The following is a 72,089-nucleotide window of genomic DNA, read 5'->3' on the forward strand; positions in this document are numbered from 1 at the left end:
GATGATGGAAGGGACCTTACAGGTCATCTAGTCCAACCCCCTGCTCAGGCAGGAAACCCTATACCATTTCCAGTCTCTCTTAAAAGCTTCCAGTGTTGGAGCATTCATCGCTTCTGGAGGCAGGTTGTTCCACTGGTTGTTCTAACTGTCAGGAAATTTCTCCTTACTTCTAAGTTGTTTCTCTCTTTGGTTAGTTTCCATCCATTGCTTCTTGTCCTGCCTTTAGGCCCTTTGGAGAATAGCTTGACTTCCTCTTCTTTGTGGCAACCCCTGAGATATGGAATACTGCTATCATATCACCCCTAGTCCTTCTTTTCCTTAAACTAGACGTACCCAATTCCAGCAGCCATTCCTTATATGTTTTAGCCTCCAGTCCTCTGATCATCTTTGTTGCTCTTCTCTGTACTCTTTTTAGAGTCTCAACATCTTTTTTACATCGTGGTGACCAAAACTGGATGCAGTATTCCAAGTGCGGCCTTATCAAGGCATTGTAAAATGGTATTAATACTTCATGTGATCCTGAGTCTGTCCTTCTGTTAATGCAGCCTAGCACTGTGTTGGCTTTTTTGGCAGCTGCAGCACCCTGCTGGCTGATATTTAAGTGATTGTCCACTAGGACTCTGAGATCTCTCTAATAGTTACTACTATTGAGCAAGGTACCACCTATACTATGCCTGTACATTTGGTTTTTCTTGCCTAAATGTAGGACCTTGCTTTTTTCACCATTGAATTTCATTTTGTTAGATAGCACCCAGCATATTACTGAAACACAGTTTCTATAGTCAGTTTATGGTTCAAGGTCTTGTGCAAACTTAGAAAACTAAATTATAAAACTTGCTATTTTCTTCTTCCCTCTGTGCCGACAGGACTTGTTTAATTAGACTTATGCAGCTTGATGTTTTACTCTTATATACATGGGACTGAACCCAGTGAGATTTATTTTTGAATAGATAGGTAAAGGTTGCTTTGTATATCATGAGCTAAAATGCATAAATAAAAATGTTTCTGTATGTTAGTAAGGATGTATTTGAATGGACTAAATTTGGAAGACAAAATAGTAACCTCTTCCATATCACCCTGAATTGACCACTCTAAAATGTGATACATGAAAACCCTTTATTGTTTATAGCTATTTAACAAGAAAAAATTACTCCCATACAAATTATTCAGTTACACATACTCCTTGTTGTGTTTACTCCTATGTCATTTTTGTTTTGTTTATTTCCACCAATGAAGGGTTGTTATTTCTTGCCTAAACAAGATAATTAATTATGAATGGAGTCTATATGGATTGGACCATCATATACTTACATAGAAGTAAACAAAAAGCTAAAAGGCTATTGCATGAAATATGCATATTTTATATATTACATTAACTGATCAGAAAACCCATTGTCAAAACTTTGGGCTATGCATTGCAATACACTTGGATTGCTGTACTAAGCATTCAGATTATTAAAATAAACTAAATATGGGTTTTTAGTAGCCACAATATTCACTCAGCATATTTATTTAAAGCGAGAGTTCACAAGAATTTATGCTGTAATAATATGGTGCAAGACATTTGTTCAATAGTAACTATTCTGAAAATTAACAACAGTGGAAACTAAGGAAAAATAAATAACAGTCATTTTTATGTGTATATGAGCATACCTATACAGTTCCAAACACAAGGATATTTTCTCCTATCAAACTATTTGGAAGAACTTAATTTCATAGAAAGCATCATTTTATGGTCTAATGACCACTTCTCTCAGAAAGCTGCCTTAATCACTTGAGAACTGAATGTTTAATCATCATCAACAACATTATTGTCATCATGAATTTTAAAAACAATTCTTTAAAAAGATTGAAAATAATGACCCATTTTCTGGACTCAGATTTGATGATGTCATTAATGTGTTGACTGAACTTTGGGTTGATATAACTGTACATACATACTTCATTTTGAGAACAGGCAAAACTGGGTGGGGGTGTGTGTTTCTCCCTATGTAACTTAGTGAACAATTGATTAGCAGACTGTACCTGCTTGAAAATCACACATTCCCATAATAAAATCAAACCAAAAATGGCATTCTTGCTTTGGAAAATGGTTTGCCTAATAAATCTAAGGGGTGATTGGCTGCAATAATGCCAATATGCCATAAATGTTGACATCTCATTATCTAGGTTGTCAATTCCAAACTGGATTGTGGAATTTGAGAATTCTGCTCTACAGAATGGAGGAGGAGGAGGAGGATTTTAAATAGGTGGAGAGTAGTAAGCAGAGAAAATTAGAACCTGCAATGTATGAAACTAAATCCACAGCATGGAGATATTAAATACAGCTCTCTTTTTCAGATTTATGGCATGAAAGCAGGTTTGGAAGTAGCATGTATGTATGTGGGAATGACTTTGGGGAGACAGAGAGGACGAAGAGATGATGCCTAGGGAATGATCAGATAAGGGAGGATACAGCTTGCAACTGCATAATGGGCAAATAAACTCAGAAAGGACCTTTTACGTAGAATTAGTTCATTTGGCCTTGTTTCCTGTCTGATTTACCAGGGAAGGCTGACAGCATGTAAGGGACATGGGCAAGCCTTGAATGTTATGGTGGGCTTTACAAAACTAAACATATCCAGATGGAACAGTCTCCGGAACAATACACAAGGCCTCTCAGAGTCGTGTCTCAAAAAGGAAGAAGCATGTTGTGTTACATTCTTGTAATTCAGAAATAAAAATAAACTTTTGTATGCATTTTTCCCAATTAATATCAAATTCCCCCACCTACCAAATCTAAATTTCTTCTGTACTTAGCGCTCTAATTTATATAACATTATTTGGCAATCTCTCCCAAACCATTTAGATAAATGAGGTTTAACTGGAGTTCTGTATGAATCCTGTAGTGTTTTGCAATAAATGACTTTCATATTCCTTCTAGTTTTTCCTTCTTTGGTATGCTTAGTCCCTAAGGAAATAGCATTTCTCATTACATACTTGGGCCACTTTCTGTGTACTTGTTAAAATAGCTTATTTTACTTTTTTCTTTTTCTTTTTAGTTTGTTCAATTAATATGGTTTCCTATCCTGCTGAGACAACTCATGGCAGTGAACATAGTTTTAAAAAAATTCAAAATAATAATCAGAAAAACCAAAACCAGTCTAGACATCTGTCTGGCTGTGTTACCAACCATAATAATAATAATATATTGGAATATCTACAAGAAATAACATTTGCCTGAACATAGATGGCTGTGAAATGTTGCAATTATATTAGGTAGTTGAGAAGAAAAAAAGGCATTGACAGAATATCTGAGGGACAGGGAAGAAGGGAGTGGTGGGATTCAGCCAGTTCTCACCAGTTCATCAAAACTGGTAGTTAATTTTTTGTTGCCCAGGCCCAGAATGGACTTCCAGAAGCAGCATCCACACAAAAAACTGGTTGTTCATATATTTGAATCCCACCACTGGAAGAAGGTGCACCAAAAATAGTACGCCATGAAGACTTACTGAATGCTGCACGAGACCAAATCTAAAGGACGAATGCAAGCAAAAGCAGAACTGAGGAGACAGCAACAGAGGACAAATGTCATTTCTGCAAAGAAGCTGAAGAAACAGTAGATTATCTAGTTAAATGCTGCAAGAAGATCACACAGACCCATTACAAACAATGACGAGACAAAATAATGATAATGTTGCATTGGAAGAGTTGCAAGAAGTATTATTGGCCTGCAAGCAAAATCTGGTGGGACAATAAAATAGAAAAAGAATTGAAAATGAAGAAGCCAAGTGCTCTGGGATTTTACAATTCAAAAAACAAGCTCAAGACTCCAGACTTAATTACTGATAAGAAAGACAAAAATGTCTGGATAGTGGATATTGCAAAACCTGGAGGCAGCAGGATAGAAAAGAAAGAACAGGAGAAAATCACAAAATATAAAAACCCACAAACAGAAGTCAAACAACTGTGGAACAAGAAAGTGAACGTGGTCCCAATAGCCATAGACACCTTGGGTGCAATTCAAAAATATCTGGAGCACCACTTGAACACCATTGGCATTGACAGAATCCTCATTAATTGCAAAAGGCAGTTTTACTTGGAACAAAACCAAAAACAAACGATACGAACCTGTAAGAAGCCTGCCAACTTGCTGTCAATTGCATTGGATGGAAAAACAATGACATAATATATAAATAATAGCAAGGAGGACTTTTTTCCCCCAGTATGACTGCAGAATAACATTTGCTGGGTAATCTATTATCGTGATTCTTGTCTCTCCTTGTGGATGCCATCACACTTTGCAAGAACGTCATCATGGTGCATCTGGTTTGATAAACAGTATACATACCGTATTACAGTGCTGAGTCAATGTCAGGAAATCAATTTTTCAACTCTTTCTTCAACCACAAAAACTTATTTAGTGACTTTGGGCCAGTCACATTCACTTTGTCCGTGCTACCTCACAGACCTGTTGGGAGAAGTCCCTCTTTCCCATGAATATGGTCTTGAAGTTTTGGAGAAAGCTAAAACCGTAAAATTATTTTAATTAAAAAAACTGAGAAATGATAAATAGGAAACTCCTCATGTTAAAAAGCAGAGATCCAGCCTGAGGCATAATTTTGATTTATAAAAAGGTTTCCAAAGATATTCTCAGAATTTTTTTAAAAAAAATATATTTTGGAACTATAAGTCAGTGCTTTGTTTTGAACTGTGCCTAACTGCTTAGAAGGGACAAAGGTAAAAGAGGGAAGTCAGAGAGGATGATGGTAAGCAACCTTAACAGATTATCTTTTATTAAATAATTATTTTGTCCCAGCCACTCACAATATCTGACAGTATTTTTGTGAAAAAAACCCATATCATTTTTTCAGCATCCAAATTGTTTGCAATAGTGGCGAATATCTGTATGAGGTGAAGGTTCATTTTTCGAGCTTGTGGGTGGGTTTCCAAACATTTCATTACATTCAGAACATCTTCATTACGTAGGTAACATCTTCAGTGGAGTTTAGCGGAGTTTAGAAGAACACTGACATCCCTTACACTCTACTGAAGTTATTACCTTGCCTGATAAAAAAAATGTTCAAAGACCAACCCACAAGCTCAGAGAACGAATCTTCACCCGCATTCAAAATTGTGCTCACCAATTAAATAATTTGGGACTCCAGCAATAAACACTTTTGGGACGTGAACCCAAAGAAGGGCTTCCAGTGGAAGCCATGGCAGGTGACATAATGTATATCATGACATTATTGTGAAATTATACAAATGTATTATCTATGCAGTGATGCCATAATGTAAGTAACATCACTTGATCCCCTGCTTATGGATACTTGTGATTATCTAGGACCTTTGTAGCATCCTGAAATCTTGCCTGTGGAAAAGATTGCCTGTGCTTTTGAACCTGGACTGGCTGACAATCTACAAAGACTCTACAACCTCTGGAATGTGCCCTGACTATGCTTCTGCCTGTTGCTTGGATCTTTTGCTTTCTGGGACCTTGCTTGTCAGTTTCCAAGTGGTTTGGGATTGTTTGAGACTTTGTGCATCTGCTTTACCTGTCAGTGATAAATATTTTTTAAACCAAGCAAAGCCTCGAACTCTGTCTGTCTGTCTGTTAGGCCTGAGATAGGACATTGATGGTTGCTCTACCATGTATTAGTATGTACTGTATTTCTTGACTACTTGTTCCTTTACTGTTGATGGTTGATTCTAAAAGGAAGAAGCTATCTACCACTTCTTCAATGTCACTATCAGGAGTAAGGCTGTTTGTTCTACCTGTTATCATTGGTTTTGTTTTTATTTTTTTATTATTATATACTAATGCATTAGCTTAAAATGTATGGCTGCCTTTTTCATCTTCCTGTTTGGAATGTAACCTTTATGATCTGTATGTATGGTTTTCAAAATGCACTTCCTTATGTGTCTATTTAATGCTGTGGAAAATAGCTTATAATCTGAATTCAATAAAGAAATAGATCTATATGACTGAAATTTCTTTGGATTATTTCCTTATTTGTAAATCAAAGTTATATTTTCCCCATGGCTTTTACATTGTTTTGTCACTGTTAAGCACTGCTCTTTTATTTATTGCTTGTTGTTGCTTTTGTTACTCTTGTCTGACCTTCAGAAGTGGTAGATTGAGCTGTTAAAATATTGGGAAGAGATGTTTTTATATGAATGGCCACTTTGAGTGATAAATAGTACAATATCTTTAATTTCATGTAGGTGTAAGTGCTTTGCTGAATTTGTGCCAAATTTCTCCCCAAAACAACTAGATAAGTCACACATATGCTTACTTTATGCAACTGTGCTTTGCTAGTTTGCCAGTATAACATTATCTTGAGCATGCAACCCCATAATTTCATCAGGCAATTAGTTATATGTTAACTAACTGTTAAATGATTCTGCCATGTTAACGAAGCATTAAATGATTCTTTCATAGAATCACTAAATAGTTAAAGTTCTCAAAAGGTATTGTGATGGATTAGGAAGATCCAGAACCAAGATTCAAACTCACTAAACTCATAACCTAATCTGACTTCACGACAATACTCTGGAAAGCATTTTTTAAAGTAATTTTTATATTTCAATTCAAAATCCATTTGTGGGATACTTTATGATAGATAAAGGACACTGATAAGAACTACAACAAAGGATTGTGCTGGGCTTTCATTTATGTGCATAAACACCATTGCCTAAATTGTTGCATTCATTATAGGACAGCCCTGAAATGCTGCAAAATGCTTGTGTAAGCAAACACTCAGGAAATGGCTAAAGATGCATCATGCCTTTGAAAATCACTCTGCAGCCTCTCTGAAGTTACCAAGTGGGATGCTGATTGAGAACATTCAGTGTCAGGGAGCTGCAGAACGTTTAGTCTAAAGCCGATAGATTTTATTATGTTCAGGGAAGGTCAGAAGAAAATGCTAGATTCAGGAAAAAGAGAATATGAAATGCACAAACAATTTAGTTTTAAAGTACAACTGGAAAGGCTTATGAATGCAATTCATAGCTTTTAGAGAATAGACTTAATTAGAGGTTGAACATAATTCTGACTTAGCTGAACAATTTGGCTGGATACTTTCTAGACTTCCATCATATGGCAGCAAGAGGGCTTCTGCTCGATTTTAATTCCAGTAAATCTCTGGTTAGAGTCTCCCACAAAGTCTATAGGCAGAATCCAGAATAACACTTATTTTTAAAATGTGATCTCCAGTGCAAAAAACAAAAATGAATATATATCTTCCAGAAATGATTTTTTTTAAAAAAAAACTTGTCTTACAACTTGTACCTTAAAAAAGGAAATACTGTAGAATGCTCTATGGCCCAGAGCAGAGAAAGAGAGGGGCGGGGGGGGGGAAACAGAGTTTGCTGCTGGATTTAAAGGCTGAAATGCTTCATTATTCTTTATTCCAATATTATTAGGGCTACTATATCTATGTAAATGCCTACTCCAGATGACTACTAAATGGCAATACTTACTATAGAGCTGAATTTTTGGTGGTCAGCTACAGTAGCCTTAAGTATAATGTGTTTCTTGATTAGAAATAAATAGAATGTATATATGTAATAATAGGTTATGTAGGATAATATGTTTACTTTTATAAATAGACTAGCACTCCAGGTACATAACCATAACATAAAACAGAAACACAATAGATTGAAAGCACAATGAGAATTTCTGAGGAAGCAATGGCAGACTGAAGGTGGTGCTTTGAAATTCCTTTCAAGATCAAGGGAAAGACTTAGGATCTCCACAAGCAGATCATACAGAGGCTCTCTGTGAGGAGACCATAAAACAGTGGTCTGGTGGGTTTTAGATCTCTGTGAGTCATGGTTTGGAGCCTTCAAATGGACACTGTCATACTAGTAATGCCATTATTGTACATGTTTAATCTGTACTTTCTCAATATATTGAGAAATATTGGCATATATGACATGAGAGATGGGTGACATCAACACTGATTACTATTCATCCTTGGACATGCTCAGGGACTCCTCAGCAATACAGGGGAACCTATGGGTTTGATTGTCCCAAAAATGCTTTTCCAAGAGACAACTGGACTTCTTTGTTTCACAGAACTGAAGAAGCTTCTTGGATGAGAAGCAAAACTTCAAGGAAAAACAAAGAAGTCCAGGTGCCTCTTGAAAAAACACTTTTGGAGCAACCATGACCTGGATGACTGAGAATCTCCATAGACATATGGGTTTCATTCTCTTTGCATTGCAACTGATCATTATAATAAGCCATGCTTGCCACAATAGGAGGTTATATTGTGAAATCTCCATGTTGATCTACAAAAAGGGCTAATTATCTTTAGGGTTCCTTCTTTATCAACCAGTTATGCCCCTTGTCTATCCAGAATACAAGAAGCACATTCAGAGCTAAGTACATATTTTATGAGAAATTTCAACATTGCAGTGCTTAAGTGAGGAGTTAAACTTAAGTAAAAATATTTATCTCTCAGTGTGGGACAAATTGAATTCGAAATGGCTATGGAGAGTCATCACTCTTCAAATGGATCTACCACAGACTTTCAATAAATAAAAGCATATCTTCTGCCAAACATATTCATCTGGAGAGGTGGTTTATTGTTATTAGAGAATAGAGGGTGATTTAAAATGCAGGGATATAATTTAACATGGCTGGATTTTGTAAGCTCCAAGATGAAACAATTTCTCCTACTGCAATCTAATAAGTTCTTTATCGCTGCTTTTTTATTTCCTTGGTTGTGACATGTCAGCAACCTTCCTTTCCTTCTAACACCACATGCCATGAAAACAGCTGAAAAATAAACAGAAATCATTGGCTCTGGCCTTATTGAAATTGTAAATCCCCACTGAAAAGCTTGGATAATACAATATGGCAATAAAGCCATGCTTTTTTTTAAAGGTTCACTTCTCAGCTTGTATTTTATAGTAGTGTAGCTAAATAACTGAGCTAGTTCATCATATTTAGTTATATATTGCAATAATCCTTCCAAAATAATACTTATTTTAAAAAATCAAAAATTCAATCCTATGTGATATTGTTGAGTAGATACAATCAGACACTTTTGTATTGAGTTTATCATTTGGATCAGCTTTCTGTAGCCATTAATATATATGGATTTTTTTTCTATCAGGCTGGAACATATTTACTGAGCTTTTCAAATTACTGGAATAAAAAAACTCTCAATATCTGAAAATCAGCATTTGTACAGTACAAACAATATTCAGTTTGACCAATATTGTTAACTTCTTTGTAAATCTATTCTGTGTTCATTGATCTTATGACAGTACACAATCCATCTATTAATGACAGTAGCCTTCTGGGAAACTTGGGGAAAAAATCTGCTATTTTCCACAAGTGTTAAAATCAGACTGTTAACTGAGCTCAGCATGTATGGGATTATGATTATGCATAGATTCTAGGGACTCTGCTATAAGTAATCTAATAGTGTCTTTTCTACACATTATTGCATGTATACATTTTTGTTCTGAGCTGCTAGATACATTTTATATATAAATAAATAAAAGGAATCCATCAATTCAGAACTTAAATAAATAGTGTAATAAACAGGCCAAATGCAACATTATAATCAGTTCAATCCAAAGTCTTGGGCAAATAGTAGGTCATACCTTTGTGAAGATATTAAGTTAATCTAGGTATTAGCAACAGCAGTTTATAGGAGTGCTTCAGCTGAAAAGAGCCTTACTTATATTACCAATTAATATACCAATTCCAAAGTACAAAGTTGAGAGCCATTCTCAGGATTTTTAATACTTCACTAGGGAATTCTTAATCCCAAAATATCCATTTGTACTTTTAACCAGATTGTAAGTATATGGAAAGGCTGCAATGTTCTAAAATGAATGATATACATTAGTATGTAGCAATAATTTTATATGTTGCTACTAAAGCAGCAATCTAATTACCTACATTAGCTGTATCTGAATCATCTTCAAGAGTCCTTCTTTGCAGAGGACATGTCAATAATCAAGTCATAAATTTATCAGACCATGAATGATTGCAGCCAGACAAGCGTTCTCCAAGTTAACACCTCAAGATGTGCTAAGTTTGTGGAAAAAGAACAGCAATCAACACCAGTGAATGTGAGTTAACAGCATGATGTGACTAAAACAGGCAATGTTGTTTTAGGCTCCATCAACAGAGCTTCCAAATCACAAAAAGTAGTAATCTGGCTTTATTCTGCATTGGACAGATTCCATCACAGTTGTGCCCAGTTTTGAGCATATAGTTTAAGAATTCAGAGAAAATCTGGAGTAGTTTCAGAGAAGGACAGTGAAAATCATCAGAAGACTAAATCCTATGAAAAGTGAGTACAAAAATTTGTCTAGTTTTATTGCCTTTGTGGATATAATTCTCATATAGTTTTCTGAAGAAGGAAGCTGATCAAGGCAGGGACTTTTAGTAGTTTTTAAATAAAATGTCACTATCAGTACCTGAATTGCATTTGGATTCTTCAGTTGAATTTAAGAGGCAGGCAAATAAAGAAGTTCATAGAATGGTCTGGTATTCAGGCACACATGTCAAGAGTTATGGATCACAAAGCACAAAAAAGGAATTTCAGTTGCAAGAATACTGAGAGTGGGCCTTGATTAGGTCAGCTGAACTGGGTCTCTTTCCCAAGGTACTGCTTCATTAGTAAGCCAAGACAATCCTACTCTAACCTCTTGTCACCTTTAGCTACTTACAACAAACATCTCAGTCTTTTCAGCTAACAATCTTTGTATTTCAGACCTATGAAGAGATGTGGGTTCTTATTATTTTCATCTCCAGCTGTCTCCCCAGAAGCAAAAATAGCCATATAGAGTTCTTCTCTAGCATCCGATACTCATTACACAGTTTTCCAGGGGTCCTAAACCTGACAAGACATGACCTCTTCTTCATAATCACAGGACTCTTCAGAAGTAAGTGACACAATGTATCTTTGAGAACAGAAGATTGAAAGGGCTATGCTGTAATAACACTCTTCCAATACCTGAAAATATGACACACAGAAAGAGACCAAGGCCTGTTCTCTATGGTATTAACCTACATAGCAGAACATGTAATAATTGATTTAAGCTATAGGAAGGTAAAATCAAATAGAATGTCAGAAAAATGTCTAACAGTAAGAGCTGTTTGACAGTACAAAAAGTGTAGAGAACTCTCCTTCATATTCAAGAAAATGTATGGCCATTTCATGGATTTTAGATTCCTGTACAGAGAACAACCATGGGCATGATGAGTTAAATAACCTCTTCAGTGCTATGATTCTGGGATGCTGTTCCTATAATTTCAATGGCAATAAATTATAAGAATTGAAGCTGAACATTAATTTGAGCAGAGCTGGGGTTGATTATCCAGCCTGAAGGTGGCTGAGCAGTACCAAACTATATCTCCAGTGACAAAGATTAATTAAGGTTCATTCCCAGGTTATTTATTCATTGTAATTGTATCCCCTCTTTTTCTAACAACTCAAGATGGTATACATGTGCAACTGTAATACATTAAATTCTCATACTAATAATTCTGTGATGTTGGATGGACTGAGAGACAATGATTGGGTCTAAAACACCAATAGCCTCTGTGGGTGAGCAGAGATTTGAACCTTATTTTTCTCAGTCCAACTCCAATAGTTCAATACTATGCAATTCTCAAACTTTTAAGATAGGTTACCCAGTTCCTGAAGAGAGAAATCCTTAACCCACAGAGCATCCTTGTTGTCTAGATTCTCTTCAGTTTACTGACTGATCCAGACTACTACAGCATCTAAATAATTACTTGACATCTGCAATCTCATCTATCTCAGAAGTATAGATCAAAAAAGTTCAGTATCATAAGCAGTGGTTTCATAAGGATATCTAAGTACATGATTGTCAGGATGAAATCTGAAGCATCCCAGAGTTCAACAACTATGGGAAGAATAAAAATTCCCCAGGATTATGCTCATAAGTCACAGTTCCATTTGCCGACATTATCCCAATCCAGTCATATACCATCCCTGATGGTAAAAGTTCAGGAGAATTGACTTGCATTTAAGTTATCTCCCAGAAAGCACCATAGCAAGCAACACTATTTCAGTGTGAAATCTCAGCCTGTAATTGAATCATTAAAGTAGCCATACCATTAATGTGACTCTTAAAACAGCAGCATCTTTTTTAGGCTTGTGCAAAAGTTTGAAAATCATGGCTGCTTCAAAAACTTCTTCCAAATTGTTTTTGATAGATGCACTGCCCTATTATTACCTCTGGTATAACTACCTCACTCTCCATGATCAGCTGATCTTGAACTCTCACTGTGCAATACATCTCTGACTGTGAATAATGCCTAGGCATTTGCCTTAATTTCAACACAAAAATACAGTCATTCATCTTTCATCTGTTGCCTTCTTGACTCTTTTAGTTGCACACAACAGCATGAAATATATCCCTCTTATTCCTTTCTGGAGGCTTTTTTTACACTTGATTTTTATTGCTGTTTATTGTGGAGTCACAATGATATATTCACATAAAGTATATTGCAAACAATAACCATGAATGGAAACTGGGCCAATTTAAGGAATAAATAGTTTCTTCACATTTTTCTTCTTGTTGTTACAAAAACTAAAATGAGCACATTATTAATTATGCTTCTGTCTTCCTATCTTCAGTTTGTGCCTTTCATTTTATTAACCTTCAGAAAGAGAAAGCTATGTTGTGTTCTTACCATTTCATTACTACATAACATCAAAAGATCAAGCAGACGTATTGCTGAAAAAAGCTATCTGCATGGTATTGCCATGTGTGAATCAGATGTAGTCAATCATTTTGTTAAAAATAGAAAGGGAAAAAAATACTAACCAAATTTGTATTTAAGTACTAACCTAATCTCCAGGGCTAAATGGAAATTGCATATAGATCAGCAAAGTTAATGAAACTATGCAATGTTTCCTTGCTTACACTGTCATCATCAAACCAAGTTGCCTGATAAAAGAAAATATATATATCCACATTTAATTCTATTTGTTTCTAGCAGGGTGGTAACATCATTTTCTGATAAATGTTCTGGAATTTATTTATAAGGCTAATTGGAGACAGATTTTCTTATGAATTCTGCAGTCTATTGTCATAGAGCCTTCTTTCCTTTCTGCAAAAAGTTCAGAAGATTTATCACATTTTATTGTTTAACTTAAATTTAAAATGAGCAATCCTATAGTAAATAAACTGAGTAGGCATCAGTTCTGACAGCATTCCTATAACCAGGAAAATCTGAGGCTGGATCAGTAAAGAACTTATAGCAGACCTTTTTACTGAGGGACAAGAATTACCCTAGGCATGAAGACAGGTATCCACAGAATAGATCCTTACTGAAAAGTATTGGATGGATCAATACTTCAAGACAGCAAAACTCATAAAAAGAAATATAATTCCGAGAACTATTCTACTACTTTGAATTTCTCAAAACATACCTGTTTGATCTTTGATGTCACTGAACAACGAACAGTTAGAATACACACACAAATGTGCATGCACTGCACATGTGCACACACATAGGATGAAGAGGAGCATTCTACCTTCAGAATTTTCAGAATCTTAAAAAAAGTATTTCTACCAACATTGCAGAAGGAAGGAATCTGCAGAGGTTTTGCTCACTTTTTTTCCTTTTAATGTTAAGATGTTGTCCTAATTAGGGACTGTTTATTTAGCCTACTAATGGCTGAACTGTTCAGTAGGGAGGATCATGATGCAGAAAGACAGATGTTCATAATAGGTTCACAGGACACAGTTCATGTATGTATAAGGTTCATTCAGGAAATCAAAGCAGAGTTCTGGTCACTGGAAGACTAACAAACTATGATTTCAGCAAAAAAGGTAAAGTCAGAAATGCAAAAGCTATAAAGAGACATTGTCCCCCACACTGGCTATTCACAGCTAAGGTTCGCCTGGTACGCCAGTTGCGCCCCTTTCTGGACCGAGATGCCCTATGTACAGTCACCCACGCACTCGTTACCTCCCGTATAGATTACTGCAATGCTCTTTACATGGGGCTGCCCTTGAAGACCACCCGGAGGCTTCAGCTGGTGCAGAATGCGGCAGCGCAGGTAGTGATGGGAGCACCCCGATACTCCCATATTACACCCCTCCTGCGTGAGCTGTATTGGTTACCGGTTGTCCTCCGGGTGAGATTTAAGGTGCTGGTACTTACCTTTAAAGCCCTACATGGCTTAGGCCCGGGATACTTGCAGGAACATCTGCTGCCGGGAATGACTTCCCATCACCCAGTGCGCTCACACAGAGAGGGCCTCCTCAGGGTACCGTCAGCTAGACAATGTCAGCTGGCGACCCCCAGGGGGAGGGCCTTCTCTGTGGGAGCGCCAGCCCTATGGAACCAGCTCCCCCCTGAGCTTCGGATGGCTCCAGATCTCCGGTCCTTTCGCCGCGGCCTCAAAACACTCCTTTTCCATCAGGCTGACCTGGACTGACAGGGATTTTAATTATGTTTTTAATTTTTAACTTTAATTTTTAACTTATTTTAATTTTAATTTTAATTTATTCTACAGGGGCCATTAATTTATTTTTCTTTTAACTTCTGTATTATTGTATTTTATTGTTGTTAGCCGCCCTGAGTCCTTCGGGAGATAGGGTGGCATATAAGTCCCAATAATAAATAAATAAATAAATAACACTTAAAAAGAGAAGGTAGGGCTCTATTCTTCAATAATCCCTTCTTTTTAAGAAAAGCTATTCTTCAGACAAACACAACTTCATGAACTCTGACTCTGAAAATTCAACAATTTGAGTTCTTCTTGTGACTCAGGATGAAGGCTCTCTGCCTCAAGATAATTCAACGCTGATCCTGAGCTTCCCAGATCCTGGCCAGAGAAAGGCAGGAATGGTATTTCATTTTTTCCTCTCTAACAATAATTCCTTCAAAAATGGCTAAAAATACTGTAACTAAGTGAAGAGTGGAAAGGCTGTCAATCTGCCTGCCCTAGCAGGTACCATTAAATCTCTGAAAGACTGCCTCTCTCTGCCTTTGATGCTGAAATTCCCATAACTCTTGAAAAAAAAATTGTGGCAATTGGAGGGAAAATGAACCATCTCTGCAAGGCAAACTACTTCCTGTCTTTGAAATAGGAGATGCTATCATATTGTTCCTGGGATCATATTTTCATTTTGGCAAAAGAAATCATTTTAAAGGGCGGGGGGAAAACCTTCACAAGCTTTTTTTATTCTTATACAAGTTTTGTAAATTAGCATTTATGTTGTTTGTTTCATTACTGAATTGATGGAAAACAAGTTTTTTATTTATCAAAAGTAAGCTTTTAATTAAGAAATAAATTGATAAAGTTTTCAATCCTACACAAACTATGTTAAGAGGAATGCAAAGAGACGTATTTTCCAGTATAAGATTGTATTGTGAATATTATATTCCTAATAATAATATTGTTCTAATTTTATTAGTTTGATCTCCAGACAAGCAAAAAAAGAATAATATCTAAGAGTTTAAAAGGTGAAAGAATGAAATCTTCGCTGAGAGCACTCAGAATCATTATTCTCACATTGCATTAAGAACACATATATAACATGAGGGATTCATATATGTGAAGTTATAAAACATATACAGCTTATTCACTTTAAAATGTAGAAGTCTTACAATCCAGAATGATGCTACTTTTATAGAAATCATACCAAGAATGTACATTCTGGGGAATTAACCCTGAATAGAGCATTTGGGAAAGCATTTCAGAAGACCCACAGATCATAAACACATTATCTAGATCCATTGTTATATGTGTTTGTGTATGTGTCTCTATGTGTGTGTGTATGCATACATACATACATACATTCTATATATATAGCTATGTCCCTTTAACCTTCCAAGTCCACACTGAAATGGCTATAATCAATTTCGTGTACAAAGAATTATGCATATTATTCAGACGATCTATGTTCTGTTTTCATAATCTTTACAGAGAAGATTATACATAATATAGAAGAGCAAAACTACCTTCTGTTTGGATGCAGTAAAGAAGAGAAATATGTACCCCTACTATGGCAAAGTAGGAGTTCAAATAGACCTTCAGTTGAACTTCCCTCTGTATACATCCTGACCTGTCTGAGGAATTTTCTACTCTCACTATAGCTGCTTCCCTTTCTTTTTAGATATCTAATAAAGCAATAGACTGATTTGGCTTCAGCTGAAGAGGATGCATAGAAGCAAAAATGCCAGATACTTGCACTATCTGTATATTTCATTGATTAATCTGATGTAGGAAATTCTTCATAAACATTCAAGCAGCCATTTGTATTCATCAGCTTCCTAGGTCAGAAATTTGAACTGGCCTTCTACTACTGTAAACTTTAAACTACCGTAAGACTAAAACTGACAGGCGGGTAATTTCTTAATGATAACGGAAATCACATAGGGTCTTCCACAAACAGGCCACCAGAAAACAAGATCACTGGAAAACCAAATTCAACACACACGATACTTCATGGATGAGGCCAGATAGTGGCTGGGAGAAATCCATGGTCATTTGGGTCCAGGAAATCCTAACCATTCTAGACTGGGCTATCCTAGCTTTGGCTTGAAATCTCCCAGTATTTAGAGAGTAAGGGAGCTTACTTTGACAGAGATAGGTGAGATCCATTATGAAAGTGACGAGGGAAAAAATATGCCTTCTGCCCAAAATAAGCAGAACATATATGAAAACAGTCAGATACCTCCCTAATATATGAGGGAGAACTAAAGTGCAATCAGTTTTGCAAGATTGATGTTAGGATTCCATTATATAGATCAAAACAAGAACTCAATTCCATAGGAAGGCTAAAACTATCTTTATTAATATAGGATATAATATTGCAATCTGATAGTAGGGGGAGGACAACTACCAACCGTCTCTGCTCTTCATGCAACATCCATCTTGCATTCATCTACCATAATCTGTTATTGTCATTTCTACTTTAGTATTTGCTCTTAGACCATTTCCCATGCCCTGCATTTAACTATGTTATTAGATAGGTTTGCACTATATACTGAACAAAGATTAAAATAATATGCAACAAGACTTAGTTAAGAACTGTGCTTCAAAAACTCTTCCTTGATCAGAATTTGACCTAAATTCTGATTTAAAAGAGTATGCTAACCCAAACCCAAATCTTTTAGTCCAGCAAGATAGAATTGAGGCAAGGAGAGGAGAGGACAAGAGAGGAGAGGAAAGGAGGTCCATATTCTTTTTTTAAAAAATCTATATTGTAGTAGGAAGGGGAAGTCTATATACTTAAAAAAGATGCTATATAACTGTAACAAGTCTAATTTAAGACATGAAACATATAGGCCTCCATTCCTAACCATAAAGACAACAAAATGGGTTTGATGACATTACAATGCAAGCTTTACCCTTTTGCATTTACAGTGTAATGTTGAATATAAGTACTTACAATAAGAGGTGGAGTTTGTGTCATGTCCTCTATTTTGACACTTCATGCCTTGTTCCTCTGTGGACACTTATAATAAAAGAGAGTTTGCAAAAGAGAGTGTTGCTCATTAACGTAAGAAGCTTAATAGACTTGAATTGGTAGTCTTTACTACAGAAATAGATATTTAGTGACAATTCCTCATTTAGAAGAAGAATACTGACAAACAAGATACACAGACCTTCAAAACTGCATAGCCATGCTTTTCATGTTGCACAGTTTCAATCCTAACTCTTTCTTTGTTTCGATCTGTTGAAAGAAAAATCTTCATCAGGGTCCAGTCCAAGCTGGGCATAAACAAAATGGAGACTGCTTTAGAAAGAAGGTTGTAGTTTATTGAAGAGCAGAGCTAGACAGAAATGTGGCTCTGGGAAAGCTGACCACTTGGCCTTTTGTGTTTGGAGTTGATCCTGTGGCATGAACTTTGACCTGAGGTTCAGTGTGCCTTTCTGGTATTCTGATGGTGGTGGGTTAATCCTATTATTTCCTAAATGTCATATCCTGCTTCCCTGGGGCTGTAGCTGATGGCTATGTCCTGTGTTGGATTTTTTGGGTGAGGGGTTGTTGGTTCTAGGGATCTTTGTCTTTCTAATCCCATCAACTCTAAACTTCCTGGTGCCATTCTTTCTGAAAGGATTATCAGATCTGCATTTCTAAAAGCCTGCTTGGTTTCTGCTTGGGGGAGGGAGACTTGGGGCTGTCTTTGCCTAAGATTTTTCATTGTTCCTTTGGGGAAATATAATATTCTGTCATTTTTAATATCCTCCCCAAAATATTTTCTTCTCTAGGGTGGGTGGATGCTGACTTCCAACAGATTCTTATTGTAAAATAGCTAACTTGCTGTCTTTCTTGTCCTCCCTTCCTCATCTCTTCCAGCATATAGCAATGTCTATTTCAGGCAATCTTTGCTATAGCCTATGAAAAGATTTATTTCAGATAAAGTGAAGATGAAGACTCTTACCTTTTTGCTTGAGGTTGCATTTTCATAATGATTATTTCAGCCTTAGAGGGCTGTAGGGACTGTGATGCTAACATGGTGGTATCATTAGACAGGATGGTGCTGAATTTTTCTGCTTATTCTTTTGTTTGTTGGAAGTGATAGAAAAAATTGGTGTCCTAAATTTTTTAGGAAGATTGGGAATCATGGATTCTCTAGCTCAATTTCCAACAATGTAATGGATAGAGAAAATTATGCAGTCACTCTTGGAAGCACATATTCCCAGCATCTAAGTGGCATTATTTATTTGCTCAGAATGCATTATTTCATACAGAGAAAGATACAGAGATAAAGATATCAGCTTTCTTTGGATGCAGAAAAGGATAACAGCATCTGCCATTTCTTGCAATATAACTCTCTCAAAGTATAAATGTAAATCTCTTAAAAAGAACATCTCCTAAATTTAGATAAAAGACAACACAAGATGATTCTCCAAAGAAAAGGATATATTGTAGCTTTTACTGAACTGTTAATTTTTTCTTATTTGCCTCTGGAACACTAAATAAACACCTGGACAGCATCAGTTGGGGAAAAGGTTGAAATAATGTTTCTCACATAATCAAATGCAAAATTTATGCAACTTCTAACTTTATAGATGTTTTCATTCCATTCCAGTTCCCATGATCCCAACCAATATTGTCAATTTTAAGGAGTCCCAGAGGGGCTGGTGGTGGTTAAAAGGCAACTGGACTTTGTTTTTCCTTGAAGACATTTCATTTCTCATCTGAAGAGGCTTCTTTGATGAGAAGCAAAATATCTTCAAGGAAAAACAAAGTCCAGGTACCTTTTGATAAAGCCCCTGTGGGACAATCATGGACTGGATGACTCGGAGCCACCAAAAGCCATGATGTCACAATGGTTAGAATGCAGTATTGCAGGCTAATTCTGCTGAGTGTCAATTGCCAGCAGTTTGACAGTTCAAGTCTCATTGGCTCAAGGTTGATTCAGTCTTCCACCCTTCTGTGGTCAGTAAAAATTTTTGGACATAATATGCTGACTCTGTAAACCATTTAGAGAGGATTGTAAAATACTGTAAAGTGGTATATAAGACTAAGTGCTATTGCATAATACATAGATAATTGTAAGGAATGATGGGGAATTCACTGGAACAAACTTTGGAAGGCTATATAGGTAGTTCTTGACTTATGACCAGTCACTTATTTATTTATTCATTTATTTATTATTTGGATTTATATACCGCCCCTCTCCCGAAGGACTTGGGGTGGTGTACAGGGCAATTAAAACACTATATACAACAAATAATATACAAAAATTAAAATAAATTAAACCAAGTAGCCCTAAACAATAAAACATGTTCTAAAATGTAAAATTTAAAATCTAAAATCCCAGTCCCTCAGTCCAGGCTGGCAAGTTCAAATAGCCAAGTTTTCAGGTCGCGGCAGAAAGAGCAAAGGTCGGGAGCCATCCGGAGCTCAACAAGGAGCTGATTCCAGAGGGCAGGCGCGCCCACAGACAATGCTCTCCCCCTGGGGGCTGCCAGTCGACATTCCCTGACTGACGGCACCCTGAGGAGGCCCTCTCTGTGGGAGCACACAGGACGATGGGAAGTTAACGCCGGCAAAAGGTACTCCCATAAATAATCCGGACCCATGCCATGATTGTTTGAAGTTACAATGAACTTTCATAAAGCTATCTACGACCTATCCTCGAAGTTATGATTACTGCCCCCACTACTGCAGTCCTATTATCACATTTTAGGTATTTGGCAACTAACTTGCATTTAAGACTGGTTGCAATGTTCCGTGGTCACGTGACTGTGGTTGCTATGTTTTTTGCCATTTTTGGCAGAAAATGGCAAACACTGCCCAGTGGATAAGCTGGACTTAGTCAATGAGCATGTGGTTCATTTAATAACTACATGAGTCACTTACACACTTGCTTTGCAACCATCATAAGAAGTTGTACCTCAACTTACAACTACTGTACAATGACTAATAACCAACATTCCGGGCTCCATTGTGGTTGTAAGTCAATGACTACCTGAACATTCTTCACCTATAACTTAAAGGATAGAAAATCAAATGTCCCTAACAACACTTAGCTAAGCAATTATTCAGGTGTATAATTTTATTGAAAATAAGCAACATGTTCACTCTCCCCAAAGGAAAAATTCATCAGTTTCCCAGAAATACAAAGCCTTTGTGTACTTCTTGTAGGTTTGCACAATCTTTTCCTCAGGAGGAGCTCAGCACACAATTACCGTGACGGCATGAAATCCTGCCACAAAGTCATAATTAAAGTGTGCAAAGGGCAAGTGGAAAGTTTCCATTAACAGAACTATGTGCATTTCCACATACTGTGTTTAGCTAAGCCTCAGGTGGCCATGAGTTTCACAATAAGATTGCAGGATTGTTTAATCAAAAATTCCTATAATAATAATAATAACAACAACAACAATAAGGACAAAAAAATAATCTGTTATTACAAATAAAATACAACAAGAGGATATCTGAAAAGAATGCACTAGTTCTAGAAAGAACATCCAGAATCAGAACTATCAGAACAGAAGCTAGCAGATCTACACTAATTTTATAATGTGAAATAAAGCATTCACAGAAGCAGAATTGGAAGAAATGCAAAGGTCCACCCAGGCCAGAGAAATCAAAGCCTTGCCAGAAGTAATTCAGATGGTAGAACCAACCCAAGGGGAGCCAGCAGAAGAGGAAGCCAGAAGCACTATTGAATTGTTTTCATTCCCAAGCCTGGCACCCTTTCTTCTATCTTCTCCTCAGAAAGAATGAAGGCTTCTAAATAAAAAAACACAAGGTTAATTGAAACAAAGGATAATTGAATATTTAGAACAGCACAAAAACAGCAGAATAAAGCTGTCTGCATTAAAACTTGTTCCAAAGAAACAGCTAGCACAAGTATTAAAAGATGCCAATACTGTTCACTACAAGAAACAAACCCAATAAATGCATACAAAGCCAGAATTGAGAAGAAGATCCCATTTCATCTATAAACAATGGCATGACAAAGCAGCAGCAATGGTGCTTTGGAAGGTCTGCAAGAAATATTATTTGCCTGCAAGCAAGAACTGGTGGGATCGCAAAATAGATAAAGTAATAAAAAATGAAGATGTTAAAGTACTCTGGGATTTTAGAATTCAAGGAAAGAAGCATCTGCCACACAACACCCTTATGTAACATTTATTGATAAAAAGAACAAAAAGTCTCAATAGTGGACTTTGCAGTAACTTTAGACAGCAGAATAGAAGAAAAAAGAAGGGGAGAAAATTAAAAAATACAATGACCTACAAATAGAAGTAGAGCAATTGTGCCAAAAGAAAGCAAAGGTAGTGCCAATAATGATAGGCACCTTAGGTCAGTGGTGGGATTCAGCCAGTTCACAACACTTCGGCAGAACCAGTAGCTAATTTTTTGTTGCCCGGGCTCAGAATGTACTTCCAGAAGCAGCATCCACACAGAAAACCATATTGTTTACACATTTGAATCCCACCACTACCTTGGGTGCAATCCCAAAACATCCTGAGTACCATTATTAACAGAATTCCCATCAGGCAATTGCAAAATGCAGCTTTACTTGTGACAGCTTGAAGCCTACGACAATTGCTTTAGTACCATCAAACAACAACATATGCCTATCCTAGGTTCTTGGAAAGGACTCCATAGGTGGATGCCTAATCCAGTCAAACATCTTGCTGACTGTGCAATGAACCATAATAGTCATACTCATAATAACAGGTAGATTTTCTCAGGGGTGAATCCTAAATTCTGCTTCATTCAAAATGTTGATGGAACATAAAATGATAGAAATAAACCTGAAATAATCAAGCTCTTAATAATGCTGTAGGGTTGTTTTTTTTAAAAAAAAAATGTATATTAACTTAAAGAGTTGCTTTGTGAACATTGTTATCACAATGGGCTTCAAAGCTCTTGCTCCTGTCTTGCAAAGCAGCTTAATATAAGCTCTTCATTACAGGGTTCCCAACAATGTGCTGTTTTGTAAGCCCCATTTTACACTGTAAACCTCTCTCCAGCCATGGAAGCAGCAGGTAAAGAAGAAGCTCTCATTTCAAATTCTATAGAGTATGTTGGATTCCCCAATGCAGGCCACTATCTTAATAACGGAAACTCTTACAACAATATAACATAATAAAGGAGGTCTTTTTATTCCATAACAAAACAATACATAAAAATGGTGTTAGCTACTGACTAGCAGGTTATCTTGTAGCACTTATACTGAAATGTTTAGGCATTGTCTAGGTGAATAAAATTATTATTACCTGGCACCAAAAGACAATAAAATCAGTGCCCAGCCCATCTGTATGAGAAGGAGATTCTGGAAACCAGTGCAATCACTAAAAAAAAAAACCTCTTCCCAATTCATCAAGAGTTCTGTATTTTGACTCAGGACTCCCAAAGAAGGCCATAGAGCTTGGAAAGATGTTGTGTGCAGTTTAAACCTTCCCTGTTTTTATCACCAAACTAGACTGAGTATTCAAATTTCCACTGCATGATTAGCAGAGAATGACAGGGTAATTCAAGTTTTTGTTGTAAGATACGTATGGTTGATAACTTTTTCTTTATGATGTTTGTTTTCAGTTCTGAGAGCACTGCCTTTGTAGTTGCTTTGTTTCTGTTGATATTTCACTAATTTCCTCAAAAGCTAAGGCTATTCTTCTGTCATTTTTTGTTATCATATTGGCATCCTCTACTGAGGTGAGCTGGTCAGCTGTTGATCTAAATGTGCTCTTGTTTTTCATTTTTATTGTGTACTTGCTGTAATATTCCCTAGCTTTAGCCATTCAAAAATGTCTCACTTTTTCTTCATCCGCACATCAACATGGCTACATGAGAATGAATACCTCTTGTTCCAGCTAACTACAATACAGAATGGTAAAAAATGTACATAAATCACTGCAAACGCTTACACTAGGTTATTTGAATTGTCATATATATTAAACTCATTATATTTTGCTAGAGAGACATACTTTCAGATTATTTGGGCTAGTAGAGTTATAAGAGTTTATAGGTTTGAATTCAGCTAAGAGCTGAATATGATTATAATACCAAATTTGTAAGATAGGCAAATAGTTGTCTAAAATGTATAGAGAATAGATTAAGGAACTCCAATTGTTGTCTAAGTATGTCAGATACACTTGTTCTTCACATTCTTTCTGTATTGAGAAAAGAAGTATGGATCTTCTGCCCTCAGACTCTATATCTGATTCACTAAGTTTTAATTGACCTGGTAACACAATGTTCTTGTTTAAAGAAAATAACATTATACTTAGGTTATTTAAATAAATGTTATATACATAATAGAAAACAAGGTGCTGTAAAGTTTCTTAGCATAGCTGCAGTTTCCTAAAGAGTACTAGATACACTTTTAGTTACTATTACCAGGTTTAGAATTAAAAACCCACCAAAGTGTCTATTGACACCATATGTGATAAACCTTCAAATATATTAATCACATGAGTAGTATTCAATCAATCATGCCTAATTATTATTCATGCGCTTGCCCCTGAATAATCAGGTCAGTTTTACTTCAGTAGCTTAATCACAGAGCTATCCCCCACCCATTTAATCCATAAGTTCTTTTTTCTTTATAAATGCACAAGCATAGGTTAATAACAATTTATAATTGGTTAAACCAGAGGCAATCATTTTCCCTATAGCTTTGATCCATGAAGATATGGTTATAAGTTAAGGACTATAACCCCTTGGGCTCCATTCTCCATGCATTGTCAGCACAGTTTATAAAGCTCGCAATTATCCTTTTGAGTCTCTTTAAAGCAATTTCAAATGGTGGAAAATAATACTGTCTTCCTGGCTTAGAATCTGATTTTTTTCCTGTGTTCCGTATAAATTAGTGTAAAGTTTATGATGGTCTATAAGTATATTTGGACTTGCTCCAACTCCATAGGACAGTTTTTCTTTAATTCACCTCCAAGGAGCTTGCTCCAATTTTGACCACTATAGGCTAATACCCGCGGCTCCGGAGCCGCATGCGGCTCTTTGAGCCGTCTCGTGCGGCTCCCAGTCGCCCGGTGCGCGCGCACCTCTCCGAACGGGAGGAGGCGCACACGCACCACTCCGAACGGGAGGAGGTGCGCGCGCACCACTCCAAAGGTTTGGAGAGCTGCGCACGCACCTCTCTCGCACCTCCGCCCGAACACCCGTTTGGAGACCTGCTGGTGTTCGGGCGGAGGTGCGGTTTTGAGACCTGCTGGTGCCGGTTTAGAAAGCTGCCGCGGCCCACAGCAGCTTTCTAAACCGGCACCAGCAGGTCTCCAAACCGCTGTTCGGGCGGAGCTGCGCGCGCACCTCTCCAAAGGTTTGGAGAGGTGCGCACGCAGCTTCGCCCGAACACCCGTGTCGAGACCTCCTGGTGTTCGGGCGGAGGTGCGGTTTGGAGACCTGCTGGTGCCAGTTTAGAAAGCTGCCGCGGCCCACAGCAGCTTTCTAAACCGGCACCAGCAGGTCTCCAAACCGCTGTTCGGGCAGAGGTGCGCGGGCAGCTCCACCCGAACACCCGTGTCGAGACCTGCTGGTGTTCGGGCGGAGGTCGGGCGGCAGTTTGGAGGTCCCGGGGGTGGCTCCGGTGATGCCCGGGCTGAAGGCGGCGCCGCAACCCACCGCCTGTCACCACGGAGACCCGTCACCGTTGGCGTGCAGGTGCGTCCACATAAAAAAAAAGTGGAACCGCGCGCGTGTATCCACGCATGCGCATGCGCAAAAAACAATTTTTGTGCATGTGCAAAACATTTTGTTTTATGCGCATGCGCCTGCGCGTGCGTGGATGCACGCACGCGGCTCCCACTTTTTTATGTGTGATGGAACCGGTTCCCAGTGGCTCTTTTGCTTTTTCAGGTTGCCAACCCCTGGGCTAATATAAGAACATGTATAGGCGTCACAATGATTACAACATTGTTTCTCTACTCTCAGTTTTCATAGGTGTAGTCTGAACTTCTCAATTGTTGTAGTGGAAGGAAAAATGTTATTTTTTTATTCCACTTTTCATTCGGAAGGAAAGCTAAACCAAATTTTACCTGGAGTCTTCGCTATGACTGCTATCAATTCTGAAACTCAAAGGACAATCTATTTTCAACAACCCTGACATATATTCACTTTCCTTTTAAATGGCTCCATGCTGGTTTCAGAGAAAAATGTCCTTTAATATTTTATATTAATACCGTACTTTGTTTTAAGCATCAGTGGCATTTTGCAAATCATTTCACATCAATTGAAAGTCTCAGATCATAGTATCGGCTAATGTGTAACCAACTTGGGAAATACATAAATCTGGTTGAACTGGTAGAATGTTGCCAAGTAAGTAATATTGAAGTAATATTAACTTGTATGCTAGGGAGTTGGGTTAAGCAGGTCTGTAACTGAAAGACGTCAAAAGCAGAGTAATGCAGCCCTCAGAGATGTTAAGGTAAAAAGATGTAGATATTAAGGAAAGAGATAAAAAGCCTCTTGTTATATAGTGTGGAATCAGTAAGGAAATCAGAAGAAGGAAGTGAAACTCAGATTTAGGGACAAGTAGTGGGTTAGGATGCTGAGCTTGTCGATCAGAAGGTCGGCAGTTTGGCGGGTCGAATCCTGAGTGCCGCGTAACAGAGTGAGTGCCTGTTACTCGTCCCAGCTTCTGCCAACCTAGCAGTTCGAAAGCACATAAAAATGCAAGTAGAAAAATAGGGACCACTACGGTGGGAAGGTAACAGCGTTCCATGCGCCTTTGGCGTCTAGTCATGCCGGCCACATGACCACGGAGATGTTCTCGGACAAGCGCTGGCTCTTCGGCTTTGAAACGGAGATGAGCACCGGCCCCTAGAGTTGGACTAGCACACATGTGCGGGGGAACCTTTACCTTTACTTATAAATAGCTATGGAGCTCTATGGGAACAAGACATACAAATGGAGAACAAGAAAGAGATGTACAGAATCTGAACCTGGAGAGGAGTAGGAAGAAAAGAAAATGGATTCCCTACTTAAAGGAAGTTTAAACAAATAAACAGATAAAACTTTAAGTTAAGAGATAAAGAAGAAGCATTAATGAATAAGCAAGAACAAAGCCATTTGCTTTGGCCATGGAACATTCTGGCAGTTGGGATTCTGTGTATTTCATATATACTCTATATTGATTTTACATATTCATGTTGTTGATTTATTGATTTTTTAAAAAATATGAAGTTAAAAGATAAACATTAAAAAAAGATCTTAAAAAAGAAAAGGCTCAGGAAAGAGAAAAAGTGCAAGTGCAAGAAAGAAAGAAAGAGGGGGGAAAGAAAAAAATAGAAAATGAATGTCTTTCTATTTTCTACAGATATAAGTAAAAATAAATCAAACTCTTACTCTAAGATTAATTTGTCTACATTATTTCCATAATTCCATATAATTCTAATCATTAAATCCCAAAATCAACTTTTCATTTCTTGCAGTTTCTTGCAAAAAGTCCAAAAATGGTTTCCAATTGGTTTCTCCTTGAGAAAAAAAATCAACATAAGTTAACCATTTTTGTTTAGATATTATTTCCCTTCTTAAAAAAGGTCACTTGGGGTGACAACCATAAAGGGATTTTAGAAGATAATTTTGCTTTATACCTATTCCAAATTTTCAATACAGCACATCTAATAAAATTATTTTTAAAATCCACATTCACCTTAACTTTGTTGTAGCACCAATAGACATTGCATTCAAATCTTAAATCATGTCCTTCCAAATCCAGTAACCTGTTTCTTAAAATCATCCATTCTAAATCATCCAAACAAAACAACTACCTGCAAAATATAATTTCAAATTTGGCATTCGTAACCCCCCTCTTTCTTTTTCACTCTGTAGGAGTTTATATTTAATTCTTGGTTTCTTGCCCTGCAAACAATTTTAGAAATATATTTTGAATATCTGCTTCAACAGTACATCAATCATCAATATACGTATTGTCTGAAATAGAAATAACGTTCTAGGTAAAACATTTATTTTCATTACAGAAATTTTTTCTAACATAAATAGAAATATAATAGTATTTTTTCCCATATTGGTATATATTTTTAACTTCTTTCCATACTTTAACATAGTTATTTTGAAACAACATACAATTCATATCACGCAAAGTATCCCACAAATATTTAACCTTTTTCTAAATTTTAAAACCAGATCATCAAAACATCTTGATCCTGCATAGCCATACTTTTAACTTTTTTTGTTATTAATCTTAAAACCTGATAACACATCAAAATCTTTCAAATTTTTCTTCAAAGATTCAATCCCTTTCAGGGTATCCTGTAAAATCAAAACCAAGTCATCAACAAAAGCTTTCAATTTAGAGGTCTCATTTTCAATTTTAGACCCATTATCTTCTCATTTTGGTTATGTGTCCATTCAAATCTTAAAAAATAAAGAACAAAGGGAACAGAGAACCATCTTGCTGTGTCCCTTTCTGAATATTAGTAAAATCACCATTAAATGTAATTTGAGTCTTTGGGGATGTATATATTGACAGGTATCCCTGACTGATAGGAGGAGGCATGACACAGAATGAAATATATCTCCCATTATAAAGTCCATCCCTTATGTTCTTGTGTGTGATGTAGAGAGTCTGAGTTGTAATGTATACAGGTAGCCTTCAACTTATAACAGTTCAGATCATTCAAAGTTACAAAGTGACATGACCATTTTTCACTTATAACCATTGCAGCCTCCCCGTGGTCATGTGATCAAAATTCAGACACATAGCAACTGACTCATTTTTATGACTGTTACAGTGTCCTGTGATCATGTGATCAACTTTTGTGGTCTTCTCACAAGCAAAGTCAATGCTGAAGCCAGATTCATTTGACAACCATGTCACTAACTTAACAACTGCAGTGATTCACCTAACAGCTATGGCAAGAAAGTTTGTAAAATGAGGAACATTCCATTAACAAATGTCTCACTGAGCAGCAGAAAGTATGGGCTCAGTTGTGGTCGTGAGTTGAGGAGGACTATCTGTAGTGTGACATTGGATCCCACACCTTGCCCTTTGTAAGGATGCCTGTGGCCTACAGTTTCATCAGTAAGAAAATCACAGCATGAATTGGCAGGGGGCAGGACTGAGGCTGGGAGAACTGTGAGAAGGAAAAGTGGATTGGAGACTAAACCAGGAGGTAAAATCAATTAGCAAGGAAGAGAGTGGCAGAAGTCATTCCACAGAGGTTGGATTTCCTGTTAGGGATGAAGGAGAATTGGTTTGTTGCAATATCTACTGTGTTTTTAAAATGGGGTTGCACTTTAAGAAGTCTTCTCTGTTGGGTGTGAAAGAGAATGGATGCCTCGCTCTGAGCAAAGTCTCTCTGCAGAAATTCACCCCACTGAGTTCAATCGCGTATTTTTCTTTAAAGTTATTCTTGTACCCATATAAAACTGTCTGAATATCTGCATGGTTATTGCTTTCCTAAAGCAAGTAATAAAGCTGTTCTTCTTATATCATAGCTGTGCTTTATGCTGTTCTTATTGAAGGGAGAGAGAAAAGAAAATTGCTCCTCTCCTCCCCTTGTAGATTGAAAGGGGAAGGAGCTGAAGGAATCCTTCTGGATCTCTGGGGAATCAGTATTTCAAATGTAGGGCCAGTTTCTGCCAGAAACATGTTTTTTTAATTTATTTTTTTGCCTTTTGAGGCCAGAGGTAATGACCCTTAAAAATGATTTTGTATAGAACCTTCTGAGCAAATGGACATAATACCCTGGAATGGATGCAAAATTATGCATACTTTGTCAGTGGTGATGCTCTTGGGCAGAGAACACTGCTGGGAATAAATAATAAATAAAACAAAAATAATTTTTTAAAAAATGTAAATAAATTGAAATAAAATTTATTTATTTTTTAAATAAAAAAGGAGCTGTGGTGGTGCATTGTTTATAATGCAGTATTGCAGGCTAATTTAGCTCACTGCCAGCAGTTTGATTCTGACCAGCTCAAAGTTGACTCAGCCTTCCATCCTTCCGAGGATGTAAAATGAGAACCCAAATTGTTGGGGAAAATATGTTGACTCTGTAAACTGCTTAAAGAGGGCTGTAAAGCACTATGAAGCAATATATGTCTAAATGCTATTGCTATTGCTAGAAAATAAGGCAAATGTTGTCAGTTCCCCGCAGCATAACACAAGAAGAACACAAAAAGAATCTTGCTGGATCAAACCAGAGGCCTTTGGGTATAAATTTGTGTATCATTCAGTGGCCAAATGGATGGATTTGGGAAGTTCATAAGCTTGCCTGAAGGGTTTAAACCCTCTGCTTCTGTCATTTCCCAGCTGCTAAACATTTAATATACATGTATGATTCAGGAGGTAGTAAACAGCCTTAAGCCATTAAGCTATCCAAATTAATCACAATTACCAGTGTGGCTGGAAGTGAATTCCACAGTTAAATGATGTGTGTGCACAAAAGCAAAACAGCCCCAGTAATAATAATCACAATATTTCATTAATTTAAAGCACATCAAATTTTAATTATACCTAATTCATTCATTTGGTCTGGTGTCATCAACTTTTTGGAGTGTGGCCTTTGGTATACCTCTCATTTAAGAATGTCTCTTAATCTGAAGTTATTCGTACTCTCTTTGATCATTAGCTGAAATCCTGTTCTCCATTTGTCTCTTTACTCAAGAAGTCATGGCCTTCCCACTGTTATAAAGGCTTCCTTTAAGACACTTTTCAACACCCACATTGTGCTATTAACTAAAGATTCCTTCACATTCAGGAGTCAGTGGTTTCTGCTAGGTTTCTAATTTGCATACAGTGTCTGAGCCGTTTTGTGAGTGTGTGTGTATATATGCTTGTGTGTGTTATGATTTATAATGGTGTCTTCACTTTTAGATTTAATGCAGTATTATCAGTTCCATTTAAGTGGAGCAATTTTGGTTAGAAACATTAGGATGAATACAAAAATAAATGAATGAATATTTTTTCTAAAATTTTGCATCTGTGAAATGCTTTGTAGACATTTTAATCACTGGAAATATTTGCAGCACTAAGATTATTTTTGTCACTAAATCATCCGCCATATCACTAATGATGAGCCATAAAAATCCACGAGAATTTTTCAATTGAACTTATTGGGTTGGGATGAGAATTTCCACCTAAAATTTAATAAAACTTGTAGTGTGATCTTTCTTTCTATTAGTGTGGTCATTGCTACTCAGTATATTAGGCTGTTATGGGAATGAGAAGCCTATCATCCATACCCTTTTCTACCCATTCATTGTGCTAAGGCAGGGGTCTTCAAACTTGGCCCTTTTATAACTTGTGGACTTCAATTCCCAGAATTCTTCAGCCAGCGTGCCTGGCAATGGAAAAAAAGTCACGATACTTCGCGACATGTCATGTTACATTGCAAGTTCGACACCCCTGATCTAGACTAAATGTTGATTCAGTTCATAGAGAGAGAGAGCTCTCATTTTGTCAGTGGTATGCACTGATGGACCCAATGTTGGTGCATGAAACCATATAAAGTCCATTTGCATTTTTACAAAACAAATGTGGCATAGAACTGTAAACATTGTTGGAAAGTGCAACAGTCTGCCATGAAGACAGAAAGTTAGAGTGATACAGAGCATCCAGAGGGTGAGAGGCACTATGGAGAATCTCTACTTGTTTGTATCAATAGGGAAATTATTTGTAGCTCAGGGCTGAACTGTGGAGTCTTTAGTGCTTTCAAAGTTGGTTGTTTGCTTGCAGAAGTTTTATTACCTGACTAGGAGAGGACATTGTTCTCTATTTACACACAAGCTTGTCCAATAAATATCAGTAGGGATGTCATTTTCTCTAAGGTAATTCCTTGATTATGGTATTGTTTATTGCTAGTCTGACATTGTTCCTGGTGATAATCCTTCCTGGGTGTTGATTGCTGGCAAGGAGGTGTTTCTGATTTTTTATTTTGCTTTTTTATTGTCTTTTTTGAATGGGGTACATATGTGATTTATCTCTATGTGCCTGTTGGAGGCTGAATTGTCTGACTGCCAGCTTCCAGGAATTCCCTGACACTTTTGGATTTAGTCGCTCTAGATTGCTCACAGTTTCTCAGTTGAAACTATGATCAAATCTGTCCATTGTTATGAATTAAGGAATTTTTATTGTGCCTTCTGACTGCCAGTTGGTATTCATGGATAGTTCTGCTAGTCCTCTCTGTGAGTCCTACATGTCTTATATAGTCCTTACACTGTATGTAATAGATGACTCCTATTTTTTCTTCTTCTGAGGCTACTGGATCTTTTGGCTCATTTAAGATGTTTTGGAGGGGATCAGTTGGTTGGTTTGCTGTGGTATGTCATGTGGTTGCAATAATCTGCTGATTGTTTCTGAGATGTTTTTGATGTATTGTAGTGTTATCCTTTTCATAGTTTGAATTGGTGCAAGTGAGAATGACCTGGGCAGCATCTAACTTTGATAGATAGATAAATAAAAATAAAAGATACAGTTAAAAATCTAAAAAGGAAACAAAAAGATTAGAAGACCTTATTGCCAGCGATGAATGTCCATGTAAGTAGGGATTAGTGTTAGGAAGTATATTAGACAATCAAGTAGTAAACAATAATAGGCACCACCAAGGGAAAAAATAACTTCCCTACCAATAATGACAGGGAAAGCTACAGAGAGCAAACACCATTCCTTTCTAGCACTTAAGATGTTACCTAGCTGTATTATGAAACATCTGCAAGTAAATAACCAACCTCATAGAGCTATTTGTCTTTTGCCTTGGGCAAATTCCTTCCCAGCAGCTATTTTATAAAAATACTGACTAAATACTCTCAAATTTCCAAAAGTTCCCATCTAAGGATCCTTGGCCTATTGGAATCACTCCAGTATGGGTCCTGTATCTGTATTTAAAAGGTTGTAGATCCAAATATGGTCAATATGGTTAATATTTTGCCTATTCTTCCATGTATTTCAAGATGCAGCAGACAAAAAAGGGAAAATTACATAGATTATGAAATATAGTTGATTTGCATTATGAAAACAGATTGGTTTATTACATAACATGTGATGTGAACTTTTACAGAAAGAGATTTTATTTGGAAGTACTGCCTCATAAACTTTCCTCCAAATATTTTATAAACATAACATACAGGTAGTTCTTTACTAAAAGGCTCAAAGCACTTCACATATTTTATCTTAACAATCCTGAAAAAAAAATCTCTGTAAACTAGGACAGGATTATATCCCTATAGTAGAGATAAGGAAAAGATAGGGAAGAAAAGAGCTATGACAGTGATAGTGGATTGCTTAAGGCCACTCAGTTTGTATTCAAGGTAACATACTGAAATGATATTTCCTGTTCACTATCCATTATCTTAGTCAGAGCAGTATGGTCATTTCATTCTTTTTATCATCATCTGCATTCTCATGGTTAGGGGCATTAGCAATTAATATTCCATTGTAAATAATAAACAGATTTTTTTAAAAAATAAAAAATGTATCTTTTATTAAGCCACTGAACATGCAGAAGAAGAACTAATATGAATTTTAAGGACAGGAATGAACCAATTGAGCAATTCCTCAGGAAGCATTGAAGCATTCTCCTCCTTTATGTAAGCCAGCAGAAAAGTCAGATAGAATAGATTTTGATGTTTACTTTGCCAATCCAATTGGTTTTCTTTAGACCTGCAGATGGAGTACAATGTCCTCATTTCCCAGGCACAAAAGATGTTTCCCAACATCTTTTCAACAACACTAGCTGGTGATAAAACCACCTGTTAGGCACATCCTTGCTAGAATTAAAGATGATTTTGACAGACGGTTAGACTTATGGTTACACACACACACACACACACACACACACACACAAACACACACACTCACACTCAGTCACTACCACTGGTCTTTTAGGACTGATCTAGGCCTCAGAGCTAGGATTCATTTGGACACCTTAAGAGCCCAGTTTGCAAGAAGTAATTTCTTCTTCTCCTAACTCAGAATGGTTTTTGAGGACAGTACCTAGGGACCAATAAGCAGGGAACTGCAAATAGTTTCTGGGATGATGTCAATCCTTAGCAGTGATGCTAACAAAACAGCTCTAAAATATGTCAGATTATATCTATGATAAAAATGCCATGATTTTTGTCTGCTTATGGGGGAAAAACAGTACCTTAAAATTAGAACAGCTATGGTCAACCTTTTAAACTGCCTCAGATAGGAAGTCAAGATAAAGGCAAAGATATGAGGAAATGACAGAATTAGTAAGTTGTATGAACCCATTTGTGCCACTGATAGGTACAAATGTGTGAAAACACCTACATGTGCAACTACTGACTTTGCCTTTATGACTTCTACTTAGAAAGAAAGTTCTAATATATTCTGCTTTTAGATACACTATCTCAAGATGTGCTTTTTATAGCATTCTATCTCATTAGGGGATCTACTCACAACTCCACAGAGGCATAGAACTTCTGACATTTCCTGTTTGATACCCAAGAAGTCAAAAGACTGAAGAGGTCTTGCTTTCATGCTCTGTGAAGCAGCAAGAGTAATGCCATTTTTAGGTCTACCTTTGATATTGTATACTCTATGCTGACACTGAAATAAAAGCTACTTCCTGATGATCAAATTTTCTGTTTCTCAGCTCTTTCTGATTCCACTTTAAAAAGCAACTAGAAAAGCCAGCATTGTTTTTACTTTTTGGATATCAAAATAAGCATCTGTGTAAATTTGTTCATTTAAAGAGGACATACAGAACTGATAGACACTCAACAGTCAATCAGTCTTTCTCATCAATATCTGAGCATAAACAACAAACAGCCAATCCCTTATTTTTTTATGTGCCATACATTCTACCACTTTTAAAGTTTCATTTGGAAAAGAAATACTCAAGAATTATTTTGATGGGTGGTATTTATTATAAATGCATATGATCAGTGGAGAATTCACCTTATCCTGCATCTGGGGAGTTGTTCCATTCAAAAGAGCTCAGAAAAGAATTGTAACTCATAAATTCAGATTTGAGTAGAAAGATAGTCACTCTCCATTTTATTTCCATACCTTTCTATATATAACAGCATGATTCTAAAGACTTTGTTTAAGCTTATTTAGTACCTCTGTTAAGACCATGTAAAGCTGCACCAGGAACCAAGTAAGCCTAGAATGTACATCCTTTAGCCCCAAGTCATAGACTTCAACATATAGTACTATAAATAGATTCTGCTTTCCTGACAAGAAAAGGGCAAAAAAATCTATCTGTATTTATAGTATGTTCACCCCATTTTGTGGACTTCATGTTGCCTGCCAAATGTAGAAAAGCAATCTTGCACTTCCTGTTCCTTTCTGTACCTATAATGGTCTTTAGGAGCTCCTATGGCTAATCTCCCCTTCATGGATTACTGCCTTGTCATGGCAAAGGGGCTTGCATAATTCAATGAAGCTATGAGCTATGCCGTGCAGGGCCACCCAAGACGGAAAGGTCATAGCAGAGAGTTCTGACAAAACATGATCCACTGGAGAAGGAAATGGCAACCCACTCCAGTATCTTTGCCATGAAAACCCTATGGACAGTACCAAAAGGCAATACGATATGACACTGGAAGATGAGCCCCTCAGGTCGGAAGGCATCCAATATGCTACTTGGGAAGAGCAGAGGGCTAGTACTAATAGCACCAGAAAGAATGAAGCGACTGGGCCAAAGCCGAAAGGACGCTCAGCTGTGGATGTGTCTGGTGGTGAAAGGAAAGTTCGATGCTGTAAAGATTTTTTCTCCATAGGAACCTGGAATGTAAGATTCATGAATCAAGGCAAGCTGGACGTGGTCAAACAAGAGATGACAAGACTGAAAATCAACATCTTAGGTATCAGCGAACTAAAATGGACAGGAATGGGTGAATTTAATTCAGATGACCATCAGATATACTACTGCAGGCAAGAATCCCTCAGAAGAAATGGAGTAGCCTTCATAGTCAATAAAAGAGTAGGAAAAGCAATACTGGGATGCAATCCTCAAAATGACAGAATGATCTCAGTTTGAATCCAAGGCAAACCTTTCAATATCACAGTAGTCCAAGTCTATGCCCCAACCACCAATGCTGAAGAGGATGAAATTGACCGGTTCTATGAAGCCCTACAGCACCTTATAGAACTAACACCAAAAAATGATGTCCTTATCATCATGGGGGATTGGAATGCTAAAGTAGGAAGCCAAAAGATAACCGGAATAACAGGCAAGTTTGGCCTTGGAGTACAAAATGAAGCAGGGCACAGGGTGATAGAATTTTGTCAAGAGAATACAATGGTCATAGCAAACACTCTTTTCCAACAACCCAAGAGACGGTTCTACACATGGACATCACCAGACGGTCAACACAGAAATCAGATTGACTATATGCTCTGCAAGCAAAGATGGAGAAGCTCTATACAGTCAGTAAAAACAAGACCAGTAGCTAACTGCGGCTCAGTCCATGAGCTTCTCATTGCAAAGTTTAGGCTTAAACTGAAGAAAGTAGGGGAAAGCACTAGGCCACTCAGGTATGAATTAAATCATATCCCTGTCAAATATACAGTAGAGGTGACAAATAGATTTAGTGCCTGAGGAACTATGGACAGAGGTTCACAACATTGTACAACAGGAAGCAACCAAAACCATCCCAAAGAAAAAGAAATGCAAGAAAGCAAAATGGCTGTGAGGAAGCTTTGCAAATAGCTGAGGAAAGGAGAGAAGCAAAAGGCAAGGCAGAAAAAGAAAGATACACCCAATTGAATGCAGAATTCCAGAGAATAGCTAGAAGAGATTAGAATGCCTTCTTAAATAAACAGTGCAAAGAAATAGAAGAAAACAATAGAATAGGGAGGACCAGAGATCTTTTCAAGAAAATTGGAGCGATGAAGGGAACGTTTAATGCAGAAATGGGCATGATAAAGGACCAAAATGGCAGGGACCTAACAGAGGCAGAAGAGATTAAGAAGAGGTGGCAAAATTACATAGAAGAACTATACAAGAATGAGCTTAACATCCCTGATAATCGCAATGAGGTGGTCACTGACCTCAAGCCAAACATCCTAGAATGTGAAGTGAAGTGGGCCTTAAAAAAGCTGAGCAACAACAAAGCTAGTGGAGGTGACAGTATCCCAGCTGAGCTATTCAAAATCTTAAAAGACGATGCAGTAAAAGTGCTACATTCAATTTGCCAGCAAATTTGGAAAACTCAACAGTGGCCACAGGATTGGAAAAGATCAGTTTACATTCCAATTCCAAAGAAAGGCAGTGCCAAAGAATGTTCAAACTATCGCACCATTGCACTCATTTCTCATGCTAGTAAAGTTATGCTTAAAATCCTACAAGCTAGACTCCAGCAGTATGTGGATCGAGAACTACCAGAAGTACAGGCAGGATTTCGAAGAGGAAGAGGAACTAGAGATCAAATTGCCAACATACGCTGGATCATGGAGAAAGCTAGAGAGTTCCAGAAAAACATCTACTTCTGCTTCATTGACTATGCTAAAGCCTTTGATTGTATGGATCATAACAAACTGTGGCAAGTTCTTAAAGAAATGGGAGTACCAGACCATCTTATTTGTCTCTTGAGAAACCTATATGTGGGCCAAGAAGCAAAAGTAAGAACTGGACACGGAACCACTGATTGGTTCAAAATTGGGAAAGGAGTCCGGCAAGGCTGTATACTGTCGCCCTGCCTATTTAACTTATATGCAGAGCACATCATGAGAAAGGCAGGGCTAGATGAATCAAAAGTTGGAATTAAGATTGCCGGAAGAAATATCAACAACCTAAGATATGCAGATGATGGCAGAAAGTGAAGAGGAACTAAAGAGCCTCTTGTTGCGGGTGAAGAAGGAGAGTGCAAAACTTGGGTTGAAACTTAACATTAAGAAAACCAAGATCATGGCATCCGGCCCTCTCAATTCCTGGCAAATAGATGGGGAAGAAATGGAGGTAGTGACAGATTTTACTTTCCTGGGCTCCAAGATCACTGCAGATGGGGACTGTAGCCAAGAAATTAAAAGACGCTTGCTCCTCGAGAGGAAAGCCATGGCAAATCTAGACAGCACACTAAAAAGCAGAGATATCACCCTGTCAACAAAAGTGCGTATAGTCAAGGCTATGGTCTTCCTAGTTGCAATGTATGGCAGTGAAAGTTGGACCATAAAAAAGGCTAAGCACCAAAAAATTGAGGCCTTTGAACTATGGTGCTGGAGAAGACTCCTGCAAGTCCCTTGGACTGCAAGACGATCAAACCGGTCAATCCTAGAGGAGATCAACCCTGACTGCTCTTTAGAAGGCCAGATCCTAAAGCTAAAACTCAAATACTTTGGCCACCTAATGAAAAGGAAGGACTTACTGGAGAAGAGCCTAATGCTGGGAAAGATTGAGGGCAATAGAAGAAAGGGACGACAAAGAATGAGGTGGCTGGATGGAGTCACTGAAGCAGTAGGTATGAGCTTAAATGGACTCCAGAAGATGGTAGAGGATAGGAAGTCCTGGAGGAACATTGTCCATAGGGTCACGAAGGGTCGGACATGACTTCGCAGCTAACAACAACAACAATGGCTAATCTACAGGAATGTCTACAGGCTGAATCAAAGAAGTCAAGTTGGTGGATACAACCATGTGATGGAGCCTTGTCCTTTTTTGTATATTTTAAGATGCATGAACAACTTGACTTCTTTAACCCACCCACCCTCTGATGCTATATAAGAGCATAATGAATTCTGTTAAGCCTGAGTCCCCAATGTGCACTACAAGTATGATTTTATTTACAGAATAGTAAGATGTCTGGCTTTCTTTCAGAATTTGCCCAAAAGTATATAGAGCAACTCTGACATAGAGGAGGTTTCCTAGAAAGGGGTTTGGAAGAAAAAGACAATGGCAATGAAATCAGGATGACTGAATAGAGCTGAGCATTTACTGGCCAGATGCCATTCCTGATGCCTATGCAAAGTTCACAGCAGATATTTTCTCTTTGAGCCCTGGTAGAGAAATATCAGACACAGCCTAGGATTTAGCCTTTTGAGTGGGAGGTGAGATTCTTAACTTCTAGGCCACTGCACTGCTCATTTGTGTATACACACACAGAGAGACCAAAAAACAGCCAGTGTAAGCATCAATCCAACTTTCAGATAAAGTTGCTATGTAGTCAGGAGCCCACTATTAAAAACACTCTACATTAAGATCCAGATGTCTAGGATGTATTGATTGATGGCATCCCTAAACATGCTATAGCAGAGCTCAGTCATGAGAAACAAAATATATGGTAAGCTGATGTACTTCCTGACCATCCAGTACAGGAGTAGATGAAATAGAAAATGTTTCTTTCAAGTTTAGAAAAAGCAGCCCATTGCAAACATTCTGTGAAAATATGTTCAATTTAGTTTTCTTCTAACAGGATGAAATGTAAAACATTTTGAGGGTTCTGCATCATATGAAATAATGAGGAAATATAATAAGACCGTATTCTGTTGTTCTTCATTCCTAGATTATGGAATCAACTTGTTTAAAAAAGTATTGCTTCCCCAAATATTAAAACAAATCTTCATAGAAACAAGTAGGGCACAACTGTACTCTCACGCCACTGAAAATCCTTCAGATTAGAATCTTTTATCAGGGCAAAGACAACACATTAATAGAACAGAAGATATACAAACTAGATAGGAAGACCTTTTTGTCCTTTCTCACCTGGTACTACATGAATTTTTTAAAGAAATATTTCATGCCTCCTTCAGTCACTAAGTCTGATTTCAAGGTTGGTAACTTTAATTTATCCCCCAATTTCCATATTAAATATGAGTACCAAAAGATTGACAGCAAGCTTGGCTGGCAGAGTGCAACAATCCTACCTTCAGTTTGCCACCCTGAACAATCTGGCTTCAAAAAAATTCAAAAAGTGCCTCATTATTTCAGCTTATTAATTGATGGTTTGGATATACACTCAGAAAAATTAGGAAGTAGAAAACACTTTTAATATAGAGCAGTGGATGATGTTTTTGCCAAATATGGATTTTTTTTAAAAAAATGTTTTTAGTAATTTGATTATTTGGTGGTACACTGACATTTCTCATTGGGATGTTACAAATGGAATTATGAAGATGTCTCATAGTTGCAGAGGAATACAGAGATGGTCTTGATGAAAGCAAAAATGTCAGTTTAACCCAGAATGACAGGAGGAGTGAGTAATAAATTCAAGATTGGCTAGTCTTGGTTTGCCAGAACGTAAGAGTGAGGGAAACAGAAACTATCAAGATTTTGTGGTTATACCCTGCAATAATAAAGTCAAATCCAATAATTCTTCTGAAGTCTGCTTCTCAATCTTGTCAGACTGATTGTAGAATTCCTCAAGAATCTCCTTTATATACTGTTATATATAATTTTCTTTTGTAAAATGTGTTAAAGATTAATAGTATATTCAAAATTTTGATTTACCTACTCAATAAACTTACAAACTGGAGAATCCCAATTTCAAACTTGAAGGTAAATATTTTTATTATGAACAAACACTGAAATTATACTTTGGATCAGCTTATCGTCATTGTTGTCAGGCATTCAGTTATGTATGACCTGTGGCCACTCTATGCATCACCACTCTCCATGTCTTTCTGTCTGGCACCCCCTCCTTCAGATCCACTATGGTCATCCCAGTGTCATCCGTTATAGTGTCCAGCCAACAGATACTAGGGTGGTCTTCTCCTTTTTCTGCTGATGACTCCCAGCATGATTGACTTTTTGAGTGAATCAACTCACATGACATGACTAATGTATGACAGCCTCTGTTTGGTGATCTTGGCTTTAAATGTTATTTTTGGTGGGTTTTGGTCTAGGTCTTCTTTGTTTGTTATTTTTGCAATCCATGAGTTCCATAATAGTTGCCTCTGGCAGCACAGTATCCAGCAAAATATGCATACCAATTGCCCAGCCATCTATATAAACTATCTAACTTTCCTATAGCAAAAAATTAAAAAATATATTTAGGAAAATAGCTACCAGAATACTGCAGTCAATGTTTTGTGTCTGACTCTGTACCTAAAGCAGTACTCCTCAACCTTGGAAACTTTAATATGTGTGGAATTCAACTCTCAGAATTTCCTAGTCAGCAAGTTTGCTGTCTGGGGATTCTGGGTGTTGGAGTTCACACAAAGTTGCCAAGGTTTAAATGCCGCCTTCTTCTCAATACACTGTTTTATGTCATTCCATTCATACTAAACTAATAGCAACTGGTATGTGACTGGTTCTTGCTGCTAAATTATATAGTCTAGAAAAATGTTGAAAACAACAATCTAATCCAAAACAAAAAAAATATCTAATTACAATTACATTTAAAATGATACACTTAAAGTGAATATGTTTTACACTGCATGGGGAAATTATACCCTTTTAATATAGTCTCCCCCAAAATACTTCAAAGGAAACACTTTTCAACACAGATGGAAATATTCATGAAAGTGTTTTGATTCACCCCAGCGTACAGTGCTAGACAAAATGGATTTTATTTAGTGAATGCTGCCATTTTATGGGGGAGGGGGCAGACATGGAGACTCTGACAATAAATCAATAGTTCTTTTTTGCTGCAGGAACAGAGTTCATTATTGATGGGAAAGAAAGTAATATGCACTTCATTTTTTAAAAGGAAACAAAGCTAAAGGTTTGTAAAAGGATCACCTTTGGAACTTTTGTTATTTTAGCCCATAGCTTAGGGGCAACCTGACAGTTTTGTTCTAGTATATTTCATCTAAAATAAATGTTATGACAGTTGCAAAGGCCATAAAGAAATCCTTGCCCTCCCAAAGTATAAATGAGCAATCTCCATTAAGAAAAGGGCATTGGAGATCTAGGGAATGCTTCTGCTGACCTCTTTTGATGGGGAATTTGCTGGTTAATGCACACAATCCAGGTTACAGAAGAAACCAATTATAAAGCGATTAAGTACAGACATCTGTCAACTGTTTTGATTGGCTGACTGTGTATCACCTTTTATTGACAGGTGTCATACTGTATATAAAGCAACTAGCACAAAGAATACATCAGAATACATAAGAAAACATCATTAGCGTACAAAGTCACAACAGTTCACTCTAATTATATTTCATTTTTCATTAGCTTTTACTAAGGCTATATAAACAAAGCAGCCACTCAAGAAAGAGATAAAGGGGCATTGTGGAAATTACAGGATGAATATGCTCTGTTAGTGATTTCATCAAGGTGATTCATGATGAACAATAGTAACTGCCAAGTTCATCACAAGAAGACACAGAGTCCTAGAAGACTATTTTATCAGAAGCTCACATGAACAAATAGTTCAATACCAAGTTACAGAATTTAATTTTGTGGAGAACATTGGGCAGTGGGCCACTTGATTATCATTGTTTAATCATCCATAAAACCCTCATTCCATGCTTTTTTAAAAAAGAGAATATCTTGATTTTATGTTAATATATACTTTTACTGGTTCATTTTAAAAAACCCAAGAGACAAGGTTAGGAAAAAGAAGTGGAGATTGTTAATGTATTTACTTAGAAGTGCATATATCATTCATGTTTTGCTAAAATCCCCAAATAATTTAAAATGAAATCATGAACATGCAAAATAAAATAATGCAACAACTTACACAATAAAAACAATCAATTAAAAATTAATAGCATGAAATATCACAACTGTTAAGAGTAGTGTTGCCATGGGATACTCAGGGAAGTGCTTTATCAGACAAATGAAGCTTTAATTGTTAGTGGAAATATACTAAACTGGCAATCCACTTCAAGTCAGTAAGGAGTTAATTTTTATTTTGAGCACAACAGAAAGTATATAGCTGCTGACTGAATTTTAACAGGCCAGTGAACAAAGCATCCTATTTTGAATGTTAAAACTGGGAAGAAGATTACTTCTTGGATAACCTAGTCCCGAGCTATTTAGGGCTATATAAATCTTGAACATAGCTTGTTGGTGTTCTGCACAAGACTGGTATTTTCTGTAACAAAGCATTCCATTCAACAATCTAACTACTGCCTTCTGCATTATCTTCTAACTTCTGAACATTTACAAGGTTGTTTGAATATTACAAGTGCCCAGTCTTTTAGTTACCAATACAAGGATCAGCACTGCTAGAATACCTCCATGTTATATTAGCTGTAGGAAGTAGTATGGATGATTGGTCATGTCATTGTCTAATGACAAAAGCAAACTTACAAGCATCTCTAGATTGTTTATTCATTCCTTTCAGAGAGAAAGCAATACCATCTAGAATAAGCAATTTATGTAATGCTTAGACCCTGATTGTATTACTCACAGGCGTAATAGAATACAAAAGGGAAAGGAGTACATGCTGAACCAAGCATAATGACATCACAAAGCAAGGTCTGCACCTTTTGAACTTGTCACAATGTCAGATTTAATGATTCTGACAACTTGCTAAGGATGCCCTTTTTTTGCCACAGAATCTCAGCTTCTTTGTTTTCAACCATCCCAGCATTGTATCTAAGCATTATTCCATTTTTGTATGACAACCACAATACCTTCCAACAGATGTTAATATTTAGCAATGCACTAAATATTTTTTCCAGAAGGGTAGTTTATGCCTATACAGTAAGGTATTGTACTGAGAAACCCCTGTTGCTTCTGAATTTATATACTGTACATATAGAAAACAAATATATGTGAATATCATAAGGCTGAAAAGAAAAGTGAAAATTTAATGTAAAAATCTTGAAACATATGGTTTTCCTATTTGTACACATTTGTACATTTCCTATTTATACACACAGTCCTAGATTAAGGCATGTGAAACTACATGGAATATTATCCTGTGAGTGTGAGCAACTTTTGCTTTGCTACTTACCCTCTGTGGGATCCTTCTTCCCTTCCTCTGTTTAGACTTCTAGATGGATCATATGATCTAGATGACCCATGATGATAGCCTGTAATAATAATGTTTAATTTCATACCAGTTTATGCGTTTATTAGTTATTGCATAAAAAACAAAGAAATATGTAGCATACCATATAAGTCATTCAGGTTTATTAAACATGTTGCTATTCCTATTGGAATGGTTGAACATACACAAGGTTTATACGAAGTAAGGAGCAAAACAATCAAGGTAGTAGATTGTTCACCACATTAAAGGAAGGAGTCTCATTTACAATAAATTGCTCTGACCTTTAGTTATTTGATCTGCAATTGTAAGGCTGCCAAAGCAAAAGAAGCTACATACTGGAAAATTTGTCCAATGTGATGATGATAGCAGCACCATTTTGTCCTCATCAAAATGTAGAAGAAAGAGATGAAATATGTTAAGACTTTTTTTCCTGTAATGAGCAATTCAAAGAACAGTGAAGTGAGTAACAAAGCATATATCCAGTCTGGTTGCATATAGAGAACCCGTGTACCAATCAGATTTGATGGAATCTCCCATTGATCATTGTGCTTTAATTAGATATTATTATTCCTAGACGTGCACACATTCATCAAAAGTTTCATCCTATTTGATATGTTCTTGGACTATAATAAAACCCCCGAACTTCTATCTTACCAAATTAGCAGAGATTCAATATAAGCAGGTCTTTCCATTCCCCTTTTATTGCATATAAAATGTGCAAAAACATTTTAAAATCTCCTTGAACAATCTGTTTGGATAAGATTTTAATGAATTTATTGAAGATGTTGACAGTTAAGAGGGAAATTTATGGTTCATAAAAATAGACAAAGCAATTCCCATTTTGAACAGTAAAATCAGGAAATGACACATGTTAGTTGCAAGTCAACACTTAAAAGTAACAAATGAGCCTCTAAATTATATTTATAAACTTTATAAACTGGTTCACACTTAACCTTGTTTAAATTATTCAGGAAGCCAGATGTGCATTTCTGTTCCTTATAAACGAATGAAAAGGAAATTTAAAATTGATAAATATTTTCTATATAATTGAACATATTTTGAATGCATTACAGAATATTACATTGCTTTGCAATATTAATTTTGGACAGCATATGAAAAAATTGCTTCGCTGAAGTCTGATGTCATCATATGCATTTGAAAGTCAACATTTATTATTATGTAGCAGCAATACTAAATATAATTATGGAATATTGTGATTCCTTCCTTCTCATTAGGTGGCCAAAGTATTTAGTTTTAGCTTCAGGATCTGGCCTTCTAAAGAGCAGTCAGGGTTGATCTCCTCTAGGACTGACCGGTTTGATCGCCTTGCAGTCCAAGGGACTTGCAGGAGTCTTCTCCAGCAGCACAGTTCAAAGGCCTCAATTCTTTGGCGCTCAGCCTTTCTTATGGTCCAACTTCCACTGCCATACATTGCAACTGGGAAGACCATAGCCTTGACTATACGCACTTTTGTTGACAGGGTGATATCTCTGCTTTTTAGTGTGCTGTCTAGATTTGCCATGGCTTTCCTCCCGAGGAGCAAGCGTCTTTTAATTTCTTGACTACAGTCCCCATCTACGGTGATCTTGGAGCCCAGGAAAATAAAATCTGTCACTACCTCCATTTCTTCCCCATCTATTTGCCAGGAATTGAGAGGGCCGGATGCCATGATCTTGGTTTTCTTAATGTTAAGTTTCAACCCAAGTTTTGCACTCTCCTTCTTCACCCGCAACAAGAGGCTCTTTATTTCCTCTTCACTTTCTGCCATTAGAGTGGTATCATCTGCATATCTTAGGTTGTTGATATTTCTTCCGGCAATCTTAATTCCAACTTTTGATTTATCTAGCCCTGCCTTTCTCATGATGTGCTCTGCATATAAGTTAAATAGGCAGGGCGACAGTATACAGCCTTGCCGGACTCCTTTCCCAATTTTGAACCAATCAGTGGTTCCGTGTCCAGTTCTCACTGTTGCTTTTTGGCCCACATATAGGTTTCTCAAGAGACAAATAAGATGGTCTGGTACGCCCATCTCTTTAAGAACTTGCCACAGTTTGTTATGATCCACACAATCAAAGGCTTTAGCATAGTCAATGAAGCAGAAGTAGATGTTTTTCTGGAACTCTCTAGCTTTCTCCATGATCCAGCATATGTTGGCAATTTGATCTCTAGTTCCTCTGCCTCTTCGAAATCCTCCCTGTATTTCTGGTAGTTCTCGATCCACATACTGCTGGAGTCTAGCTTGTAGGATTTTAAGCATAACTTTACTAGCATGAGAAATGAGTGCAATGGTGCAATAGTTTGAAAATTCTTTGGCACTTGCCTTTCTTTGGAATTGGAATGTAAACTGATCTTTTCCAATCCTGTGGCCACTGTTGAGTTTTCCAAATTTGCTGGCAAATTGAATGTAGCACTTTTACTGCATCGTCTTTTAAGATTTTGAATAGCTCAGCTGGAATACTGTTACCTCCACTAGCTTTGTTGTTGCTCAGCTTTTCTAAGGCCCACTTCACTTCACATTCTAGGATGTCTGGCTCAAGGTCAGTGACCACCTCATTGTGATTATCAGGGACGTTAAGCTCATTCTTGTATAGTTCTTCTGTGTAATTTTGCCACCTCTTCTTAATCTCTTCTGCCTCTGTTAGGTCCCTGCCATTTTGGTCCTTTATCATGCCCATTTTTGCATTAAACGTTCCCTTCATCACTCCAATTTTCTTGAAGAGATCTCTGGTCCTCCCTATTCTATTGTTTTCTTCTATCTCTTTGCACTGTTCATTTAAGAAGGCATTCTTATCTCTTCTAGCTATTCTCTGGAATTCTGCATTCAATTGGGCGTATCTTTCTTTTTCTCCCTTGCCTTTTGCTTTTCTCCTTTCCTCAGCTATTTGCAAAGCTTCCTCAGACAGCCATTTTGCTTTCTTGCATTTCTTTTTCTTTGCGATGGTTTTGGTTGCTACCTGTTGTACAATGTTGCGAACCTCTGTCCATAGTTCCTCAGGCACTCTGTCTATCAGATCTAATTCCTTAAATCTATTTGTCACCTCTACTGTATATTCAATAGGGATATGATTTAATTCATACCTGAGTGGCCTAGTGCTTTCCCCTACTTTCTTCAGAACAGAAATACTTTATTGACTAAGTGTGATTAAACACACAAAAAAATTGTCTCCAGTGCATAAGCTCTCGGTGTACATGTTTAAAAACAAAGTAATACTAATCATAATAACAAAGGATAATAATCACAATAATGATACCAAGAGAGAAGAACAGATGAGAAGGATAAAAGTAATATAGCCATTCTACATGGTTAATATATTCAGACATAAGACAGAATTGTGGAAATTAAATGTTCAGCAGAGTGATGGCATGAGGAAAACAACTGTCTCTGTGTCTAGTTGTTTTTTCATGCAATGCTCTGTAGCAGTGTCCCCAGGAGAAGACTTGAAACAGTTTATGTTGAGGATGTGAGGGGTCTGTAGATATTTTCTCAGCCCTTTTTCTCACCCATGCAGTATATAGATCCTAAGTGGAAGGCAGACTTGTTGCAGCTGTTTTTTCTACAGACCTAACAATTCATTGAAATCTGTACCTGTTTGGTTGCTATACCACACCAGACAGTTATAGACATCACAGACTCAATACTTCCTGTGTAGCTATATCAGAAGCTCCTGGGGCAGTCTGAACTTTCTGAGTTGACATAGGGTGAACATTCTTTGTTGTGCCCTTTTAATTTAAAGTTAGGTATCCATTTCAAATCCTGGGAGATTATAGAACCCAAAAACTTGAAGGACTCTATTGTTGATACTTGTTGTCTAATATAATAAGAGGTGGTGGAACAGGAGGGCAAAATAATACAGTTATATTATTGAAAAGATAGGGACACGGTGGCTCAGTGGGTTAGGACACTGAGCTTGTTGATCAAATGGTCGGCAGTTTGGCGGGTTGAACCCCGAGTGTCGTGTAACAGAGTGAGTGCCAGTTACTCGTCCCAGCTTCTGCCAACCTAGCAGTTCGAAAGCACGTAAAAAATGCAAGTAGAAAAATAGGGACCACTATGGTGGGAAGGTAACAGCATTCTGTGCACCTTTGGTGTCTACTCATGCCGGCCACATGACCACGGAGACGTCCTCGGACAAGTGCTGGCTCTTTGGCTTTGAAATGGAGATGAGCACCGGCCCCTAGAGTTGGAAACGACTAGCACACATGTGCGGGGGAACCTTTACCTTTTTATTATTGAAAAGAATATCATAATGATACAATATAGCCCATCTTGATTACTATGGCCATTTCATTACATTGCAGCATGTCCATGCCAGCTCAAGTGCAGAAATTGGCCCTATCATTTATTAATCCTATAATCTGAGGCCTTCTGAATATTCATTCAAACCAACTCTGGGTTCTGGTGTCCTGGATCTTTTCCTCTAGTTCAGCTCACACTTAAGGACCCACCATTTAAAAACTGTTCAAAGTTACAATAGAACCATCCCCCCCAAGTTATTTATGACCCTTCTTCAAAGTTGCAACCTTCCATGCAACTAATAAAGTATAAAGATGCATCTTCCTCCACTTATTTTCCTACAACAACACTGTGGTGGAGTGGGCTGAGAGAGAATGATTTGCCTAAAGGTACTACCTTGACATATTTAAATTAATATTAAGAATATTAAACCAACATGGCATAACCGGAAGGTATGTCCAATTCATATGTGTTAACATGTTTTCACATTTACTTATATCTCCATCATCAAAAGAAAGATAACTAAGCCTTTAGAATATCCACTAAGATGTCCAGTAAACCTTGGGGTGGGGGGAAAGCCCTTTTAGAAATTAGTCTAATTAAGAAGGTGAGAAATATTTTAACTAAACATATTGGCATTCAGCAATTTAATGCAAGTATATTCTTTCTGTAGTTTCTCTAAAACTGTAATTAGCACTATGTTGATTTAACTTAACCATTTTTCAACCATTTTTTTAAAAAAATCTTTTATATACTGTATGTAAATAGGAATTATCAGAGTGTCTATTTCTCAAGAGAATAAGGCTTATATTTAAATCTTCTTCTAAATAACATCCAGATTAATGTCTTTAGTTTACAGAATACTACCTAATCAATCTAAAATTAGACCTCAGTACCTGCTGAGACTTAAAAAATAACCCAAATAATAATTTCACACTTGCTTCTTTAGTGGTTCATATTCAGAGTAGTTTTTATTCTGAAAAAATCCCAGAAATAAATATATATATATGTAGTGATATGATTAAAAGTTTTCATATGGGAGTTGTAATCTTAGAAAGAGAAAAGCTTTCATGAGGTCTGACTGTCCCATAACAAATTTGTCAACCCCTTACTGACTTTTCAGAAATATCTAAGTAGAATTAAGGGAGATAGTCCACTTAAATATATATCTCAATCTAGAAATAAAATTCATTTTCATATTTATTTTTTCAATAAATTAATGAGTATTTTCAATAACCTTTGCCTTATTTGGCATCATGGCAAAATTCAAACCTATGACAATTATATGGTTTTCAATATCAAATCCATTAACATTTATTTCTCAGATTTCTTTGCTACTTATGAATTTTTAAGCAATAAACAAATCCCACATAAAAAGTTCTTAGCAACTGAGAATAGATTCGATTTGTGCAGTTATGTAACATATTGTTATGTCATATCTACAACATCAGCAAAATAATTTTGATAATTTATTATAGGAAATTTATACTTTAAAAATATCCTCTGCATAAAATATCAGTTTGTATTCATTTCCAGACTATTTGTATGTTTTGAATACCTATATATCGTCTAAGATAAGTCAAATGTTCTGAGATCAAGTTAAATTTGAGATGAATAATGGATATCCCTGATTTAGTCTAGTAGTGAAGGCATCAAACTAGAAACTAGGAGACTAAACTAGGGTTTTGGTCCTGCCTTAGGCATAAAAGCTGGCTGGGTGACTTTAGGCCGGTGAATGACATCAGCCTTTTATGGCAAGCCAGTTGATCAATTTCTATCACAACAATGGATCAACATTCAACTTCTGGTTGATCTGAAAAGAGCAGCCTGCACTTGTGGAAAAACCCCAGGAAGAAGAAAAAAAATCATATCCCTGATGAATTTGACAGCACATTTTATTTGATGTAGAAATAATATCATTAGTAATAATCTGAGGACGGGGGCTAAATTATATTTTTATTATAATCCAGGACTATGCACAATGTATGATTGATTGTATGTTTTTATAACCTACATAGATCAGTTGTAGTTCATATTTTTTCACCTACATTTAACAAGATAATCTCACCAAATGATAAGAGAAGGACTCCTTTTAAAAGGATTCATAATATATCTAAATGTTATAGGAGCTAAGCTTCCTATATAAAATCCATTTAGACTAGAGGACTTCCCAGTTTTCATAAAATTAATAGTATATAATATTTCTTGTAAAGTTAAAAGCATAGTTAAATCAACCAAGTGAGCTTGGGAATTATTTGGACCATTTATTTTATTTCAAAAATCTATCTGTTCATCTGGGACCTCTAGATTCAAACTATAAAGTCAAGTATAAAAATATAAAAATTGCAAATTTATTGCTCCTGAGTCATTATATATTTTACCCATGGACTCCTTAATTGTAGATATTATATAATGTTGTTGCAGTTGTTTCAGCTGAGAGACCAACAATTTCCCTGGTTTTTTTCTCCTGTTCCCAATAAATCTGCTTTATACGCTTTAATGAATATTCAATTTTGAAGACATACAAATGACCAAGTTGCAGTTTGGCACACATAAAAGCTTCATATAATTCCAAGAGGATTTCTGATACAGATATTTAAATTTTTCATGACTCCTTTCCCAAATTAAAATAGTTCATTCTCCTTCTCCTTCTCTTTCCCCATACCCCTACCCTTCTCTTCCTCCTCTCCCTCCCTCCCTCCTCCTTTCTCTTCTTCTTCACATATGTGATAGTCTGACCCTGTACAAAAGCTCGAAAGGCCATCCAAGTCAACATTCAACTTCATTTTCTACTTAGGTGAAAGAAAAAAAAGTATTTTTCTGTCTACTTCTCTTTGGCTAAGATCAAATGTATAAGTTTATTTTTTAATTTTATTTTCAAAATATATTATTTCTTTTGTTGAAGTTTACTTCCATACAAATCTGCTTAAAACCAGGGTAGCAGAAACAAACTACATTTTATACCTGTTGATATTCCTAAATTTAAATAAGTTTAGGATGTGAAACCACATGTGCACAGGTTATTGCTTTTTAAAATCAAGTATAATATCTAGAATCAAATACAATATGGGTAATCTTATATTTTTGTTATTTTATATTTGCTCTTGAAAAGTCAAGGTTTTGTAAAGAATGGAATGGCATAGTTAAAAAGATGAAAAAATACAAACCTTGATGGTGTAACTCCAGACCGATCATTTAAAGAGGGTTGGTTATTAACATTGGGTCTAAAATTCCTTAGGCTGGTTTATTAGGTCTCCTGTTAGAGCAAATAATTGTGGGTCAGCACAGGGAAGAGGGTAAGTTAGAAAAAGGGTGTAATGTATTGGGTTTTGTCTTACTAAAGAGTATCACGTGGGGTTAATTGCTGGAAGGCTGTTTAAGCAGAAAAGCTGGCTCCAAGCTCCTCAGACAACCCGTCTCCAGCGCCACCATTGGTTGCTTCTAGGGTGGCAATAGCTTACTTTAAACCTTTTGGTGGCCACCTAGAGGCCAGGGTATAAATAGCTGCATTCACAGTTCAGTTCCTGTAAGCAAATAAAGAATGATTCTTGCTGAACTCATGCGCCTTGTCTCCTCAATCAAGCAACGAACCCAGTATATAACACTGGCGATGAATGTGGGATCCTGCTTCTCCAACAGAGCTGAAAGTCACTAGGGGAGAGGCCGAACACACCTAGCAGGAAAAGCAATTCCCCCCCCTACGGTCAGCCTAGCACAGCCATGCTAGCGACCACATGACCAGAGGACCAATCCCTGGGCATAGGGAGGAGCAGGATAAGAAGACGATGAGCCCCAGCTGTGAAGATCAGCAGAAATGGCAAAGGTCAGAAAGCTGGAAGAATTTGATATAGCTCACCCGGAAAGATAGTCATTGTACCTATCCAGTGTCAAGAACTATCTCCGCATGAATCAAGTCACCGAGGACAGGCTGAAGGCCACTACGCTCCTGTGTGTGTGCAGCCCAGCCACTTTTGACATCGCGCACAACTTGTTCATGCCAAAGCCATTGAGGTCCATCACGTTTGCAGACTTGAAGAAACGGCTCGGTGACCATTTCCAGCCCAACCTGTCAGTAATCGCTTGGCGCCATGCATTTGAACAGAGGGTTCAGCAACAAGGTGAAACAGCATCTGAATTCATTGTGGCGTTGAGGCAGGCTGCATGCCTGTGCCAGTTCTCCAACGTAGAGGAGAGGCTCCAGGACCGGCTCATCTGCGGCCTCTGGAATTGAGAGTTACAGCAAAAACTCTTTGCCAAAGAGACCCTGTCATTCCCAGATGCACTGAAAGAGATCATGGCAGACGAAGCTGCCAGCGGGGCCATACGAGCCATGCGGCCTGCCAAAACAGCACAGCATGAGAAAGCCGTCTACCATGAGGATGACGAACATGCGGAAGACCCCGAAAACAACACGGAAGTTGACAAGCTACAAAGGCACAACAACCAACAGCATCACAGCGACAAGCAACAAGGGGCAACTTACAAGGCAGATCCCTTCCCTGGCTCTCCCAGGCGTTCTATGAGGGTTCGCAAGCCTCCTGCATATTTACAAGATTTTGTTCCAAAATAACTGAGCTATAATGTTGTATGTGTCATTGAATTGCTGCTAGCCAGGAAAGCCTCTGTATTAGCAAAATGGAAAAAGTGTACTTTTGAATACTTCTTTTTGTATCTCTGTAAAACTTGTAATTGGTGTAATCATTCCTTTTGTTATTATAATGTGTGTACATTCTAGTGGGGAGGGGTGTAATGTATTGGGTTTTGTCTTACTAAAGAGTATCACGTGGGGTTAATTGCTGGAAGGCTGTTTAAGCAGGGAAGCTAGCTAATGGCTCCCAGCTCCTCAGACAACCCGGCTTCTAGGGTGGCAATAGGTTGCTTTAAACCTATTGGCCACCACCTAAAGGCCAGGGTATAAATAGCTGCATTCACAGCCCTGTTTCTCAGTTCAATTCCTGTAAGCAAATAAAGAATGATTCTTGCTGAACTCACTCGCCTCATCTCGTCAATCAAGCAACGAACCCAGTATATAACACTGGGGCTCGTCTGTACAGCCCCATCTACCCAATTCATTATAGGTAATCCTAGACTTACAACCACAATCAGGACTGGAATTTCCATAGAACGTCATTGTGGTCACAAGTCGAGTCAGACCTGATTTTACCATTTTTACAATGGTCGTTAAGCAAATCACCACAACCATTAAGTGTGAACCAATTCTTTTAAATTGGTGTGTGTGTGTGTGTGTGTGTGTGTGTGTGTGTGTGTGTGTTGTGCTGGAAACCAGCAAAAGAAGTTGAAAATCATGATCACGTATCCAGAGGACACTGCAAACCAACATAATGGTGACCCAGTTGCCAAGCCCTGAATTATTTTTTACTGCATTCAAATCCAAATCTCTGGCATAGTTTTCAATGAATAATTCTGGCAACTCGGTCATTACCTGTTTCTAATCAGTTTGTAAAGTATCAGCAGAGTACATGTTCAGATCCATGCATGTGGGCTTTTACAATGACAAAAGGGAATTTGGTCAATCAGCAGATTTTATAAATGATGCCCAAGATTTTTTGGTGTGGCCCCAGTGCTGGGACCACTATGGATGGTTCATACCATAATCTTTCACTTTCAAATTTAAATTTTCAGATCTTGATACTCTGAGTTCTTCTCCAGTTCTTTGTCTTTTATTCTATTACCTCCTGGTTATGCCACATCAATTATCCAATTATTTTTCTTTTCAGCCACAAATATACACGGTGTCTTATGATCTAAGACTTTTTCAGTGTATATTTGGAAATCCCACAATATTTTAACTTGCTCATTTTTAATTAATTTTTCAACTATATATTCCCATCCATTCTTTATTACTGTCACATAATTTTTACAGACATTCCAGTGAATCATTTAGACAATTCTATTATGTCACTGTTTATAATCACTGTGAGAGATTTGCTTGCCTAAGCTGAGTATATGATCTACTGTTTCTTTTGCTTATTTTCACAATCTGGATTTTGAATCATTTGATGATTTTTCAATTCTGGCTTTGATTGCATTAGTTTGAGTAGCATACTGTTGTGCAGCAAAATTTAAGCCTTTGGTTCCTTTTTAAAAAAATGTTCCAGTTGTAAGCCATTGCCAGGTTTTATTTTTACCCACTCTCAGCTCAAGCTTTTATAGAAATTGACACTGTAATGCTTTTCCTTGTCAACATTCTGTTCATATTTTATTAGATTATTTTCATAATTCACTTTTTGTTTCATGCACATTTAGTAAATTCCATTTTTAACCTACATCAATGCTTGTCCTTGGCTGTCTTTAACATAATCAGTCAATGCATACTCTTCTTTGTTTGTTTGACTTGAAGTAAACCGCTGTCCCTATTTCTGCAGGTCAGCTATAATCTATCAATATCATTAGGGGATATAATACAGAGTGAATAGTCATCAGGGGTTTTTTTGTCCAAACTGTTCAGTTTAGCATGTGTCTAGTTAAAACCTCCAGCAGTGTGTCATGTCACCGGTTTAGGTTTTCAAAAGACTGTGCCATGTTGTACTATTTGCATACTTGTTGACCTCTCAATCTTACTCAATACTGTATATCTCATAAATTCAGTTCCTGGCAACTGAGTTTATCAGAATATATGCTTGCTTCATTCTGCTTTTGCTATTCTCTATACAGAATGAAAAGGGAACTGTAAGTCAAAAGATGATGGGAAAAGCAACCATTAAATGTGCACTAAGACTTTTGAAATGTCTGTTGACCATTTAACCATGATTTTGAGCTCTCTGCCTGACAAATATCCTATGCAAACTATAATTCTTTTCACACTCATTGGATCACAGTTTGCTTTTTAAATATTCTTTCATTTATAAAATGATTTTCTTGAGGAAAAATGTGTTATTTGATCAGGTTTACTTTTAATTATTCAAAACAGGATGTTACAATGACAGTGGTTAAAGATACTGGGCTTGTCAACTGGAAAGCCGACATCCTAGGTTCAATAGCCAAGTCCCACACAACAGGGTGAGCTCCCATTACTTGTCCCAGCTCCTGCTCATCTAGCAGCTTGAAAGCATGCAAATACAAGTAGATAAATAGGTAACAGCATTCCGTGTGCTCAGAATATAGTCATGCTGGCCACAGAAATGTCTTCAGACAATGCTGGCTCCCTCGGCTAAGAAATGGATTGCAGGGCTCTGCACCCTACAGCTGATTTTTTTCCCTGTTAGAGGACCCTAAATGGGCCTAAAGTCACCCCAGAGAGGCAACAAAGGAGGGGGGTCCCGCTGACCATGGAGAAATGGCAGTCAATCCGGTCGTTCAGAAACCAGAAACCAGCAGAAGAAAGGCTAGCTTCACTCCAAAGTCTAGCCCAAGCTACAAGCAATTGAAGCCAAAAAGCGCTAATTCAAGCTTGATCATAAACAATGTGTTTGGAACTGTGTAAGAATATCAATTCTCTCTCTTCTACTAGATAATTGATTTCCTGTAAAAACAAACAAACCAAGAAGCAAAAATCCTCTGAAAGTAAGAAGGAGGGGGACTCTTGCCCCATGCTCTCACAGAAAGAAGCGGTGAATTAAACTTTTATGGGGGACAGAAATATATTGAAATGAAATGAATATAAGACTTAAATCTGGATAAATTTGAAATTGGTGGAATTTGTTAAGATTTTCTTTTCAAAAGATTATTGATAAAAACAGAAGATAGTAATTGCTTGTTTTGAAAACTGAACTGGTGCTGACATCTAGTGGTGGATGAAAATATAGAACTGTATTTGCTCTAATATAGGAATTGGCAGAAAGCCCAGAAAAAGATAACTTGTTCTTGTGACTTTTAATGTCTTAACTAAACAGAGAACAGCTGCAACAAAGAAAAGAAAACATTTTGTGCTACCTACAAGGCAAGAACTATGAACCTTAGGAAAAAAATTGACCTTCCTGGATTATAAATACTTATTGAATTGTGACTCTAAAGCTGTTTGCAGAGAAAGGAAAACTTTGATTTTTGGCTATCATGGAACATCAGAGATCTGCAGAAAAAACATATCAAGAAAAAACAAACACTTTCCAGGAGGAAATGTTTGCTATGTTGCAACTAATTCAAATGACAATGATTTCAACCCACCAGGAAGTTAAAAACAACTTTGAAAATATAAATGAACACATCTTCAATTTAACCTTACAACAAAAAATCTCAGAAAATAAAAATAGAAAGTGATCAGGTAAACTAGACAACTGAACATAAACCAGAGGAAAGAGATTTAAAGATGGAACCAAATAATGGAAGGAATTATGACTTTACCCAGGTGGAGAAAAACTTGAAGAAAATATCAGACATGGAAAAGATAACTTACATTTCAAGATTGCAAAATAAGTCTGAGGACAAGAAAAAATATTCGACAAAATGGATTATAGAGGTCTGGAGGCGAAAACATATGAGGAATGGTTGCTGGAATTGGGTATGTCTAGTTTAATGAAGAGAAGGATGAGGGGGGACATGATAGCAGTGTTCCAATATCTCAGGGGCTGCCACAAGGAAGAGGGAGTCAAGCTATTCTCCAAAGCGCCTGAAGGCAGGACAAGAAGCAATGGATGGAAACTAATTAAGGAGAGAAGCAACCTAGAACTAAGGAGAAACTTCCTGACAGTTAGAACAACCTGCCTCCAGAAGTGGTGAATGCTCCAACACTGGAAGTTTTTAAGAAGAGTCTGGACAGCCATTTGTCTGAAATGGTTTAGGGTTTCCTGCCTGAGTAGAGGGTTGCACTAGATGACCTCCAAGGTCCCTTTCAACTTTTTATTATTATTATTATTATTATTATTATTATTATTATTATTATTATTATTATTATTATTATTATTATTATTATTATTATTATTATTATTATTATTATGCTATAAGAACAAGCACTTCCAGATACTAGCTCATACTTTGACAATGTCAACAGTGGTTTGACGAAAGCTTAGTTATTAATCTAGTATTTTTTGTCCCGGAGATCAGCGGTTTTGGCAGATATTAAATAATGCTGATTAAGGATATATATATTTTAAAATCAGGGTAATATCTGGAGAGGATAAGAAAATAAATTCATGGTCACAAAACTGTTAGCAAATTGTTAGGCACTATTATGAAGCAAAACTGTTTGATGCTATCAGTCTAATTGCTGTTGCTTTGTTGTTTGACTGTTGTTTTTTTATTAATTTTTTTTATAAAAGTTACAATATAAACCCAGCCCACCCCACCCTCCCCCTCCCTCGCTTCCCAGAGTTGAATACAGGGTTACAAATAAAATAAACATAATCTAACATTAACCAACTATGTAAGTAACCAAGTTCTTAATGCGCTTTAACTCCCTTTAAACTAAAAATACAAACCAAGTTAGAATATACATACCAATAACATAAACAAATAACATCCTTATTATTAAACTAATCAAAATTTCACTATAATAAACTAATAAAAATAACAATAGAAAATCTATTCGTAAGCTAAATGAAACTTTTTAGTACCATATTTATTCTGAATATAATCTATCCATCTTCTCCAAACCGAAATGTATCTTTCTTGTGAATGATCCTTCAAGTAAGCAGAAATCTTAGCCATTTCTGCTAGATTTGACACTTTAAGCGTCCATTCTTCAATAGTAGGCAAACTATCCGTCTTCCAATATAGCCCTATCAATAACCTTGCAGCTGTTATCAAGTTCAACATCAAATTAGTTTCTTTAGTATCACAATCTATAATAATACCCAATAAGAACAATTGTGGAGAAAATTTTATCTTTCTCTTAAAAATTTTTGAACATTCCACCAAATTTTGATCCAAAAAGCTTTAACATTTCTACAAGTCCACCATATATGATAACAGGTAGCATCCAAGCTACCACATCTCCAACATTTGGGCTGTAAATTAGGATACATGCAAGACAATTTTTTAGGATCCAAATGCCATCTATAAAACATTTAACATTTAAAATGTTTTATAAAATGTAAAAAAAATGTTTGACTGTTGTTTGACTGAAGCACCAGTTTTTTTCAGCAAGTCTTGATGAGGATGAAGATCTTCCCTCAACACTGACAGTTTTCCTGCTGAAAAGAGATGACTTCACTTTTCATCTGCAATCAGGGAACCTCTGTTTCAGTATTGGGCCTACCCAAATCTGAAAAGATGACATAAATGACTGTTCATAATACAAACCATGTTTATTTCTTTTAAATCATGCCTTAAAAAAATATTTAAGTAAAAAAAATTAGGGTCACCTTAAAGATAAAAACCCCTACATGGATTACTGCCTTGTCATGGCGAAAGGGGCTTGCATAATTCAATGAAGCTATGAGCTTCAGGTCATAGCAAAGAGTTCTGACAAAATGACAGACAGGTCATAGCAGAGAGTTCTGACAAAATGTGATCCACTGGAGAAGGAAATGGCAACCCACTCCAATATCTTTGCCATGAAAACCCTATGGACAGTACCAAAAGGCAAAAAGATACGACACTGGAAGATGAGCCCCTCAGATCGGAAAGTGTCCAATATGCTAATGGGAAAGAGCAGAGAGCTAGTACTAGTAGTACCAGAAAGAATAAAGCGACTGGGCCAAAGCCAAAAGGACGCTCAGTTATGGATGTATCTGGTGGTGAAAGGAAAGTCCGATGCTGTAAAGATTTTTTCTCCATAGGAACCTGGAATGTAAGATCCATGAATCAAGGAAAGCTGGACGTGGTCAAACAAGAGATGACAAGACTGAACATCGACATCTTAGGAATCAGCAAACTAAAGTGGACAGGAATGGGTGAATTTAATTCAGATGACCATCAAGTATACTACTGCAGGCAAGAATCCCTCAGAAGAAATGGAGTAGCCTTCAAAGTCAATAAAATAATAGGAAAGGCAATACTGGGATACAATCCCCAAAATGACAGAATGATCTCAGTTCGAATCCAAGAAAATCATTCAATATCACAGTAATCCAAGTCTATGCCCCAACCACTGGTGATGAAGAGGATGAAATTGACTGGTTCTATGAAGCCCTACAGCACCTTATAGAACTAACACCAAAAAATGATGTCCTTATCATCACGGGGGATTGGAATGCTAAAGTAGGAAGCCAAAAGATAACTGGAATAATAGGCAAGTTTGGCCTTGGAGTACAAAATGAAGCAGGGCACAGGGTGATAGAATTTTGTCAAGAGAATACAATGGTCATAGCAAACACTCTTTTCCAACAACCCAAGAGACCGCTCTACACATGGACATCACCAGACGGTCAACACAGAAATCAGATTGACTATATGCTCTGCAGCCAAAGATGGAGAAGCTCTATACAGCAAGTAAAAGCAAGACCAGGAGCTGACTGTGGCTCAGACCATGAGCTTCTCATTGCAAAGTTTAGGCTTAAACTGAAGAAAGTAGGGAAAAGCACTAGGCCACTCAGGTATGAATTAAATCATATCCCTGTCAAATATACAGTAGAGGTGACAAATAGATTTAGTGCCTGAGGAACTATGGACAGAGGTTCACAACATTGTACAACAGGTAGCAACCAAAACCATCTCAAAGAAAAAGAAATGCAAGAAAGCAAAATGGCTGTTTGAGGAAGCTTTGCAAATAGCTGAGGAAAGGAGAGAAGCAAAAGGCAAGGCAGAAAAAAAAATACGCCCAATTGAATGCAGAATTCCAGAGAATAGCTAGAAGAGATTAGAATGCCTTCTTAAATGAACACTGCAAAGAAATAGAGGAAAACAATAGAATAGGGAGGACCAGAGATCTTTTCAAGAAAATTGGAGTGATGAAGGGAACGTTTAATGCAAAAATGGGCATGATAAAGGACCAAAATGGCAGGGACCTAACAGAGGCAGAAGAAATTAAGAAGAGGTGGCAAAATTACATACAAGAACTATACAAGAATGAGCTTAACGTCCCTGATAATTGCAATGAGGTGGTCACTGACCTCAAGCCAAACATCCTAGAATGTGAAGTGAAGTGGGCCTTAGAAAAGCTGAGCAACAACAAAGCTAGTGGAGGTGACAGTATCCCAGCTGAGCTGTTCAAAATCTTAAAAGACGATGCAGTAAAAGCGCTACATTCAATTTGCCAGCAAATTTGGAAAACTCAACAGTGGCCACAGGATTGGAAAAGATCAGTTTACATTCCAATTCCAAAGAAAGGCAATGCCAAAGAATGTTCAAACTATAACACCATTGCACTCATTTCACATGATAGTAAAGTTATGCTTAAAATCCTAAAAGCTAGACTCCAGCAGTATGTGGATCGAGAACTACCAGAAGTACATGCAGGATTTCGAAGAGGCAGAGGAACTAGAAATCAAATTGCCAGCATACGCTGGATCATGGAGAAAGCTAGGGAGTTCTAGAAAAACATCTACTTCTGCTTCATTGACTATGATAAAGCCTTTAATTGTGCATCACAACAAACTGTGGCAATTTCTTAAAGACATGGGAGTACCAGATCATCTTATTTGTCTCTTGAGAAACCTATATGTGGGTCAAGAAGCAACAGTGAGAACTGGACACGGAACCACTGACTGGTTCAAAATTGGGAAAGGAATCTGGCAAGGCCTGGAGGAATGTTGTCCATGGGGTCGCGATGGGTCGGACACGACTTCGCAACTAACAACAAAAAGATAAAAAAGCTCTCACGTATAGCTGTAGCTCTCACTTATAGCTGTATGTCTTTTGCAGTTCACATAATATCATTTAGAATAGTCTGTTTCCTGTCAAAAATTGCCAAGTGTCTAGTGCCAGGCAGAAAAGTTTTCCTGAAGGTTGGAGGTGTTTTTTTTGGGGGGGGGGGCATTCTCATTTAATTTGCTGAAAGAAGTTTCATTTTAGAAAAAGCTTTCATAGGAAAATGAATCTAAAAGCAGACAGAATTTGTACCATGTTTACGTAACACTTTATATGGTCCAAGCTGGCAGGATAGGAAGCAAATATCCTCAGAAAATAAAATACATGTATCCATCCCTTTAACCCCAAAGAAGGTCTGGAATGGACCGGGAGAATCTGCCATGGACAGGGAGTTGGACTAGAAGACCTCCAAAGTCCCTTCCAACCCTATTATTCTATTTTTTGCTTTCTATGTGAAATAAGTATCCATTGTTTCCTATTGCTGGAACATTCTATTATTTTGAGTTTTGTTCCATTCAGAACATTTCAACCAATCTGAATTTTCCTATTAGAACATTAACTAATTCGACACTTTCCAATAAAACAGGCATTTTTGTCCTGAGCATGAAAGATCCTTATGCATATCCCAAAAAAAAGACAATATAAAACTGAAACCTCTTTCAAGGAGAAGAAAAGTGATATTTCAAATTATAAGTGAGATTTCAGTAAAGTTTTATGATGTAGCCTAGAATCTTATTATCATACTGCCTATAAAACAACCTAGTTTTTAGCAGACCCATTTTAGTTAATCAATTTTTATTACAGCAACTGACCAGTGCAAAACAACATAGCTAATAAGCAAAACATTAACACAAAAATCATATTGGCACAGTCTGGATAAAGCTAAGGGCAAAAATAATTCATTATTAATTTGTTTCCTAAAGAGCAATTTGGCGGACTTGACAAGCTGAAGTACAAAATTTAGCCACACAAAGAGTAACAGCTGTACCTGCCAATGAAAAAAAAAGCACCGTATAAAAGTTATCTGCTGTACCAGATTGATTACTCAAAATCAGAATAATATGAATGGCGCAAATACCTCAGCAAACTAAGCAATACGATGCAACAGGAATCAGGGTTTAAGCCTCCCCAAGGGAAGATATGGATTCCATAAGTATATGACAGCATCTAACATTCAGGATTACTTGTGTTAAAAAATTAAACTGAACGGCATAAATGCTCTATTTGCCTGCTGGGTGATTAAATGAGTAATGTATCTAGTTTATTGGTAATGTTTGAAAACCTTTCAGGGTAAATGGTATCTGGTAATTTAACCAGATCCTGTTGGTGCTCACAACCTACCGTAAATTCTTTTTCTAATACAGCAATTGGCTTTGCTTTTTCAGATCTATAGGAAAGACAGGTGAAAACAATTTGGATTCTACATTTCTAAAACTTTTGAACTGAAAATTGGCAATCACAATGAGAGGTGTCAAGTTCTAGTAGACACGTATAGGGATAAAGCCCCCACAACTCTGGGAAGCAAGCTGTTCCATTGGTTAATCGTTCTCACTGTCAGGAAATCTCTCCATAGTTCCAGACTGGATCTCTCTTTCCACCTTTTGCTGCTTGTCCTACCCTCATGTGCTTTGGGGAATAAGTCAACCCCCTCTTCTTTATGACAGCCTGTTAAGTACTGGAAGGCAGCTTTCATGTCATCCCCTAATCTTTTCTTTGCTAAACTAGACATACCTAGTTCCCTTAACTGATCTTAATACAGTTTAATCTCTGGTCCCCTTATCATCTTTGTTGGTCTTTTCTGCACTCTTTCTAGGATATCAGCATCTTTTTTTGCATTGTGGCAATCAGGACACAGTATTACAAGTGTGGCCTCACTATTGTAGTATAGAGCAGCACTATTATTTCTCATGATCTTGGTGCTATTGCTCTGTTGATGCAGCCCAGGACTGCATTGGGTTTTTCAGCAGCTGCAGAACACTGATGGCTCGTATTTAAGTGATGGTCCATTAGGAGACCAATATCCCTCTCACTGTTACCACTGTAACAGATGTGCCTTATCCGAGTCCTGCATTACTGACAAAAAAGGGGTTGTCACTGCGTGTTTTTTTTCTGTTTGTCAGCTACGCACGTCTCACTCTGTTTTTCTGCCAGCTGTATTGTAATCTTATCATTGTAACCAAGGTGATTGTCACATGTCCAGCCATGTTTTGGTTTCATGTCTGGATCTACTATGATCTGCGCATGTCCAGACACAAAGTTTACTTTCTTTCTTCTTTTCCTTTTCTTTGTGCTGTCTGGTGAGATAGGCATGTAGTCATGAGTCTTACTTTGTTTTTATAAGTTTCTTTCTAATTAAAAGTTTTATAGTAGAATATAAGCTTTGGGTTTTCTTTATTTTACCTGATGTTCATCATGCATCAAATGAACCACGGTTCATCACCCTCGTATAGGGAGGTTTTGATTTATCTCCCTGACAAAATGCCTTTCTGAAGTCCAAGTAAACTGGATCCACAATACCAGGAACCTTGGTGGCGCAGTGGTTAGAATGCAGTATTGCAGGAAAATTCTACCCACAATCTGTAGTTTGATCCTGACAGGGCTCAGGGTTGACTCAGACTTCCATCCTCATTGGTAAAATGAGGACTCAGATTGTTGGGGGTAGTATGCTGACATTGTGTCTAGTTTAATGAAGAGAAGGATGAGGGATGACATGATAGCAGTGTTCCAATATCTCAGGGGTTGCCACAAAGAAGAGGGAGTCAAGCTATTCTCCAAAGCACCTGAAGGCAGGACAAGAAGCAATGGAGGGAAACTAACCAAAGAGAGAAGCAACCTAGAACTAAGGAGAAATTTCCTGACAGTTAGAACAATTAACCAGTGGAACAACTTACCTTCAGAAGCTGTGAATGCTCTAACACTGGAAGTTTTTAAGAAAAGACTGGACAGCCATTTGTCTGAAATGGTATAGGGTTTCCTGCCCAAGCAGGGGGTTGGACTAGATGACCTCCAAGGTACCTTCTAACATTGTTGTTGTTGTTACTATTACTACTACTACTATGGGGTGGTATATAAGTCTAAGTACTATTGCTATTTCCTTGATCAACTAATTTAGTCATTTTATCAAGAAAGCAATGAGGTTTGTCTGGCATGATCAGTTTTTATTAAACCCATGCCGGCTTCTAGTGATCACTTTGTTCATATCTAGGTGCTCACAAATCTGCCACTTGATTATTTTTTCTAAGATTTTCCCGATTGTTGATGGTGATTGGTCAGTAGTTTCCTGGATCCACTTTTTTCTCCTTCTTGAAGAATGGAATCACATCAGCTCTTTTCTAGTTCTCTGGTAGCTCTGGGAACTCTGAAAGATTTTATTCAGTGGTTCTGAGATTTCATCTGACAGCTCTTTCAGAAAAAGGGATGTAAACCATCAGGTGCTAGTGATTTCAACTAGTCTAAAGTGGATAGGTGTTTTTTAAACCAATTTCTTACCTCTTTTCATCTGCATTGATGTTTGTTTCCCACTGTGCTACTTTTAATGGATTTGGCTGTTTTGTTTAAAGACAGATGCAAAAAAGGAATTAAACAGCTCCACTTTCTCCCTGCCACTCGCTACCTTCTTGCCATCTTCTCCCATTAGTCAACTGATCATTTCTTTCACTTTTTCCTTTGTTCCTTATATATTGAAAGAAACTTTTTTGTTGTTATTTTTGGCATTTTTTCAAGTCTTAGTTCATTCTGAACCTTGACCTTCCTGACTCCGTCCCTGCAGTTCTGGACTATTTATTGGTATTGTGTTTTGATTATGTGTTCCTCTTTCTATTTTTTATACTTGTCCTTCTTGTCCATCAGTTTGTCACTGTTGATTAAGAGTTTGTTTCCCTGTTGATTTCAGGGTAGTTAAAGTTCCACATTACAGTGATATGTTTCCTGCACATCCCAGCTAATTGATTAGAAAAGAGGTCATCTATTTCCTCTGCTTGTTTGGGTGTCTGTAGTACACCCCTGTAGCAATGCCATTTATTTTTCATCTGAAATTCACCCCAATACTTTCAAGAATGCTTTCATCCCTAGTATTGTGCATTTCTCTTGAGGTGTAGTATTTCTTTACATAAAATGCAATTCTTCCCCCTTCCCTTTCGAGTTAATTCTGTTTCTTTTGAACAACTTACATTCTTCTATGTAAGTACTATATTCCAGGAATGGATTTCATCATATCAGGTTTCAGTATTAGCAACAATATCTTACTTGCCTTTATGTACTAGGACTTCACATTTTCCCTGTTTGTTACCCAAACTCTGAGCATTAATGTATAGATATCTAAGCTCATTATGACTGATCTTGCATTTGTCTCTGCTTTTATACCTGAGTTCCCCTTCCTTCTCATACTTACTTTCTAATTTTTTGGTTGGTTCTCTTATGAATTATGCTTGGGTTTTGGTCTAAAAGATTGGTTTCCTCTCCTTCCACTTTTAGTTTAAAGCCCTTCAGATGAACAACATAATAAAACATGACTAAAAGCAGAATTAAAGCAGAATTAAGAACAAGATTAAGATTTACATTTAAAACTAAAGCTTAAGGTTAAAAAAATCAGAAGACTAAAAAGATTAACAAAACTAAGAGAGTTTCCTCAAGCCACCCAGGCACCTCCAGGTTGCATCGCAAGGTTCCGTCTTAGGCCCAGTACTCTTCAATATCTCCATAAGTGACTTAAAAGACGAGGGAATTGAAGGGGAACTCATCAAACTTGCAGATGACACCAAACTGGCAGGAGTAGCCAACACCCCAGAAGACAAACTCAGGATCTAAAAAGATCTTGACAGACTTGAACAATGGGCCCTGTTCAACAAAATGAGTTTCAATGTGGAGAAAAGCAAAGTTTTACATTTAGGCAAGAAAAATCAAAGGTACAAGTACAGATTGGGTGAGACCTGGCTTAAAAACAGTAACTGTGAGAGGGACCTTGGAGTCCTAGTGAATGATCACTTGACTATGAGCCAGCAATGTGCAGCAGCAGCCAAAAAAGTTAATACAATCCTGGGTTGTATAAACAGAGACATAGAATCAAGATCACACAAAGTATTAGTACCGCTTTATAAAACCCTAGTAAGACCACACCTAGAATACTGCAGCTAATTTTGGTCACCATATCACTATAAAAGATGTTGAGAGTTTGGAAAAAATTCAGAGAAGAGCAACTAAGATGATCAAAGGCCTGAAGACCAAAACATATGAAGAACAGCTGGAGAACTTGGGTTTGACTAGTCTAAAGAAAAGAAGAAACAGGGCCAACATGTTAGCAGTATTCCAGTATTTGAGGGGCTGCAACAAAAACGAGGGGGTCACATTATTCTCCAAAGCACCAGAGGGCAGGACAAGAAACAATGGTTGGAAACTGAACATAGAGAGAAGCAACCTAGAATTAAGGAGAAACTTCTTGACAGTGAGGACAATTAACCAGTGGAACAGTTTGCCTCCAGAAATCATGGGCGCTCCATCACTGGAGATTTTTAAGAAGAGGCTAGACAGTCACTTGTCTAAGATGGTATAGGTTCTCCTGCTTAAGTGGGGGGCTGGACTAGAAGACCTCCAAGGTCCCTTCCAGCTCTATTCTATTCTATTCTATTCTATTCTATTCTATTCTATTCTATTCTATTCTATTCTATTCTATTCTATTCTATTCTATTCTATTCTATTCTATTCTATTCTATTCAGACCCCCATGCTAATTGGCAGGGCTAGATGTTAACACTCTTTTGGAAAACCAGAAGATTGGTTAATTTCTTAGAGACTGCCTAAAGATATCCCTATTTCTGTTTTTTCATAAATGAAATGGATATCGGTTTTTCACTGATAACTTGCACAGTGGAACCCCTTAAGCAGTGTTCCTCTCTATCACCACAGTCTGCCAGAAAAATACTAATCCACCAAGCTACAGTAAATATCTCAGTATTTATATAGTATTTAGGATTAGGATTACATTCTTGAACTAACCCACTAAAAATACTGAGTGATTTAAAACCGGTCAAAAGATAATCATAAAATATTACTATTTATACATCTCTTTTGGATTCATTTAAAAGAAAATTTGTATGTTTAGATGAAGCAAGTATTCTAATGAATAGAAAAATATTTCAAAGAGAGGAGGGGATTACATACTGCAATATGGAATTTCAAATAGTAGAAAAACAAATAGCTCTTCACCTGAAAGCCAGTGTAATTTAGATGCTGCTGGATTAGGAAGATGAATGCTCTACTTTCTGCTAACAAAGTGAACCAATTTTATTTTAAAAATGAGATAAACTTTGCACACATGTTGTGAAAGTATATAAAAAGCTTATTTGTTCAGGATTTCGCTCTGCAGAAATTTGTTACACAAATAATTGGTATTATTAATATTTATACAGCTGCTATGTCCACAAATGATTATTAAAGGCTAGTCAAACTTTATGCCAACATACTTTCTTCATACAAAGGGCCTCCATGTATTTCCACCCATTCTTGCCAGGAGACAAGTCATGATTAATTTAGTAGGATACTGTAAAGACTTGACATATTATTTTACAATATTTGTTATTTAAATGCTGAAATAGCTTATTTTATTATCTTAGTGTGTTTGGCCTTGGGATTGATTCATTTGCTTATAGTTATTCTCCAAATACACATACCTGGTGATAATTCCTACTGTCTGGAAGGTATTCTCTGTCAATGACAGAATAAACCTTCTCTCAAAGAAGACACTATTCTTCCCTTAAACTAAAGCCAGTTCCTTTCTAATTAGCATCATAGTTCTGGGGTGTGAAATGATAAACCTTTCTGAAGTTAATGAGGCAATTCTGGGAACAATGAAACCTTCCAAGTATGAAGACACACAAATTTAATGGAAAAATGTTGAGAAATAAAGTCTTCATTTGTGCCACAGCTAGAGAATGTATAAATCTAGTTCTATGATTAAGTATTAGTAATATGATTAGGTTTTAAATAAAGAGTTCAATATACTTCTTTGAGTATAGATAGGAAAGGAAGCATGCATTAACTATAATAGAATACAAACTAATTTTATGTTTTCCTATCTCTCACATTCATTGGCATCATGGATGTAGTAAATTATTTGTTTTGATGCAAAGCAAAGATTGGACAATCCAGTGATATAATTAATAGCCTAATTAAGGATATCATCATTTGACATAAAAATAGGCTGTAAGGCAGAGGCATGGAGTATCAAGGAAGCATGTTGGACAAGGTAATGAGGTAATATAAACAATGAGCTAAATTGATAACAGTTGTGGAACTATACAGATTTTTTTTAAAAAAATACCCTAAGTTTACTTATTTATAATCACTAAGTCATCTTAGCCATGATCCAAAACAGATAATAGAATTAGAAGTGAAGTCTCACTGTGTTCAATGATGTTAACTTCCATGAACTGCTGTGATAAAGGAACTAGACTTCCTTTAATACTACAATAGCTTGTTTATTATTTCAATGTATAACCCAATCTTTCAAAAGTTACAAAATAAGTAAATAGCAAAGTGTTTAATAAAATAAGTAAGTAGCAGCAAATTTCTATAAACTAAGATTTCACCAATCTGGTAACCTTCAGATTGATGGACTTCAACAATCATAACATTCACCATCCAGGTATTGGGGCATAGACGACTTATCTAGAGAACAAAAGTTTAGACGAGGCTGAGTAAATTAATAGCTGTTAAAGAATTGGTTAGCAAACTTTATTTTCAGGTGATGTTCTTTCTAAATGCATGTTCTTTAGGTTTGCAAATGAGGCTTCATGATCTATGGGAGGAATAAATACCTCTAAAAATCATTTTGAATCTTGTTGGTGTTAAGTCACCAAGCTACACAGATTCTGAATATACTTTCAAAGAGATGCATATAGTTTATTACTCCCTTCCTATACTAATAGGTTGAATGAATGGATGCCCTGGCTAGATTTCTCCAGATCAATGGTGTCTATAAGGAGGGCTGAAAGCTCGTATGATAGAGGAAGCAGGATTGTGAAGCAGATCCTGCACCATTTGACATGTATACAAAACTATATCTACAACAATAATCCTGATTTCCATAGTTCAGAGACTACTTGAAAACAAAGTTGAACTGAATTATTAGTTCAAAATGTGCTTATGGTTTTGTTTAGACTATGCATACCCAGCCAGTGTTGTTTCTTAACTAAGGATTGTGTTTGTGTGTGTTGCATTAATCCAGTCAATTGTTGGGGGTTTTTTTTGTTTGGTTTTTAGCAAACAAACTTTTACTTGCTGTACTATAAGCTGGTAGCAAAAAAAAACACAGCTTGAATGATGCAGGGAGAGGGCAGCTGAAAGACCCCCGGCTTGTTCTCTCATAGTTCCCTATGGCACCCTCTGATGCTATCATTGGTCAGCAAGGCAGGGATGGTCCTGGTATGGATGGGGAACCAACAGATTGAAACCACCAGACTGGCAAAATGGAAGAGGCAGGGGGACCAGGAGGGCAACTGGCATGCCAAAACAGCTTAAAGTGGCCAAAAGGTGTCCAGCAGATTCCCCCACCCTAGGTCCCATGATTACACTTCCACAGAATAGTTACTATTTGCAAAGGCTATACATTCTATGCCCAATGGTCAGAAAAGCTGTTACACTGGCCAGATTTTATGTCTTACCTTCAGGGCTTTTTTGCGGGGGGAGGAACCCAACAGGATTCCTATAAAAATATGAATGCCCATGTCTTTTAGAAGGCACTGCCTCAGCAGCAGCACATGTCCTTCTTTGCTACCTCTTTTATTCAAATTGGCACACAGATTTAATTACACATTTTTTTTAGCTACTAGCCATTGCAAAACAGATGCCAATCTTATTCTTTCTCTCCTGGCAGGCACCTCAAAGATGAGCTTTGGGAGAGTAACTGAATTCTGCCTGATCGCCACCCCTGTTCATTGTGTGATAATATAGTCTTCCCTGCTAAAAACCTTATGGAGCCTCAGGGCAGAATGTTAAAACTCTGCATGTTATAACTTTACAATATTAAGCAATAGTTTGTGATACTAAATACATTTACATTCATTTATTCATGCTTACCTTCCTACAGTTATCACTTAAGTAGCTTAAAATTTAGTCATTACTGAATTAAAGTTTAAGTATTTCACTGTTTCTCTTTTTAGCAATTGGTAATTTGCTTAATACATTCATCATGTGCCTTATAGCCTATTTTTTAATATCTTACTGTTGCATTTTTATAAAGTTTTAGTTTTAATTCTAATTCATTGTCTTAAAATTATACTCAGCTTTGGTCACTGAACGTGATAAAAGTATAAATGGACTGTATCCATGGCAAAACCTGTGCTAGGATAAGAGGGAACACTATTTTAACACTAGTATTGCTGAAGCTGTCTCAGATTAGATTACTGTTATGTCATGAAGACATAACAACAGCAACAACAGTTGCTGGTACATGTTTGTGCCACAATTCCATGCAAGTGAGACTCATAATCATTTCCTTTGTATTAGAGTGCCAGTGGTGAAAATATTTCTTTCTTGTTTAAAAATACAAATTTATGTTTCAGTTTCAGATGAGTATAATACAACTGTAGAAAAAGACTACCATTTTCCCTTGCTAAATTTTTGAGATACATCTCAGGAATGATCACTGATGGTCATTAGATCTGTATTAGTGTCAGTGAGTGAGCACACATTCTCAAATTGCGCCCTACAGTTGTCTTTTTGACAGTATTTCTAGCACTCATTCTGTTGTAATCATGAACTACTAGACCAATGTTTCTCAAACTCCATAATTTTAAGATGTGTGACTTTAACTCCCAGTCTTCCCCAGTCAGACTCCAACCAGGAATTCTGGGAGTGAAATCCATACATGCTAGGGCTGCTGAGGTTGAGAAACATTGCATTAGACTTTTTAACTGCTTTATGATGTAAAGTTTGAGCTTGCTTACTGGACATCTTATAGATGATTTTTCTACTGCAAAGCTTCTAGTAGAAAGCATCTTACTGGTTTAGGTTAGGTAAACCCTGCATGACCCTGCTATGAATATTATTGTGTTGCATTCAGTGCCGTGCAAAGCAGAAATTGGATATTAATCATATAGCACAGACTTCATGAGCTTTTTTTATCCTCTCCCCATGCTTCTCCCCTCATGCCCCACTGGCTGTGCATTCCACTGCCAGCTTGAGATTTTAATGAAAAGTCTACACAACTTCCAATGTATTTTACAGCATATATGTGATTTTTATGTTTCCTGCCTCAAAAGGATAACACAGTAAATCAATGGGACTTAAATCTAAGTAGAAACAAGACCCCTGTCTCCAGATCCATGTATTTATTTTATTTGAATAACAGAATGACAGAGCTGGGACTTTGGAGGTTTTCTAGTTCAATGCCCTATTCAGGCAGGAAACCCTATACCACGTGTGTCATACTTGGCCGTGTCACGTGACTTATTGTGATGTTTTTTGCCTTTCTGGAGCCAGGGTGGGCGTGGCCTATGCGCGACACACCCATCCCATTGGGCACCAGTTTGACACACACCCCTCCCTATAACATTTCAGACAAGTACTGTCTCTAGTTAAAAACCTCCAATGTTGGAGAACCCACAACTTCTGGAGGAAAGCTGTTCAACTGATTAATTGTTGTCACTGACAGGAAATTTTTCCTTAATTCTAGGTTGGATCTGTCTTTGATAAATTTCCTTCCATTACTTCTTGTCCTGCTCACTCCTTCTGATGCAGATGTATGTTTTGTTGCTGCCTGTTCTGTTGTTTTTGTTTTTCGTGTTTCTTTTGTACTGCCCAGGGTAATTGGAATTCAGGCCTTGTACAAGTGTAAATAAATAAATAAATAAAGTTCTAAGGTATCATGGACTGACTTCAGTGGGATTGCACAGCACATAGATATGCTAAATAAAATGTATTGGCCATATAGAGTTTTGCAGCTCAGATACAGGAGCTATAGCTTCTAGAAGCTAAAAGCAATGCAGTCTTTTTAAGTTGCTTAGGTCTCAGGTTGTCTGGAATTGATTTTGGGCTTATTAATCTGAGCAGTACAGAGAAATTTGGTGTTCAAATCAGTGGTCCAACTCGCAAGTTATGAGGTTTGGTGGAATACGTTTCATTCCTGTATTTTGTTCCCATGTTGGCTCAGAAGTGTATGAACCCTCCCCAAAATCACAGAGACACTCCTGTGTGGCTCAAGCTTTCTTGTAAGATTGCGGCACTATGCGATCAATGTGGCTTTTGCATGCCTTTGAGCTTACTTCAGTAAAATACAGATTGGACCAGTTTGTGATTTTCCACCTGTCTTTTGTTCAATGTCATTTTGTTGTCATCAACATTCTCCACCCTGTATTTCATTTTAAAGTTCCCTATGTTTCCCACAGAGTTCTTTCTACCAGCCCACATAGCTACACATAGTACATAGCCCTTGTGCACGTGTTATGCTGATCTGCAGCTCTCTTTTATTGGTCCCTACTCTTTTCAGCTAGTTAATAGTACCCCTGATACCTAGAGGCGTCATTATTCTTATTCATCATGCAAAGCTTGCTTCTTACTCATCACCTCCCTCTGATGCTAAACAACATTGGTTGGAACCATAGTTCCCTATCTATTCCATTCTTTCTAAATTATGATAACTCCCTGACTAGATTCACACATGCCCAAAGCATATACACCCAAAGCACATGCACTCAATCTCAAGTTATCTATCTCACTAACCAATGATTTAATCTAACCATAATTTATAAAACAATGAAGTTTATACAGCACAATGGCTTCATGCAAACAACAAGCACTAATATGCTTGTAATATAAATTGGTTTAGAGTTTGTAGCTCAGGATACTGTGGGAGGTATGCTGTGCGTTAGTTAGGTTAAGCCCTAATGTGGCCTATTTGTCGTGACAAAACAGGAATTGCATTTTGCTAGTCTAGGGTTAGGGCTTAGTTTACTGTGTCAACCTACTAG

Source organism: Vipera berus, assembly GCF_964194415.1.
Source record: "Vipera berus genome assembly, chromosome: 6".
Taxonomy (NCBI): domain Eukaryota; kingdom Metazoa; phylum Chordata; class Lepidosauria; order Squamata; family Viperidae; genus Vipera; species Vipera berus.